Here is a 72,089-nt window from a genome sequence, read left to right as displayed (position 1 = left end):
TATAAAGAAAAATTTAACCTATCAAATTTTAATAGAGAAACAGGTTGAATTAATAGATTTTATTGATAGAAAATTATTATTCATATTTAAAAATATAAAATCTCTAATTAAAAAAAATGTAATAATTTTTTAATTATCAAATAATCTATTAAATACTGCAAAATATAAAAACAAAACAAAACCTTATTAAGAAAAGAAAACAAGACTCAATAATGAAGAGAGCAAGACTTAATATTGAAAATCAAATCTCAAATCTATTCCTAACAAATCCAAACATAAAAAAATAAAACCTAAATGCATTATAACTGAATATAAATATGAGGCCTATTAAAAAAATTAATTTAAATATTGAAACATATTTCTTTATATAATAATAATATTTCTATTTTATCTTTTTTAATATATACAATATAATATTATATGATTATTTATTACAAAATAAAATATTTTATTACCTTTAAAAATTTTCTTTCTTACACTAGCGATAAAAAATAAGTTGTTATAGCGTTTACACCTATAAGGACTTTCACCTTTCAAAACACTCATGTGTCACATATTAGTATTATAGCTACTAATAAATTCAACAATTTCTTGGCATTATTTATTTATTTATTTCAAATAAAAACAGTGGCCAATAGGAAAGAAGTCATCGTTTCTGTAAATAAATGTAGCATGATTAAAATTAAAGAATGGTCCCCTAAGCCCCAAGTCTAATGTAACAATTTCATTTTTGCCTCCTAATGTAAATAATCCTCATTCTGGGCCACACTACCCTAATAAAAGACTCTATGGTGTAACTCAGTGACGGAGCCAAAAATTTGATTCATGGGGCTCAATTAAAATATATAATTTGTTAATAAGTCACTTACTTAATTATTGATTGAAGAGATTAATTAACTAATGATGATAATTTTATATTGTTAACTATAGAATCATTTCATAACTACAAAACAAAAACATTCAATAAATATAATAATAAAAATAAATGTTTTAATTTAAAAAAAATGATTTGCTAAAAATTAAATAGAATTGCTACTTGTTCAAAAATATAATGAATGATTAATATGGTGAATTACTATATCTAAAATATACTGATGGCCTAATATTAAAAAAATTATCTAATATATCTCTTTTTTTTTCTTTAAATTATGAAAAGTAAATTCAATTAAAATTATAGATTAAACAAAATAAATGACATGGTTAAACTTCTAATACTAGGAAAGAATTTTTTTTCTTTAACTTGAATATGAAGACATTTTAATAAGGAAAAAAAATCTAAAATGGTAATGAGATTGCAAGAAAAAAATTAGTAATGTTTTAAATTGATAAAAAAATAATGAGAGAATTATATTAGATTTTACTTTAATAGTATTGTCTAATAATTTAAATTTTAAAGAATAAAAATTAGTGATTGTGAATTTATTGATAAGAAAAATGATAAAATAAAATTAAAGAACAATACAAGGCGAAGAAATAATAATGATTTGAATTTTTTTAATAAAATAATTTATTTTTTACTGTTAATTTTATTTTTTTAATAAATAATTTAATTTTTTTTTATAAAATTACTATTAAACCTCTTAAAACTTTAAAAACTCTAAAAGCTACACACTTATCAAAATTTAATATAAAAAGTAGATTTTTTTTTTAAATGTACTATTAGATACTTAAAATTTTCCAAAATTTCAGAGGACGCAATGCCCCCCTTCGCCACAACGTGGCTCCGCCCCTGATGTAACTGTCTTTTTATTTTTTTATTTTAAATTGAAAATAAATTTTATTTTGATGACTATTAAATTATATCTATAAAAAAAATAAATATTTATGAAATTTTATTTTTCAGTGGAGCATATTTACTGTTGATTGACTGATTGAAGATCTATTTTTATATCTTTTCTATTTTTATAAATGCAATATTATATGGTGCTTTATTTTTTATTTGTAAGTGGAAGTATTTATTTTTCTAGTTTTAGAAATTTTTATGTCTTGAGCTCGAATATTAATTAAAATTAAATATATTAAAAAATAAAAAATATTTATTTTTTCTTTAAAAATATGTAACCAATATTATTTATCCTTGAAAAATTTCGAAGTAGAAAAATAAATGAGTCTAGTGTTTTAAATAAGAGCTTTTTTCATTAAAGATAATTTTTTTATTTCTATTAAATAAAATAAAATTAAATATTTCACTATAATTTTTTATTACTATATTTTTTTTTGCACTAGCAACAGAAAATAAATTATTATAGAGTTTACACCTATTAAATCTTTCACCTTTCAAGACACACTAATTAATTTAATATGTCACAGATTAGATTTAATTAAGTAAAAGCATTGCCATGATCTAATATTACAAGAATTCAACGAAGACTTGTGTGCATTTGATAATTGTTAGAGTCATTAAATATTATTTTATCGTCTATTTAATAATTTTCTTTGTTAACTTTCTACCTCAGATGTTTTCTAATATGACATCTGACAACTTATTTGACCAAGGCACTTAGAAATTTTTTTTTTCTTTAGTAATTAAAAGTTTAGCGGAGAGAGACTCCAATTGGGAGTAAGGATATACCACCAACAGTGATAGAGCCAGAAATTTTAATTTGTGGAATCAATTCATTTACACATAAATATATATAATTTAAAAAAATATTATAATTGTTGTTCACAGATTTTCATATTTTAAAAGCGTTAAAAAATTTTTTTAATGCGTCTATATAATTAAGAGTTTTCTTTCAATAAGAAATTTAATAAATACGTAAATGCAATTATATTAAAATAATCTCAAAGTAAATGGATTAAAACAAAATAAAAATTTTAATACATATTAAATTGATATGAAACTAAATATATTAAAATAATTTGTACATGATTGATTTATTAAAATTTATAAAATAAAATAATATCCATAAAATGAAATGATGAGGAATTTTAGTAATTTATCGAATTCAAAAATTACAAACTAATTTTAAGTCAACAAAAGTAAAATAATAACTTTTGCTACTTAATTTTTCGAGAAAAATCTAACAAATCTTAGAGGGGTTGTGTTAAATTTTTGATTATGAAATGATATGAACCAAGTAGCTCCTCCTTTGAAAATTTTAAGTATTTTGTAGGATCAAAATTTTTAATTTTATGGATTCAAAGTAAGTCAATAATATAAAATATATATGAAAAAAAAATTTAGTGGGGTCAAATGCATGCGATGCTGCCATTGACCACCAGCCTCACTAAAGAGTTACAATAAAATTTGTAGATTACCTACTAAGGAGGACAATGAATAGGATTTGAACTCTCAACTTAATAATAATACTAACTAAGTCTTACCAATCCAACTAACCTTTATTGACAAAATTTAAATTTTATAATTGCGTGCTCCTCTTATCAATCAAATTACTATATAAATACTTTAAATTCTTATCCTTATCTGCCGACACACTACACTATTAAAAGATTTCATGGTGTATCAATAGAATTGGTATGTGTTGTGTATTGCGAAAATATGTAAACTGTAAAGAAAAAAAGTAAATATACAAAATAATAATATTTACGTGGTTCATCCTCTCCACATATAGCTACATCCACGAGCATGTCATTTTTTACTATCAATAATAACAAATCATCAATTACAAACTCCAACCTATACTATCCATCAACCCAATTACACCCAAAAGAACTCACACTATATTAAACTGCTCATAATAAATATATTAGTTAGTCCCTCTCAGTCTCCTGTAGATATAATATAATATATTTACTATTTTAACGGTTACATCACAAAGGGTGTCTTCAACTATATGGTCAAGAGTTCTCTTACCAATGGAGAAAAATTAGTCTCTCTTAAATTTTATGTCTTTTCTCCACTTTAGGCAGAAGTCTCTTTCCCTTTATGGGACTGCAATAGGTAGGAGCCCCTCATCAGTGGGCAAAGTCAAATCATCTGCAATTGGCAAAGCCCCTCACTGCAATGGGTGATAGTCTCACTCTATGAGATAAAAGATAAATAACTTTTTTACTATTCTCTTTTTTATAGTGTTAATTTTCTTAATTTTAATCTGATTAGGAGTCCCACTCAATTTAGGAATAACACCAAAATAAGAGTTCTACTTATATAGGAAAAGGTTTCTTTCAAATCTCACTAGGATTTTGAGTCATAATTCTAACAGTACGAGAAGTAGAAGATTCTATATCTTTTAAGTAAAGTCAAATGTTTAATCCTTGTGAATGGAGAAAATCCCTCCTGGGAGTACTTTTTTAATTTCCTAAAATATAAAATTATTTTATTAATATTATTGCTATTCCATAGCCTCCTGAGTGTTTTAAGATACCTCACTATCCAGTATTATTTTCATTATAGAGCTCCTCACTATCTTTGTAACAACCAAAAAAAAAAAAGAAGGGGAAATGGGGATGGGACTTCACTTGTGACAGTGGATTTCCACTGTCACTGCCAGTTAAAAAAAAAAAATTCAAAACAAAATCGGGAGGAGGACCCCCCCCCCCCCCCCAATTTCTCTCCTGTCCTCCCCTCTCTTCTTCTTCTTTCCTTCTCCGGTGACTGGCTGGCGACCTCCCAAGCTGCGGCAGCAGCCCGGAATCTGGTCAACAGTGGAGAGAGAGAGAGAGAAAACAAAAAAGGGTCCCAAACTTTAAATGCTCGTATCCGGCGATCCCGACATCCGATTAGAGTGATTCCAGCTGCTATGGACTCCTAAGAGTGAGCCCTTTCAGATGAGACTAGCCTCGCCGGATTTGGTGGCCGTTTCCGGTGTCGGCAAGGAGAGAGAAAATCGGCTTTTCTTTGACTTTCCAATGAGATTTCCGACTATCCGACCGTTGGATTGACGATCCGATACCACCTATGGACTGAGGGAGAGGAGAGGATCATGATGGTATGATTAGATCCGGCAAATGTCGTCGGCCACCGTGCGCAGTGGTTCCGGCGGTGGCTCCGGTGAGCTTTGGATATTATTCAACTTTCGGAGGCTTCCTCATAAATTTTTGGAATTTTTGAAACACAGACAAGCTTCGAGTAAGATTATTTTCATTATTTCTCTGTCTGTAGAGCATAAATGCAGTGTTTCTTAAACAGGAAAAATTGGAGAAAAATTCTAAAAAAAATATATGATGAAAGTAAAATTATTTGGAGATATTCTATGGTGTTTGTTGAATTTTTGAGCGATTGTAGAATATTTTCAAAAAATATAGATGGATTTTAGTTAGATTTTTAGCATATGGGCATATAAGATTATTTGAAATTATGATATTTAAATTTTGTATGATTGGTTGAAGCTTGAGGATGGAGGTTTAAATATGTGAATATTGAATTGGGTTGAATTAAGAATATGTTAGCTGTTGAAAACTTATGAAATTGAGTAATATTTTTGAGTAAAATATTCATGGGTGATTAGAAAATTTCAATTCCTTTTGCAATAGCCTTATAATATTATTAAGGACCGCGGGGCAAAAATTTAGAATTTTTAGAGCTCGTTTGGGTAGTTTTTGCAAAAGGGCTAGTTATAGGGATTAAAACGTAGTTTTTCAAGTTTATGACTATTGTCTGATTTGGAGGGCCCAGGAAGGGCCATGTGATGTTGATGAGATGTGATTGTGGAAATTGAGAATTTAGAAGTGTTATTTGAATCTTTTTGCAGGTTGGGCTCCCCTAATTTTAGTTTCTGATAATTACTGGACTAAGTTGGCCCGAAAAAAAAAATATAACAGTTTAATTGAAATTATTTTACATGCATATTGGGTCTAAATTGTGGGCCTAGTCATGTGTTGAGGAATAGTTAGGCTTACTACGGGTCTCGGGGACTTTAGGCTGGCCCAGGTCCTAGTGCCAGTCCGGCCCTTAGGTTGGGTCGTGACAATCTTTACAAAGTATGCATTCAAATGGGTAAAAAATAGGTGTCTATAGTAATGTGTTATATATATATATATATATATATATATTAGCTTAATCAATTTTTGTAGCATTAAAATTTATAATGAGTCTTCCCAGTGCAAGCAGGCTTAGCCCAATAAATTATAAGATACCTATAATTTACTTAAAAAAAAAAAAAAACTCATGGTGGAAGTGTAACAACTCGGTCGCTGTGGAAATAAAATTTCTTTTTATAATCTCATCTTGAAGATCGGTGTCATCTTTTTGTAATGGTTTTGTAGGATTTGTTGCATTAAATCTTGTTTGGTTTATAGTAAAAAAGTTGTTTTCCTTTAAAAAAATAGTATAAAAGATGGTTAGATCCTTTTTTGAAAATAAATTTTACTTTGATCGCTATCAAAACAAATATTAAAAAGATAAATATTGATTGAATTTTATTTTTGAGTGGAGCATATTTAATGTTGATTGGCCAATTGAAGGGCTAATTAACTCGATCTCTATCTACGTTTATACCTTGTCTATTTTGGTTTACATTAAAATTATCTTATAAAAATATACAACGTATCGAATAAGATAAGAGTAAGACACTTTATTTTTATTTGTAAATAAAAGTATTTATTTTTTGTATTTGAATTATTTTCAAAATTATAAGGTTTCTATTTTTGTAAGAAAGAGATTAGAGGAGTGGAGACTTAGATTTAAACCTATTAAGTGAGTAACATAATTTTAATCGCTGAACCTAACTCTACTAGGTTGATATGTGATAATCAAATTATTGTTTTAAATCATCTCAGAGCCAATTTTTGATGAGAGAACAAAACACATAGATCAAGATGGATTATCACTTTATTAGACAAAAGATTAAATTAGGATATTTCCTTATTTGTTTTGTTAATTTAAATGATTAATTAATAAATATTCTTATTAAATTTTTTTGAGATGCTTAATCAAATATATTTATAATAACTTTAGAATTTATTTCGTATATTCGATTAAATAATATAATATTATTAAATTATCGTTTATTAATTTTTTTATTTCTATTAAATAAAATAAAATTAAATATTTTACTATAGTTTATATTACCTTACTTTAAAAATTTTCTTCTCACACTTGCAACAGAAAATAAGTTGTCACACGGTTTACGTTTATGGAATCTTTCACCTGTAAAGACACATTGATGTGCCACATATTAGAATAAATTAAATATTGCCACGACCTCACATTACAACAATTCAACGAAGACTTGTGTGCATTATTTCATGACAATTGGCCCACAAATTGACAACATAATAAGTATTTCATAATTGTTTGTAAAGCGGAGTCAAAAAATTAAATTAATAGAATAAAAAAATTATTTTCTCAATTTAAGAAAAATATTATATAAATTATTTATTAAAAAATATATATAATAATATATATAAATTATCAAAATATAATAACAATTAAATGAAAAAATAATTTTATAAAATAAAAAATTCTCATAATTTTATAAAATAAAAAATTCTCATTATAATTTTAAATTTATAATTGTAAGTTTTAATTTTCTGAAAGCATTCTTTGATTGTGTCATTTGTTAATATTATCAAAAATAAAATTAAATATTTTAATATAATTTATATTACCTTACTTTAAAAATTTTATTCTCACACTTGCGACAGAAAATAAGTTGTTACACGGTTTACGTCTATGAAATCTTTCACCTGTAAAGGCACATTGATGTGCCACATATTAGAATTAATTAAAAGACACATTGATATGCCACATATTAGAATTAATTAAATATTGCCACGACTTCACATTACAACAATTCAACGGAGACTTGTGTGCATTTATTGCATAACAATTGGCCCACAAATTGACAACATAATAAGCATTTCATAATTGTTTGTAAGGCGGAGTCAAAAAATTAAATTAGTAGAATAAAAAAAATTATTTTCTCAATTTAAGAAAAATATTATATAAAATATTTATTAAAATATATATATAATAATATATATAAATTATCAATATATAATAACAATTAAATGAAAAAATAATTTTATAAAATAAAAAATTCTCATTATAATTAATTATACTTAAATATTTAAATAATTATTATTGTATTGAGAAATTGTAAACAAGTATGAAGAATCAAGTGACATAAAACTTGAAGCAGAGAGCACCATGTATTCTATTTTTATTTTTCTTATATAATTTTATTATTTATATAATATTGTTTTGGGATATATATAATAAAATTATTTAAATTTGTTGAATTTTGTTATAAGGATTTATTTTTTTATAAAATTATTATATATAACTATTTAAAGAATAATTTTTATATTGAGAAAATGATTAAATTTTTATTTTTATGGGAAATTGCTAAAATTGGAAGATTATATATATATATATATTTGAAGCTATTAAATAGTATAGATATTTTATAATTTTGGAAAAACATAGAAAATGCTTTGAGATATCATTAAACTCTAATTGGAGTAAATTATTGGGAAGTAAAGAATTTGATTGAGTTTTCATATAATTATATTTAATTTTTATCTTTTTAAATAAAAATCTTTTAAGCTAAAAAATATTTAGGTTATATTCAGTATATTGTGATATAAATATTTGATTACTTTGTTTAATAATAAAAAAAATAATGAAATGATATTTATATAATATAATTAATTACACTTTAGGCGATGTAATTATCATAATTTAACTTTTTTACTTATTATTGACATTACTACTAACCCATCACTATCACAATCATCTTTACTACTCTAACACCACCTACTGCCACTGTCACTTAATCAATGTTGTTACTATTACTACTATTACCACCATTACCACTTAGTTAGTACTATCACCACTATCTGGCCATGTATCTTTCTTCAAGAAATAAATGTAAACATATTCTAAAAGAAGAAAGAAAATGCAAATATTAACGAGAAAATTAAAATTTCAAGTATTTTCATTAATTATTAAACCATCATCTTTTAAAGGCTGTTTGATTCTATTTATAAGTTAATCAAATATACTTATAAATAGAAAATCATAAGTATCTTAATATTTAGTTTGACTTTTAAGTTAAAAAATTATTTAAAATAAGTTATAAGCTATAAGTAAAATTCTTTATATTAGGGTAACTAAGTTACTTATACGTGAGAATAATAACTTTTTTTTTTAACAAAAAGGAGAGAAAAAAATCATGGCGCTAACCAACACTAGCCTGGCATAAGCCACACCCACAGCACTATGATTAAGTCAATCCAACAACTAAGAGGGAAGAAAATTTAGCCTGTGCAAACCAAAGGGAAGCAACAATGCTTCCTTAGCTAGCTAGTCAACACAAAAGTGGGACTCTCTAAAATTATGTTGTTAGTATAATTACAGTAATTAGCATGATTATAGGAGATTTGTGTAGCATAATTACAGCAATTAGCATAATTATAGGAGATTTGTGTAGCATAATTATAACAATTATTATTCTTGTCTAAATTAGCTTATATTCTCATGTATAAATAGATGTAATATCTCTGTAAATAAGACATAGATAAATACACAATCTTTTCCTTCATTACTTGTATTCTTTCTTCTAACATGATATCAGAGCCGTAAAGCTTTTATTTCTAGTTTCTGTGGTCTCTCTTCTCTCTCTACAACCTGTTCTGGTTCATTCTTTCATTCCTGTTATTATACCAATTTTTTTTTCTCCTCATCTTATTATCAATGGAGAAATCTGATATTTTAAAACCTATTGCAACAGTTCTAACTGGTTCCAACTATAATCTTTGGGTTCAAGGAATGAAAAGTTTTTTAATAGGTCGCAAGCTTTGGCGTATTGTTACAGGAGATATCACTACGCCGATAAGAGAGAACGATGAAACTGATGCAAAATTTGCTGACCGTCTTGAGGATTGGGATAGTAAAAATCATTAGATCATCTCCTGGTTTCGCAATACCTCTTTCTCATCCATCCACATCCAATTTGCTCATTATGACTCAGCAAAAGAAATCTGGGATTTTTTGGCTAATCGATATCAGACCATTGGACTTGCCCACTATTATCAGTTGTGGACTACTCTTCATAATCTGAAACAAAAGCAGGTCAATCTGTGAATGATTTTCTTGCCCAGGTCCAACCCATTTGGAATCAAATATCTCAAGCCAAAATCAGTGAAGATTATCTTCATCTCATTCAAGTTCTAATGGCTCTCTGATCAAAATATGAGGCCGTTCGAGCGTCCCTGCTACATCAAAATTCACTCCCATCATTTGATAGTGCTATTCAAGATATTATTTTTGAAGAGACTCGTCTCAGTTTGGATAAAACTCTTCAATTTGAAACTGCTCTTGCAATTACTCGATCCTCACATCAGAAATCTGACAATCAACTCTGTAAGAATTGTAATCAAATTGGTAATGCTTTTGCATATTGTCCTACTATAGAATGCAGATATTGTCATGGTTACGGTCATATTCTTGAACATTGTCCCACACGCCCTCCAAGACCAAAAGGAGGGCATTCTAAATTCAAGAATGTCTCAAAGCCTGGATCTTCCTCTGTCATTGCTGTTGCTGCTACTGAGAGTTCTACTGCCATCACCATGAGTGATCTTGAGGCACTATTCAAATAGGTTATCTCTTCTAATTCTCCTGCTGCCATGTTTGCCACTCCGGGTAATTCTTATTAGCTTTTTGACTCTGTATGTTGTAATCATATGACCACTAATCTTAAATTATTGTATTCTGCAAAACCTGTATCTTCCTTACCACCAATCTATACTGCAAATGGTACTAAAATGAACATCACACATACTGGTCATGTGTCTACCTCAAATCTTCATCTCCCTGACACCTATTATATCCCTAATTTGGCACTCAATCTTATTTCTGTTGGTCAGTTGTGTGAAAAAGGACTAAATGTTATTTTTTCTCCCCATGGTGTCCAGGTACAGGATCCACAAACGGGACAAATTCTTGGGGAGGGTCGCAGAGTGGGTTGATTATTTGAGCTTGCATCTTTACATCTTCCTCAGAGATTTGAGTCTGCAGCTACAATCCCTAATTCCTCCATTCACCAATGGCATCTTCATCTTGGTCATGCTTCTGCTAGTAAAATTCAACCTTTAATTTCTCGTGGATTATTAGGATCCACTAAGTTTTAGTTATTTAATTGTTTAAATTGTCAGCTTGCAAAACAACCTGCATTATCTTTTTCTCATAATAATACTACTTCAGACACTCCTTTTGGTTTAATTTATTATGACATTTGGGGTCCATCTCCTATTTCTTCAATAAATGGTTTTCGTTATTTTGTGATATTTATTGATGATTATTCTCGGTTTACTTGGATATATTTTTTGAAACATCGATATGAGTTCTCACAATTTTACATCACATTTGCAAAAATGATTAAAACTCAGTTCTCTTATGACATTAAAATTCTTCGAACAGACAATGCCATGGAATATCGGGATTCTTCTTTACTTCAGTTTCTTAGTCAATAAGGCACCGTTGTTCAACGTTCTTGTCCTCACACCTCTCAACAGAATGGGCGAGCCGAACGCAAACATTGCCATATTCTTGATTCTGTACGTACTCTTATTCTTTCTGCCTCATGTCCAGAAAAATTTTGGGGAGAAGTAGCTCTTCATGCTGTTTATATTATTAACCGTCTTCCTACCTTGGTTCTTTATAATTTATCTCCTTTTGAAAAGTTGTTTGGACAATCTCCTGACTATTCCATCCTTAAACCTTTTGGATATGTTTCTTTTATTCTTTTACAACCTCATGAACATACCAAATTAGAATCCGTGCTCGCCTATGTTGTTTTCTTAGTTATGGTATTGAACAAAAAAGGTATCGTTGTTGGGATCCTGTTTCTAATAAGTTACGCATCTCTCGTCATGTTACCTTTTAGGACAATACTATGTTCTCTTCTCTTTCCAAATTTCATCACTCTGTCAATACTAACTCTCTATTTTTCATTGACTCCTCCAAAGAGCTATTTTCAAGTCCTGATCCAGGTGATTGTGATATGCTCAATATTAGCCCAACTACACCTGCCCCTGTTGAATTTGCACCAGTTGTTGATCCAATACCTGTGCCTGCATCTCCTCCTAGCACTACTCTTCGTCGTTCTACCCGTGTAAGAGAAACTCCTCATTATCTTTCTGATTTTCACTGTTACTCTACTATTGCAACCCTTCATGAGCCTCGTTTTTATCGTGAGGCAAGTACTGACCCTCTTTGGTAACAAGCTATGACTCGATTTAACTTGTGCTTTAGAGAAAACTCATACTTGGGATTTAGTTGATCTTCCACCAAACAAGACCCCTATTGGTTGCATATGGATTTACAAAATCAAGACCCGTTCTGATGGAACTATTGAACGCTACAAAGCTCACTTAGCAGCCAAAGGGTACACTCAAGAGTATGGTATCGACTATGAAGAAACTTTTGCTCCAGTGGCCCGATTAACATCTATTCGCAGTCTCTTAGCTATTGCTATAGTTTGTAAATGGAAACTTTTCCAGATGGATGTCAAAAATGATTTTCTTCATGGTGATTTAATAGAAGAGGTTTATATGCATCCTCATCCTGGTTATCATTCTCCTCATAAGGTTTGCAAACTTCGGCGAGCCTTATATGGATTAAAACAAGCTCCCAGGGCCTAGTTTGCCAAATTTAGTTCCACTCTTGCTCAACTTGGTTTTCTCTCTAGTCCACATGATTTTGCATTATTCACTCGCCGAACTGACAGTGGTATTGTTCTTCTGTTGCTTTATGTTGATGATATGATAATAACAGGAGATAATTCATCTGGTATTTCAGAGTTACAACATTATCTCAATCAGCATTTTGATATGAAAGACCTGGGTTCTCTCAGCTATTTTTTGGGTCTTGAAGTTTCTCAAAATTCTGATGGCTATTATCTATCTCAAGCCAAGTATGCATCCGACTTACTTTATTGAGCAGGCATCACTGATAGCAAGATAGTATCAATGCCATTGGAGCTCAATTGCAAACTTACACCTCTTGATGGCACTCCTCTTGATGATCCTACTTTATATCGACAGCTTGTCGGGAGTCTTGTTTATCTCATAGTTACTCGACCTGATATTTCATATGTTGTTCATCTGGTCAGCCAGTTTATGTCTGCTCCTCGCTCAACTCATTTCTCTGCAGTACTTCGAATCCTTCGTTATATCAAAGGCACTCTTTTTCATGGTTTGCACTTTTCCGCTACCTCCTCCCTAGTATTATCTGGCTACTCTGATACTGATTGGGTTGGTGATCTGACAGATCGTCACTCTACAACTGGTTATTGTTTCTTCTTGGGTAATCCTCTTATCTCTTAGCGTAGCAAAAAGCAAACTATTGTTGCACGTTCTAGCACAGAATTTGAATATCGTGCTCTTGCTGATGCTACATTTGAATTACTTTGGTTACGGTGGTTATTAACTGATTTGGGTGTCACTCATTCTTCTGCTACAATGCTTCATTGCGATAATAGAAGTGCCATACAAATTTCTCATAATGATGTATTTCATGAGCGTACCAAACACATCGAAATTGATTGTCATTTTGTACATCATCATGTTGCTCATGGCACCATATGTTTGATTCCTGTCTCCTCTGTCAGCCAAACCGCGATATATTCACCAAAACTCATCCTCCCGCTCGCTTTCAGAATCTCTTAAGCAAACTCAAGTTGGCACCTGTGCTACCACCTTGAGTTTGAGGGGGGGTGTTAGCATAATTACAGCAATTAGCATGATTATAGGATATTTGTGTAGCATAATTACAGCAATTAGCATGATTATAGGAGATTTGTGTAGCATAATTACAGCAATTATTATTCTTGTCTAAATTAGCTCATATTCTCATGTATAAATAGATGTAATATCTCTGTAAATAAGACACAGATAAATACAAAATCCTTTCCTTCATTACTTGTATTCTTTCTTCTCACATATGTGATACAGAAACAGTTCAATCCTTCTCCAGAAGTCTACTCACTTATAAAATTAGAGACCGCACACCACTAGGAGAATTTATTCTTCCCAAACTGAAATTCACCACACATAACTATCACAATCTAGCAATAATTTCCTAATTGTTGCCTCCTAAGCTAGCCGAAGACCTTCCAAAACAGTTGATGTGGCCCAACCGCAAGTGCACGGGTCGTACAAGTAATATAGAAAAGATATCGTTCCCACGAGAAGTTGTATTAATGATTGAATTTTTGATATAAAAATTTGATTAATTTGAACTGTTTTTGAAATTAAAGTAATAAATTGATGGATATTGAAGTATGAAATCTATATGTGCAAAATCAATAATCTATTCAACAATGTAATGATTTAACTAAATTTGCATCAAATTAAAATAAGCAAATTGAAATATGGCAAGATTTAAAATGGCAAGTAACTAAATTCGATTAGAAATTAACAATAATAAAAGAGGCGATTCCGGAGTTCGGGAGTTCATATTCAAGCTATTTTGGGATTTTTAAATTGGTTATCCAATCTTGTGGAACTTATGGGTTTTAAGGAGATTAATTCTTAAATCCTTTGAATACCCTTTCGAGTGAGACAAAGAGTGCCTTAATCAATTTAATCATATTTTTGTGGAGTTAAAATTAATCAAGACCCATTAAGTTCCTTAATTAATCTATAATTCCTCTTAATCCTTAGTCTATTTCTAGATCTAAGTTAATTAAGTCCAATTTCTTGATTATCTATCACAAGGTTTTCTCCTTTCGGTGCTTCAACCATGGATTAAGAACAACACTTAATGGGATCCTACACTATGCATGTCATTGAGCACACAAGAAATGAATAAAACTCATTAAAATCACAAAATATGGATTACCCAATCAAAATCCACAAAATATCTCAAATATTACATCCCAACTCCAGAATCTAATGAAAACTACTCACTCTCCATAATATATATAAGAAATTATGAGTTAATATAAAAATAAATCTTTAATCTCAGCTAAGAACTAAGAAACCCAATACAAGAAAGGTAGGAAATATGTAAGAAAGGAATGAAAACTCCAAATCTGGTCTAGAAAATGGAGAGGTGACATTTTTGCTCCCCTTTTTAACTCTTCTGCTACTGCTGGTCCTTTTCTTTTGTTTTTCTTCCCTTTCTTAAATGAGATAAGGGCCTATTTATATCTTTTTCTTTGACAAGTAGCCCTAAAATGGTGTGTTTGAGGTGTGTTTTTATGAGGGAATCTTCTGCCAGCTCATTATGAAGACTTTATGGAACTGCATAAGTTATACAGTCTCTTTTGCAGTTTTCGGCTAGTTTCTGGGCTCTCTATGCGAAGCTGCATGAGCAGGGTGCGAGACTGCATAAGTTATGCAGTTTCCGTGAAGTTGCATAAGCAAGGCATGAATCTGCATAAGTTATGCAGTAACTTATGCAGATTTTGGCAGGTTTGAAAAATTGTTTCTTCTCCTTGTGCAGAACTGTACAACTTATGCGGTAAGTTATGCACAATTTGGCCAATGCATACTTCAACTTTGAAACTTGTTTTTGACATCTTTGGCTGTAGAAATCACTCCTCAATGGCAAAATTTCTTTTTTAGTCCCTCAAAAATACCATTTTTCCTACAAAATAAAGTAAAATTACAAATTAATCCAAAAATTGGCAATTATGAAAAACTATCTAAATAACTAATGAAATTAGCTAAAAGTGACTAACAATCAAATAAAATAGCCATGAAATTAAATCTAAATAACTATGCAAAATGCATGTATCAAATACCCCTAAACTCAAGTTTTTGCTTGTCCTCAAGCAAACTTTAAAATATAATGCAATTTTTAGGGGTGCCTTGTTCAAAGAGCTATGAAAATCGCTTATTAAAGTAACTTAACATACCTTTAGCCATACCAACAATCCATATACCCATCCTTAAAAAATGCAAAGAATTTAATGCTTGTCCAAACTTTCACCGCTTAGCCATCAAGTCAAATATCATCCAAAATTCCCAAACCAACCAATCAAAAGAGAGAGTCATGCTCAAAAGGAATTCTAGAACAATCAATAGTCAAAGTGTCTCTATATAGAATGATGGAATTGAATGAATGAATGGATAATTTTCCAATCCCATAGGCAAATTCCCTACTCCTATCTCCACTAATGTAGTAAGTATTATCAAGAGATCAAAGGTCTTTTTAGGGATGTAATGGGGCCATGGGGTTCAAAATGAGGCTAAGAAGAAAAAGGGAAAAAAGGATTCAAAGCATAAAAATATTTTCAATCTTGAAAACATAAGGTACACTTCTTATTTTATTATTTTTTTCTTTTTCTTTCTTTATATATATATATATATATATATATATATATGGAGGAGAGAAATACACAATGAGAATTGTCAAGTGCTAGCATATTTTACAAAATACATAAAAATGGAGGGACACTTTGATACTTTAAACTTGTATCTTGTATTTTCTCTTGATGATTGTCCCTAAAAATGCCACCTCCAAACTCATTTCCTTTAATTACTTTGGGTGGATTTCTTTTAATTTGAATGACAATAGTGAAAAGTACATATATTAGCACTTTTACAAGATGACAAGCATTTCTTCTCCCTTTTATTATTATTATTATTATTTTTTTCTTTTTCCCTTTTTTGTGTTTTTTTTCTTTTTTTTTTTATAGTGTACCTAATATTATAAATAATTATTCTCATGAAAAGGGTTGGAGTGTTTGGTTCATTAGCTAGGTAGCAATAAGGGTTTCAAGAAAAATTAGGAATATAAAGGCTCAAAAGGGTTTGCAAGGGTTAATTTTAATTAGGAAAAAGGCCAAAGGTTTAAAATGAGAAGGTTTAAATCAAAGAATGCCTAATCATCTCTATTTTCAAGTATAAGCTGGTATTTCGCCTTGAAAGGTTTAGAAAATTTGTTATAGGATTGGTGAGACATCATTTGACTACCTTATATCCAATAACTCCATCTAATCACTCCAATCTCTAAAGGACTAGTTGGGTGGCTTTTTGGCTAAGAAGACATAGGCAAGGGATAAACACTTCAAAACTTTGCACCTCTTAGGAAACTTTCAATCCACAAACCCAACTTAAGGTAAGTCAAATCACTCTCATAGGCAACTTTTCAATACTCAAGGGATTTGGCAAAATATTTTATTTCATGATGCATGATTCTAAAAAATGAGCAATGCATTAACTAAATGGAGAAAATCTATTTGTGTGCAATGTGTACAACTTCTAAGTGATGTATAATGTGTATGTGGATGTGTTATGTATATGTATGTATGGATGTGTATGTAAAATATTTACAATATATATGTAAAATATTTACAATATATATGTAAATGGAATGGGATGAGATGTTCCTATACTCAAAATGTGAAAAATGTAGCAAAAATCAAAATGCACACCCCCAAACTCAAAATTGGACATTGTCCTCAATGTCTAAAGCAGTGCAGCATGAAAACTCAAATCAAAGAGGAATAACCAGGAATAGTTAAATTTAAGAGCAAAAAGAAAGAGTTACCTGGTATAGAGCAGTGTTTTAGCATCTAAAATGTGAATTCAAGAGATGATGGTGATGCATAAGAAAGCTGCACAAGTTATGCAGAATAAATGCTTTGCAGAACAGGTGCATAAGGAGAGTGCATAAGCTGTGCAGTTCTAAATGAGTTGCATAAGGGACTGCACAGGTTATGCAGAACATTTGCATAAGGAGTTTCATAGCCTGTGCAGTATATTGAAAAGCTACAGCATAATGATATATCAAGGAAAAACTTTCAAACACCAGCAGAGGTATGTAAATATATACAGTGTAGTGAAAAGTATGCACAAAAGGGCAGCAAAGGCAATGAGAAGCAATGAAAAACTAATAGAATAGCCATCCAATTGAACTTCAAGAAAACAGAATTCAAGACAAACTAAAATTGTTTCAGCATATCTAAAAAGAAAAACTCCTAGAAGTTGAACAAAAGCAAAATAAAAACTAATCTAATTCTATGGTTTTGCCCTTGTCCAAAGGTGCTGCTAAAGGACTAGATGGAGCTAGCTGCTGCTGAAGGGGTGGTTCTGGAGGAGGTGATGGAGGTGGAGGTGGCATTCCCAAAAAAGCCATGAGCTGCTTCATCATCTCTTTTAACTCTTTCTGCTTATCTCTGGTTTCCATAACAAGATCAAAGAGTTGATCATGATGATCCTTGAGGGTATCAAGACCAGATTCAAGCTTCCTATCCACAAAATACACATCATCACTAAGCCTCTCAAGATAGGTGAATAAGGCTTTAGTGTTGAAGGGAGGAGGTGCCGTGGATGAAGAGGGTCCAGCTGCAGATGGTGTTGGCTGTACAGATTCTGCTGGGGTATCCTGTGTAGACTGAGTAGGTGGTGCAAGTTCAGTAGAATGCTGTTGGACTGGTAGTACAGATTGTGCCTCTGGTTGTGCAGTTGGTCCTGTATCTGCTACTAGTTGTGCAGTGTTAGATAGTGGCAAACTGAATCCAGTTTTGGATAAGTGAGTAGCATCAAAATATAGAGTGTCTGAAAGTGTTGGTAGAGGATGCTCTTCCGAATCAAAACCAAAATGCTTAGCTATAACAGTTATGAGCCCACCCATGACTATATCACCTACATATTTGGTAGCAATATATAACACATGCTCACAGAAGAAGTAATCAGGAGATATTTTGACTTTGTGAAAAGCACACCATAGCATGAACAAGTCAGATTTTCCAACGACACGTAACTAGTCCCTCGGCCTAAGATAGTGCTAGTAATAAGCCTATGGATAAATCTAAATGCTGGGTCTATTATTTGGGAGGTCTTGGATCTGCCAGCATAAAAACTCTGAGATTGGTTTGTAATACTCCTCCAAAATTGAACAGCATTCCAAACACCTTTATTTGCTACCTCTATGCCTGTATATGGTACCCTAAACAATCCATCAATTGCAAACCCAAAAGTACTATGAAATTGGTCTAATGATAGCTCTCTATTTTGCCCCAAGCACCTAAATTTCATAGTTAGCTTGTAATCTATCTCATGCAATTTCAGAGTAGCAGAAAATGAGGAAATAAATTCCAAAACTAGAGCTGGATAAACTAGTTCTTGTTTATGCACAAATTCCATCCAACCTAGACCATCAAGGTAGGCAACAACATTATCAAATAAACCAACTGATTGGAGGGCATATGCAGAAATGTACCTAGTGGGTTGCACTTTTCTGTCCTTTAGCCTCTTAAAAGTTGCCTTATGGGTTGCATCAGGAAGGGGCCAAGGTAGTTTGGATACTTGTGATGCCACTACTGAATGTTGCTTCTTACTAGAGGAGCGTGATTCAGCGTGTGGGGTAGAGGTAGAAACGCCAACCTCCTGTCGTGTGGAAGCTGAAGTTTTGGGGTTTTTGGATGCAGACTCTGAAAGTGGAGTAGCAGGTAGGTCTTTTCGTTTTGTGGGAGGTGGTGCAGAGGCCATGGGTTGGGTTGATTTCGACCAGATTCTCCTTTTATAGGTGGACGTTGGAGGAGGTGGAGGGGTTTGTTATGGAGGAGAATCGAGATTGGGGGCTTGCATTGCTAGGGGCGTGACTTGGAGAGGAGAGCCTTGAGGGGAAGGGGGAGGTGTTTCCATGGTGGTTGTCGTCGATGGTGGGAATGGAGGAGGGAAAAAGAAAGTGAAAGAGATAAAGTGAAGTTAGGGCATCAGTCGGTGAAAAGGGGTGTGGGAAGAAGGATTAATGCCGAGAAAAATGAACAGGAGGGAGGTTGTGAACAGGAATGACGGGAAGTGGGAGGTGGGAAAGTGGGGTGCCGAAAATTTTAATTTGCACAGTATGTGCGATTTTCTGCATAAGGGGAGAATGGGTGTGCATAAGTTATGTACTCTCTTATGCAAGTTTCGGCAGAAAATGGGAGTGTGAAAAATTGGTCATGCAAAAGTGCATAAGCTGTGCACTCTCTTATGCAAGTTTTGGCAGAAAATGGGAAGTCTGAAAAATTGGTTATGCAAAAGTGCATAAGTTGTGCACTCTCTTATGCATGTTTCGGCAGAAAATGGGATGTCTGAAAAATTGGTTATGCAAAAGTGCATAAGCTGTGTACTCTCTTATGAAAGTTTCGACAGAAAATGGGAGTGTGAAAAATTGGTCGTGCAAAAGTGCATAAGCTGTGCACTCTCTTATGCAAGTTTCAGCAGAAAATGGGAAGTCTGAAAAATTGGTTATGCAAAAGTGCATAACTTATGCACTTGGTCATGCAGATTTTAGCAAAAATGAAAATGTAGGATTTGAAGTTATGCAAGAGTGCATAAGTTATGCACACCCTTATGTAAGTTTCGGCAAAAATGAAAATTGGCAAAAATGTGGCGGTGCAGAATTGCGTAATTATGCACACCCTTATGCAGATTTCGGTAAGAAATGAAATGGCAAAAATTTGGTTATGCAGGATTGCATAAGTTATGCAATAACTTATGCAGGTTTCAGTAGAAAAGAAAAAAATGGCAAAAAATGAGACCTGAAAGCTGCATAAGCTATGCAGTTACTTATGCACATTTCAACAAGATTCAAATTACAATAAAAAATGTTTTGCAAGTTTGAAAAATACACTAGAATGAAGAAATGTAATCCTGTGAAGCATAAATCATGAGAAATTATCACCAAAAACACATCAGTATATACAGAATCCATCACAATTCACCATACAAGCTTGTAGAAGTAAGTTCTGCATAAGAGACATTTGTGCATTATGCCATTTCAACTCAAACTCTGCAAATTAACATTTAGCACATTAAAACTCAATAAAAATCTACACAAAGTTGCATTTATCCATAAAAGAAAATAGACTCTCCAAGTTATGCCAAGAAAATGCAGCATGTGCACATTGAATCACACAACCCAAATAAGCTCAAAACTACTAAAATGACCCACTTACCATCATATTAACATGATAAGCACAAATACTTAAAAGTTATACACCCAACCTCAACAAAGAAGCAAATACCATATGCTGCAGACCCTTTTTGCTAAAAATTTTATTTCTCTGCATAAGCCAAGAAGGGGTTCTGCACAGGTTATGCAATGAAAATAAACCAAATTGGGAGAGTTAATGGATAAAATATCATATTAAGAGTTACTCTCCAGCAGTGCAACAACCTTTATCCATTGAAATATATCTACAAAGGACAAGATTCAACAATGTCAAAAATTGAATTTGGAGAGATTTAAGATAAAAACAAAAGTAATACAAATAAAAGTAAATCAACAAAAGCAAAATAAAAGAACTTGGCGTGCCTCCCAAGAGTGCTAATTTATAGTCCTTAGCTGGACTCTTCATGCATCTCACTAAAAAGGAGGTGAGGGATCAGAGAGCTTGTAACAGCTTGCTCCCTTTATTGGGTCTTCAGTTATGTAATGTTTCAATCTATGCCCATTGACCTTAAAATTTCTAGATTTTTCACTCCAAATTTTAATTGCTCCATAAGGGAAAACCTTAGAAACTCTATATGGACCATTCCACCTTGATTTAAGTTTTCCAGGGAACAATTTCAATCTTGAGTTGAACAACAAAACTAAATCACCATCTTTAAATTCCTTTTTCCTAAGATGCTTATCATGCCAAACTTTAGTTCTTTCTTTATAAATACGGGCACTTTCATAGGCATCCATCCTCAATTCTTCAAGCTCATTAAGTTGCAATAGCCTCTTCTCACCAGCTTGCTTGAGATCAAAATTCAAGGTCTGAATGGCCCAATATGCTTTATGCTCTAGCTCCACAAGTAAATGACAAGACTTACCATACACCAACCTAAAGGGAGTAGTTCCTATAGGGGTTTTGTAAGCAGTCCTATATACCCATAAAGCATCATCTAGTTTGACAGACCAGTCTTTCCGAGAATTACTTACTGTTTTCTCCAAGATATGTTTGAGTTCTCTGTTAGAAATTTCAACTTGTCCTGAAGTTTGAGGATGGTATGGGGTAGCTATCTTGTGCACTACACCATATTTCCTAATTAAGCTCTCAAATTGCTTATTACAAAAATGTGAACCCCCATCACTAATTACAGCCCTTGGAGCTCCAAATCTACTCAAGACAAATTTCTTCAAGAATTTCACTACCACCTCAGCATCATTAGTTAGAGTTGCAATAGCTTCTACCCACTTTGACACATAGTCAACTCCAACTAGAATGTATTTATTACCATATGAAGGAGGAAATGGGCCCATAAAATCTATTCCTCAGACATCGAATAATTCCACTTCAAGAATATCATTTAGGCGCATTTGATCTCTTTTTGACAGATTTCCACTCCTTTGACATTTATCGCATTCTAACATGTCACAAAGTAATTTATAGTCGTCTGGACGAAAGCTCTTCACTGAAGTGGGAAAAGTGAGGAGTCGTCACTTTAATTTTGAGGGAAATTAAAGGAAACCATTTGTAAAAATAAATTAAAAGAAATCACTTCAAAAACAGAGATTCTAGGTTCGGGGTACCTATACGGGTGGGAAAGGTGTTAGGGACCCCGCCTCGTCCCTCTATGAGGGTAAACAGATTTAATATTATGCTCTTTATAAATTAAAATCGATAATTAGGGGGTTAGAATGATGATGTTAATCCTTTAGATAAAAGGAATATTTAATTTTTCACTGGTTCAGGTTACCCAAATACATAAGTACATGAGATGACCCTTAGTGAGTCGGTGTTGTGTAGCGGTTTTCTTGTTTAGAGGGTTACTTTGTGTATTGTGATATTTTAGTTTGGATTAAAGAGAATTCGGGTAAAAACCTCTCCCGATCTCTTAGGGTAATCTGTTTAAAGTTTAAGTGAGGAATCTCGAATAAGAACTCTCCTCCGACCTCCACATATTTATTAAAATTTTTGGCTGAGAATCGGATAAGAACTCTCCTCCGATCTCTTTAAGTATTTAATTGAGAGTTAAGTGTGAGGAATCTAGGATAAGAACTCTCCTCCGATCTCCTCATATTTATTAAAATTTTGGTTGAGAACCGGATAAGAACTCTCCTTCGATCTCTTTAAGTATTTAATTTAGGGTTAAGCGTGAGGAATCTCGGATAAGAACTCTCCTCCGATCTCCACAAATTTATTAAAATTTTTGGTTGAGAACCGGATAAGAACTCTCTTTCGATCTCTTCAATTTAATTTAGGGTTAAGCGTGAGGGATCTCGGATAAGAACTCTCCTCCGATCTCTATATTAAAATTTTTGGTTGAGAACCGGATAAAAACTCTCCTCCGATCTCTTTAATTTAATTTGGGGTTAAGCGTGAGGGATCTCGGATAAGAACTCTCCTCCGATCTCTTTAATTTATTTAAAATTTCATATTGTAAAATCTTATGAATTAAGGAATCTAGTAACCGAGGGCACAAAAGACCCACGTGTAGATTTTTGAACTCATTGGGCCTTATCTAGAGGGTAGACGCGACACTGAACTTCTTGCCGATCTCTTATGTGATCGCCTTATTAGAACTCTTTTAGTCCGATCTCTTTGGTTGCTTGCTAGGAATCCGAACTTATCGGATTCCCGATTTATTACATCATCCTCTGGCCTCGCTCCATAGACCGACCTCTAGACTTATTTGGTTTAACCCACTATTTGACCTTTTGTTACAACTTTCTTTTGGTCATTTTTATTTATTTTGAAAACTCTTATATCGAAATAACCATGCCTACACTCTTTTGAATAGTTATAAGTTGCCTACGGGATGAACGTCTACTATTGAAGAAAATAAGAACCAGATGATAAAAGGGATTTGCAAATAAAAATAAGAGAAGATACAAGAAATGACTACTGGCCTAGACAACTTGTTCTGAAACAGGATATGAAAGGAATCTAAAAAAAAATGGAGAGAACCAACCAAGGATATTCAACAAAATAACAATTTATTGCAACTATTTTGGGGTTTTAATGTAACTAAACATAGAAGAAATTTTGAAAAGGAAAGCTAGAGAAGATAGGCAAGGGCGTTCAATAAAATGGCAGTTAAAACACTTACCTGTGGAAGATTAAGACTATTAAACTAACTCTGGAGCCACAAAGATTGCTGCATTGAAGGCTGGTGGTACAGGGACCAATGCTTACTTTTGAGATTGGTAGAACCAATTTGAAATGCGGTGGAACCAAAGCGACGGAAGCCGAGTCAGAATAAGATCGAGTTGAAAGAAATAATGGGTTGAGATTGGGGGCCGGCGGGGGGGGGGGGGGGGGTGATGCAGACGAGACCGAATGAAAATGGCGATAACAGAGTGATGAACAAATTGAAAATGGAGAATTTCAGGGTTCGAAAACTCTATCAATGGAGATACTCAAGAAAACTAGTTTCTGAAGTTCCTCTATTTTATGTAAGCTCAAAGTAGCAAGACTGAATCAGTTTTCAGAGTCTTTCCACTATAATTACCACCATCCTTTTTCGTCCTCCTTTCAATAGTTTTGCATGCAGATATTTATAGGGAACGGGTGCTCCTAATGAAGGGTCAGGATTTCTCCTGAGGGAGATGAAAGGTTTGGATTTTAAAGGACATGATCTGATGCCTGAGAATTTGAAGACAATCAAAATGGACGGCTGAGATCCCATTCAGAATATTTGTCCTTTCTCTTTTCCAATCCCACGGCTCAAGACTTTCTTGTCAAGGGAGATCCGAGGGCCGGGAATAAAAGGCGCCAGTCCTGTCGTCTTCTCTTTGATCGAAGGGCTCCGGGCTTGTCCTTACAAATGAGATCAACGGTGGAGATCGAGATGTACAGGACTGCCATGACATGCCCTAGCGCCTGTCAGCATTGTGGGCGATTCTGCAAATGAAGCGTGCGGTGAATATTTGATCTTGCCTGCAACGCTTTAACTACCTCGGCTCTGATTATGAAAAGGGTTATTGGAAATTGTCTCATCCTCTCCTTGCTTTCCGATCTCCCATTCCTTCCGATCTCTCTATGATGACCCTTTTCCGATCTCTTATACTGGGCCCTTCTCCCGATCTTTCTCATTCCAGAATCAGTTAAAGCATTTAATCCTTCTGTTACCAATGCATCCGCTTCGATTTCCGCTAGTAATAAATGCTCAGAACCCCTATATATATGCCTCATCGGGGAATTCCTCCCGCATTTCATTTCTCCACTTTCCACTTCTCACTTCTCCTGTTCTAGCTTCTTCGGCAACAATCCCGGCCATGGCGACTGCTCTTGATCTTTTTCCGATTGTTCACTTTGTTCCTCGACTGATAATTTACGATCCCGGTGATCGAAGGATCATGATAACCACCTCTGATGACAGTGAGAGAACCAGACTAATTTACTGATCCAGATCGAGAATATCGATCGTGTCGATCTCGAGTCGTTCCACCGATATAATCGGCGAACCGATTTCGGGCGAGAAGACTGCTAATTTCCCTCTCAAAATCGATGACCGCCCTTTGAAGTTCATTTGGCTCCTCACCACATCGGGCATCCCGACTGCAGCTCGGTTCTGGTCGATGACATCGACGATGACCCCTTCCATCATCATGAGAGTCATAGTCACCCCATCTGAGCTGCACATCTATCCAATGCCTATGGCTGGCTTTCTGATCAGACACATCTTTTGACTCAGCCATGAAACTAGGCTTTGACATAGGTCCTTGCTAGGTAGGATGTAATGCCGATCTTTAGAGATCGCCCAAATGATGTAACCTAAACTTTAAAGGTTCTTAATGATGTAATTCGATCTCTTGAGATCGCCCAAATGATGTAATCTGACCTTTTGGAAATGAAATGGAATTTTATTTGACAGTTATCATTTAATTATTGCATTGGTTATTTTTCGATCTCTAATGTGTTTATCCGATCTGGTTCCTAACTGAATCACCCTTAGCCGATCTGTAACTCTGAACATTCGCCTTAACCCGACAATCTTGGTCAGCCGATCTCCTCTTATTTTATTTATTTTGTTTTTAGAACCTTCCCGCGACTCGTCAGAAAAGCGGGCAAATTACACCTACCGATGCACCGCCTGGGGCTCTGTGAGCATTGAATGCTCAAACAAGTATAAATAGGGGGAGTCTCTCTCATTCGCTCCCCTATGTCATTTTCAGCTTTCTGCTTACAACTTCGACCTTCTCTCATTTCTTTAAGTCTTTCCGGCACCGATCACATTCCGATAAGGACTTTGATCCCTCCCTTAGTTAATTTCTTTCGTTTTTGTTTGAAAATGAGTGGCGCCGAAGGTCAGAGAGCGGCGAGCCCCCCTTCCGTCCATATCTCGTGGTAATCGGACGAAGTTGAAGTGGTCGGACTAGGTGGGCGATCTGAGCCTCCTACGACTTTCGCTTTAGTTCGTGATCGAGCAACTCAATCAAGGCAGACATCTTCCTCGGGTAGAGAAAATCTCCCGGTGGACGAGTTGCCGTCGGTCCTCAAGGAAACCGATCTGCAATCCATTAGTCAAGAATACAACCTTCGAACCGACTCCTTCGAGCTTATCAGATGCCATGGCGATCTCAGAGCCGATCACTTTTTCGAGGAAAATGATGCGATCATGGTGTACGACGAGCAATTAAAAGCCGGGATTCGGTTTCCACTTGATGACTTCTTCAAGGACGTCCTGAAATTTCACCATGTCTCGGTGGCCCAAGTACATCCGAATTCGTGGCGAATTCGGGTAGCTTTCAGAGGCTTATGCAGGGCTAAGAAGCTCGAACCTACCGCAAAGGTTTTTGCAGAGCTGCATAGGCTTACTCGCCGAAAGGACAACGAGTACTGGTTCTTCCAGGCAAAACCGCACTGTGGGCTTTTTACCGATCTCCCCTCCTCACTGAAAAATTGGAAAAATCACTTTTTCATGCTGAGGAGCAAGATTCTGAACGGTTTTGAAGGTTTCCCCCGAAGCTGGCAATATCTGGTCCCGCCACTTCCGAAGCATGTCGCCCTGAGTAGGGATGAGGGTGCTATGGTAATAGAGCTAAAGGATAAGGCGGCCACTCAGAAGTTTTCCTGCTTAGATGCGGTGATGGCCGAACTGCACCCTTGGATAATGCGGCTAGTTACCAGCGAAGAATACGAGCTTCAACTCTCTGACCTCGGCCCTGGTACTTTCTATATCTCTGATCTCTGGGCCTTAGCAAACTCACTGACTTTTCTTTGTGCAGGTATGGCGGGCAGAGAGGCTTCCAAAGAGAGCAGAAAGCGGAAGAGGGAGGTCTCCAGGAAAGTGCGGGAAATGAAGCTCACCGAGGCATCGCAGACGCCAAGGCATGATTCAGGAGAGGTGCCGGGAGGCTCGTCCCAACCCTCAGGACAGTCGGTCCCTAAAATTGAAATAGCTCAGTCTCCTCCTCGACAAGAAGAGCCACCGCCTCCCCCTGCTCCTTCGAGTGCGGAAGGTGGACCTTCCCAACCTACTACGAGGACCCTTTCCCGCGGCGCCCAGGTCCTCATTCACTCCCTGGAGAAGAACCGATCTGTATAGGAGAATCCAGGCTTTGCCAAAGTTCTGGGCACTACCATATGCCTTTAGGAGGATCGAAATAGGCTGACCCTGGGTAGCATCGACGACCTCTTGGCCCAGACGATGAGCTTGAGCGTGGAGAGCTTGGTAAACTAACATATAATCAAGGAAAAGGCTCATCTTCTGAGGCAGGAGATCCTAAAGACGGTCCAGGATGCAGCTTTCGCCTGAGCTCAACTTTCATCCACCCAGGACTATATAGCTGAAATTGAGGGTCGGATGAAATCCTATGAGGATAAATTGGCCGAGCAGGCTCATGAAATCGGAGAAGCTCGGGCACTCCGAACTGCTGACGTCGCTCGCCTCACTGAAGAACTTAGAGCGAAAGAAGAAAAGGCAGTGACGAGGGAGGCCGGTGCTTACGTGAATGACCACAGCAACCTTTTGGCCGAGCTCAGGAGGTGTTATCCTTAAGTGGACTTCTCCTGGATGGTGGACTTGGCTCCTCGAGACGAAGAGGAGAGCGAGGACGAAACTAAGAGAGAGCGAGAGAATGAACAAAATGTATCAAGAGATCAGGCTGGGGGATATGACTTGTAAACGTTTATCTTTGGAATGAAATGAAGTCTTTTGTTCAATTTCTTGTTGAGATCATAAAATGTCCAAATTGTATGAGTACTTAATTGTTTTGAACGCACGGGACGGTAAACTTAAAAGCAATTATTAACTCAAGTATAAGTGGTCAGAAAAACATTTGTGCATGAGATCGGCCTAAGCCGAGACCAAACACCGGGCGGAACTTTAGATCATTAAAATTGGAAAAGGCTCATTTTGAATTAGATCGGAATCACCATTAAATCGGACTGATATCTTTATTTTAAGTAATGTCTAAGACATACAAGTGAGGGACCCAATCTTAATGCTAGCTAAATAACTTCCAACTATATTTTGTAAGAAGAGATCGAAAATGAGATTGAATGGCCGGGAGACCGGGTGTTGGTTTGATTCCCTTTATGGAGATTTGATTTTGGTTTGAGAGATCGGAAATGAGATTGAATGATGCTGAGATTTGACATTTGTTTGACCTCCTTTGACGAGAGATCGAAAATGAGATTGGATGGCGCGGGAGACCCGCCATCGATTTGAACCCTTCTTATAAGAGATCGGAAAATAATCGATTAAGCGTGGGATCAGTTTGTTTCATGATCGAGCAATCGATTTGTTCGGAAGAATCATGTGACAAAAGACTTCGGCTAAGAGTTAACCCTAAAGTCCCTTGTCTTCAGTGATCGGCTAAAATATAGTGTCGACATAACACAAAATTCCTCACATCTTTAAAAAGGTTTGGCCAAAAGAAACCAGTCTGCAGAATTTTACCAGCTGTTTTAGAGATTCCAAAATGTCCTCCATAATCAGAAGCATGGCAATGATGCATAACACTCTGTGTCTCCTCATCAGGAATACATCTTCTTATTAAACCATCACAACCTCTCCTAAAGAGTAAAGGATCATCCCATCTATAAAATTTTACCTCATGCAAAAACTTTTTCTTTTGTTGCCATGTCATTTCTAGAGGTAAAACTCCACAAGATAGATAATTCACCAAGTCTGCATATCAAGGTAGTTTAGCAATAAGAGAGAAAAGTTGTTCATCCAAGAAAAACTCATCAATAGGGACTTCATCCATTTCTTCATCATCCAATTTCAACCTACTAAGATTATCCGTAACTACATTTTCAGCTTCCTTCTTATCTCTAATCTCCAAATCAAACTCTTGTAGCATCAGAATCCACCTAATGAGCCTAGGTTTAGCCTCCTTTTTATGAAGTAAATACCTAATAGCAGCATAATCTGAAAATATAACCAACTTTGAATCAATAATGTAAGGTCTGAACTTTTCCAATGCAAAGACAATTGCTAAGAATTCCTTTTCAATTATTGCATAATTTGTTTGAGCCTCATCCAGTGTTCTACTAGCATTAAAAATAGCATAAGCCCTTTTGTCTTTTCTTTGACCAAGAACAGCTCCAATTGCATAGTTGCTAGCATCACACATAATTTCAAAAGGTAGGCTCTAATCAGGCGATTGCATGATTGGTGTAGTGATAAGAGCTTGCTTCAACCTACAAAAGGCATCCAAACACTCTTGGTCAAATACAAATGGTATGTCATGACTTAACAAATTAGACAAAGGTTTGGCTATTTTAGAAAAATCCTTGATAAAGCGTCTGTAGAACCCGGCATGCCCTAGAAAACTTCGAATTCCTTTGACATTGGTAGGAGGAGCCATCTTCTCTATCACTTCAACCTTAGCTTTATCAACCTCTATTCCTCTGTTAGACACCAAATGTCCAAGCACTATCCCTTCCTGAACCATGAAATGACACTTTTTTCAGTTTAACACAAGGTCAGTATCTGCACACTACTGCAAAACTTTAGAAAGGTTAGCCAAGCATATGTCAAATGAAGATCCATAAACAGAAAAGTCATCCATAAAAACCTCCATTATATCTTCAATGAAATCTGAGAAGATTGCCATCATGCACCTTTGAAAAGTGGCTAGTGCATTACACAACCCAAATGGCATCCTCTTATAAGCAAAGGTTCCATATGGACAAGTAAAAGTGGTTTTCTCTTGATCATTTGGATGGATAGGGATTTGAAAAAATCCTGAATACCCATCTAAATAGCAAAAATAAGAATGCCTAGCCAGTCTTTCTAACATTTGATCAATGAAGGGAAGTGGAAAATGATCTTTTCTAGTGGCAATATTTAATTTTCTGTAATCTATGCACATTCGTCAACTAGTCACTGTTCTGGTGGGAATTAATTCGTTATTTTCATTTTTGACCACTGTCATTCCACCCTTTTTTGGGAAAATATGTATTGGACTCACCCAAGCACTGTCTGAGATAGGATATATGATCCCTGAATCAAGCAACTTTAAAATTTCTTTTTTAACCACTTCTTTCATATTTGGGTTCAACCTCCTCAGACGTTCAATAGATAGCTTACAATTTTCTTCCAAAATAATTCTGTGCATGCAAAAGTGTGGACTTATTCCCTTAATGTCATCTATGGTATATCCTAAAACTTTCTTAAATTGCCTCAACACTCTTAACAACTTATCAACCTCTAAAATACTCAAGTTTGCATTTACAATTACTGGATAAGTGTTATTAGTGCCAAAAAATTCATACCTGAGCTGAGAAGGAAGTTGCTTAAGTTCTACCTTAGGTGCATCTTCTTCCTTGAATGATGGTTGCTTAGATTCGACTTTTTCCTTTTGTGTGAGTTGAAAAACTAGAGCAGAAATGAATGGTGGACTACCCTCTAAATGTTGAGCATATGCAGCCACATGAGGGTTGTCATAGTCTATGCTTCCTCCATGAACCAAGCAATTTTCAAGTGGATCTTCCGGATATCTCTTTCTGAAGTGTTCTTCAACCAGCTCATCAATGATATCAATTCTCAAACAAGTATCAGCTTCAGAATGATGCTTCTTCATAGTGTTATTAATATTGACAACCAATTGATCTTCACCAACTCTAAGAGTCAATTTTTCTCCCTTAACATCAATCAATGCTCCTGCTGTAGCTAGAAAGGGCCTTACCAATATAATTGGAATATTAGAATCCTCTTTCATGTCTAAGATGACAAAGTCAATAGGTATATAGAACTTCCCAACCTTTAGAGGCACATTTTCCAAAATCCCTTCAGGATACTTAATTGATCTGTCAGCTAATTGAAGAGAAATGTGGGTTGGCTTAAGATCTCCCATATTGAGCTTCTCATAAATGGAGAGGGGCATAAGGCTAACGCTAGCCCCTAAATCACATAAAGCTTTTGTAGAACATGATTCCCCAATGTGGCATGGAATTGAAAAACTCCCTAGATCCTTGAGCTTTGGAGGAAGTTTCATTTGGAGGATAGCACTGCATTCTTCTGTCAAAGCTACAGTTTCATGGTCTTCAAGTTTCCTCTTGTTTGAGAGAATTTCTTTTAAGAATTTTGCATAAGAGGGCATTTGTGAAAGAGCATCAATAAAAGGCACATTTATGTATAGCTTCTTCAAAACCTCTAAGAACTTTCCAAATTGCTTATCAAGCTTGGCTTTTTGAAATCTTTGTGGAAAGGGAAGTTGTGGTTTGTAAGGCTCTGGAGGTATATACTTCTCTTCCTTCTCTTCAATTTTCTCTTTACCTTTTTCTGCACTTTCTTTCTCACTTTCTTGTTTTTCCCTCTCATCAATTTCTTTCTCATTTTCTCTCTTCTCACTATTTTCACTTTTCTCATTTTTTTCACTCTTCTCATTATTTACAACCTTCCCACTTCTTAAAGTAATACCTTGACATTGCTCTCTTGGGTTTTCCGATTGACTTGGAAGTTTTCCAAAAGACTTGGTACCTGAGGAAGATGCTTGTTGTGCAATATGATTTTCCAACATTCTGTTATGTGTTTGCATCTGTTCTAGCCTTGCTTTCATCTCTCTCATCTCTTCATCATGCTTAGTTTGGTTAGCAAGAATCTGTTGTAATAAAGCTTCTGTGGTGGAACTTTGTTCTTGCTGTTTTGGTGGAGGATTCATATTTCTTTGCTGAAAATTAGGCAATGGTTGCCTATTTTGCTAATATGGAATTCCTTGTTGCTGTTGTGGCTGAAGATTCTGATTTGGGACTTTACTTTGCTGATTTCCCCATGAAAAGTTGGGATGATTTCTCCAAGTTGGATTATAAGTTTGAGAGTAAGGATTCCCCATTTGTTTGTTTCCATAATTACCAACATATGTAGCTTGCTCTCCATAGTCTATTCCACAGCTGGTAGTTCCTTCTGCATAAGCAACTTATTGTGAACTTCCAGATGATGATGATGAACTAACCAACGTACTTAAATCTTCCATCTTCTTAGCCAAAACATTTGTAAGTGCATCAAACTTTGCATTAATCATGTTGAATGGATCAAGGTCATACATTCCAGCAGCTTGCCTCTTTTGAGTTGGAGCTGGTCCTCTTGGACTACTCCAAAGATGAGTATTCTTTGCAATTTTCTCCAATAGCTCATAAGCTTCATCTTCATGCTTCATAATAAATTCTCCTCCTGTTTGAGCATCAATAATCCCTCTAATTGCAGGAGTAACATTGGTGTAAAAATTCTGGTTTATCATCCATTTTGGAATGGCATGATGTGGGCATTGTCTCTCTAATTCCTTCCATCTCATCCATGATTCATAGAGAGTTTCATCTTCTCTTGGTCTAAAAGCTGTCATTTGATTCCTCAATTCTTGAGTTTTTCCAGGTGGAAAATATTGTGCAAGAAATGCATCAGTGAGTTGCTCCCAATTTGTAATGGAGTTGTGAGGTAAAGAGTCAAGCCAATCCAATGCTCTATCCTTCAAAGAGAATGGGAATAGCTTCAATCTTGCTGCATCATCAGATACTCCAGGTTGTTTTTGCATATCACAAATCATAGTAAACTTCTTTAGATGTGCGTGTGGATTTTCAGAAGGATGTCCCCCAAAATGGGAATTTTAAATCATTTGAAGAACCCCAAAATCCATCTTGTAGCTATTTGCATCAATTCTTGGTCTTGCTATACTCTCTCTCAAGTCATCAAAATGAGAAAAAGCATGATTCATCATACTTCCCCTAGGCACATTAGCATTTACAACCTCTTCACCTTGGGCTACATGTTCATTGTTTCGATCATTTCCAGCATTACCGCCACCAATTCTAATTCTTTCATCAGCCATGTCTGCTTCAATTTCAATTTCTCTCAAGGCTTCTTTCCTTTTTCTGGTTTCTTTCTTGTTGGCTTTACAAAATTTCTCAATTTTAGGATTAAACAATAAGGATATGTCACTTGTGCTTCTAGCTCTTCTCATAAAAGATTAAGAGTACAAAAAAAAAAACAAACACAAAATGAAAAGATAACAAAGATAAAACTATAAATAACTAAAATAATCAAGAATTCAATCTTAAACAAACAACTCCCTGGCAATGGCGCCAAAAACTTGATATGGCCCAACCGCAAGTGCACGGGTCGTACAAGTAATATAAAAAAGATATCGTTCCCCCGAGGAGTTGTATTAATGATTGAATTTTTGATATAAAAATTTGATTAATTTGAACTGTTTTTGAAATTAAAGCAATAAATTGATGGATATTGAAGTATGAAATCTATATGTGCAAAATCAATAATCTATTCAACAATGTAATGATTTAACTAAATTTGCATCAAATTAAAATAAGCAAATTGAAATATGGCAAGATTTAAAATGGAAAGTAACTAAATTCGATTAGAAATTAACAATAATAAAAGAGGCGATTCCGGAGTTCGGGAGTTCATATTCAAGCTATTTTGGGATTTTTAAATTGGTTATCCAATCTTGTGGAACTTACGGGTTTTAAGGAGATTAATTCTTAAATCCTTTGAATACCCTTTCGAGTGGGACAAAGAGTGCCTTAATCAATCTAATCCTACTTTCGTGGAGTTAAAATTAATCAAGACCCATTAAGTTCCTTAATTAATCTGTAAATCCTCTTAATCCTTAGTCTATTTCTCTATCTAAGTTAATTAAGTCCAATTTCTTGATTATCTATCACAAGGTTTTGTCCTTTCGGTGCTTCAACCATGGATTAAGAACAACACTTAATGGGATCCTACACTAAGCATGTCATTGCGCACACAAAAAATGAATAAAACTCATTAAAACCACAAAATATAGATTACCCAATCAAAATCCACAAAATATCTCAAATATTACATCCCAAATGTAACACCCCTATTTGCATAGCCTAGAATATTTCACTATTCCGGTGACCGGACCCGGTCCGAACAATTAAGGGGATTAGAACCACACTTAAGACAACTAGAGAAGCCATAAATACAAATAATTAGTAATTTCCAATTAGTTAAGTATGAATAAGAAAAATAGAACATAAGAAGTTAAATGAGTTTAAGAGTCACAGCGATGTGTGACCTTCTCGGGAAGGATTGCGAAGTCAATTTAAACTCAAATTTCGAACAGTAAAATGTGACGCTACGGTTCTTAGGACTATTGGGAACACAGTGGAAAAGAGAAAATCACAAAAAAGAACTGTTAAGCGAGTTAAATAATTAAGTTAGAGATCCGAAAGAAATATTGAATTATTTTCAAACCGAGTCGAACCGGCGAGGGGCAATTTGGTAAATTGACCCCGAGAGCTGAATCTTGACCTAACTGTCAAATAAAATCGGAGAAAAGAAAATTTTGTAATCGAGAATTAAATTAAAGAACTAATAGAAAAATAAATAAAAAAAAAGAGGAAAAAGAAAAAGTTGAAAAAGGTTGATTACATCATGCATGACATCATGCATGATGCAATAAATTTACTAATTTAAGAAATTGAATGTAACACCCCTCACCCGACAACAGAGTAGTTGAGCAAGGCGTGCTACATTCGGTGCCGGAGCACCCTATCTTATCTTACTTTATTCCTTTCATAATTTGATCTCGTTATATTTTAATATTAATTATTTTTCGACGGAGAAACCAGCGGAGTTTCCCCTATTTTATTACCAGTTGACGTATTTTACTATTTACCTGTTTGAAAATTTCAATAATATTTTACAAATAAAATCTCATCAATTATTTTCATAACCATCTCATAATTCACATCTCATTCATATATCTCAATTTCATATTCATTTCCATGCATTAACTATATATTTCAAATCTGTCTTCGAATCCATACAATCTCATTCATGCTCAAATCACATAAGTAAAATTTTCAAATTTCTTTAATTTACATAATTTCATAATCTACATGATATATAAATTAATTACATATGAAAAAGCTAATTTATTAAATTACATTACATTTCTATCAATTACCTGCTCATAATCTACATTATAATACAATATCTAGCATTTTATACTAAATACAAAATATAATCTATATGGGCCCTATCTACATGCATTGCTGAGGAGGTGACAACCTTGAACACTTCAGGCACTTCTGCAGATCTGGACTCCAAAAATCTTAGTCAAAGTACCTGCGCGAGGAAACAAATCCATCGCGCTAAGCATTGCTGCTTAGTGGTGCAATAATAGAACGAGAAAATAATATATACAAATAAAGAAAGAACGAAGCATAATTTGAATATTTAAGAATCAATTTAATTTAATACAATGTGTCTAATATTAATTATCTTTTGTTTTCATTTGTTTCGCTTTGGAAGCGTTTAATTCCGAAATTCACAGTGATAATATAAATATACAGAATTAATAAAAATACTCAATTTATATTCATATGGCAATAGAAGGCACATTTAAAATATTTAGTTAAGTTATACCTATTTTTGCAGCTCTTTTATCATTTTACTTAACAATTTTTATGTGGTTTGGATCATTTCATAATTCTAACTAATTCTTTTGAAGTCTTATTAACTCATTTATTTGATTTCTAATATTTTTAATTACTAATAGTCTTAATTTATTTCAATAAATTACACTGCCCAAGTAACCTACGACAGGCTGACTAAACTGGATAACAGGTCGTTGGCACAGGACACCGCGGTGCCTCGGGCCGTCATACCATGGGACGCAGAACGTCAACCACGTATGCAGTCAATATGGCTAAAAAGCCATGATAACACATAATCGGGCATAAAAGCCATGAATGTTGGCATAAAGCCATGAATACGGGCATAAAGCCTTTCGCAGTACTGCTAAAACAATACCCTATTGGCATGCCAATCTATCCAATCTGACACACGTGTCTAGGCAATACAAGGGCACATAATATCATTAAATATTAATATATTGTGTTTTATGAATTCATTATTTCATGATAAATTTCAATTATAATTCATACATTCATTTGATCATTTATATGATCACAATTCACATCAATTATCCTTTTATACCATTGTACTCAAAATACTTCTCCTTTCTATAATAATGAGAACTAATGTCTCATTCATACATTAATATAGTTCATTTATTCATTCATTATGTTATTCATATTGATCACAATTCTAAACAATGGTTCACATGTACCATTGTATTCAAAACATTTTTCCTTTCTCAATTATACATTCAAGAATCTACTTATGTAATTACAAATTTTATATTTCAAGTTGAGTTACTAATATTTTATGAATTCCATTTGTGATGGGCATATAAGCCCTAACTATCTATTCACATGAATTAGGTGACTTATTTCTCATGTTTCAAGTAATCCATGAATATTTCATGGATTTCAAATTTATGGCCTTAATTTCTTTTTAACAATTTTGACTAGGATGCATAGTCCACATTTGTCATACAATTCTAAGCATTTAAGCTTAGAATTGGTTCTAGGTCTTCATCTTAATTTACTAGTTATTTTGATTACTATTCACCTTACTAGTCAACCAAAATATTGACTTTTTTATACTTAATGGATATATTAATTCTAATTACACCAAGATCCCACATTTTGAGTTTTACATTTGCTAGTATTAATTGCCAATTGCAATTTAAAGTCCCCTAGATGCATTTCTAAATTTAGTTATTATACTTTGTGTCTATGTATTACTATTCACTCAAATTGTTGAATTTTTAATACATAATAAATTTATTGAACCTAAGTTCTCAAAGATACCACATTTTGCATTTAAAACTTGTTGGAATTTATCACCAAGTCCATTTCCAAGCTTAACACTAAGGAGGCAGAATTTTCAGATTTTGTGCCATAAGTTTACTATTCCATTAGGGACTGTTACAGTGGAAATTTGAGGAAATGGTAAACATGAAAGTTGTTCCTTATTTTGTCTAGTTGAATTTCTTTTTTTGAATCACTCCATTTGGAGTTTTGTAGCTCCAGATATGGTCCAAAAACCACAGCTGGCCGGATTTCCATTCTGCAGAAATTACCAAATCTACAGTACCATGAACAGTGACTGTGACTTCCATTTGGGTTAGGTTCTGGTCATAATTTGGGGTAGGTTTCTTCATGAAAGTTGTTTGTCTAGGTCTTAACTTGTTGCTGTAAAAATTTCAGGTCAATTGACCATTTCTACAGTGAGTTATGGCCTCATTTGGTCATTCTGCAGAATTGGCTTGCAGGGTACCCGGATTGGGGCCAACTTTTGGTCCACTTTATTTGGTCTTTTGGGCATGGTTTCTTCAGCAAAAATGTGCCATTATAAGTCTAGTTTCATGTCCAATTGGCCAAACACCAATTGGACCTACACAGCCAAAGTTATGGCTGTCTAAGTGGGCTGGAATCACACCTCATTCTTTCTTGTCACTAGGTAGCCTACACATTTCACTTTGCCATGCATTAGTTCACTTCAAATTATGATTAACTTGCCTCAAATGGTCACTAATTGACCATTAGAATGTCCATTAATCATTTCATAAGCCAAGTCAAGTTTTCACTCCTAAACCCTAGCTCAAATTCATGGTTTTGTACAAACTACCCTAGTTAACTAACTAAATCAATATCCTTATGTTTATATACTTTAAACATGATTTCTAGTTCATTCCAAGTCAATCAAAAACACTCAATCCTATTCCTTCCTTAGGGCAGCCGAAATTTATAGTATACATACACATAGATTCCATTCATTTTTTTCACAAAACCTTACTCACTTTAATTCTTTAACATGGAATAAGAGGGATTTAAGTATAAATAGGCACTAACCTCTTGTAGGGCAGAATTTTCCAAGTTTAATCTTCACTTTCCTTCCTTTTCTAGGCTTCCAAACACTTCCCCAAGAGGTATAGACAAGTTTTTAGTGAAGGGTGTCTAGGGTTTATGGTGAAATGAAGAGGGAATTTGAGCTTTGGATTGAAAATCAATGGAGGGAGATGGGGAGAGGTCACGTTTTGAGGAAGAAGAAGAAAAAGATGACCAGAAATTTTGGTCCATTTTGTATCTTTTAAGTGATTTAAGAAAGCTTGTTAACTTGTGATTGGTTGGGAGTAAGTGAGTGACATCATGTGATGTCATTATTTGCATTTTGTTGATTTTTCTTTTCTTTTCTTTTCTACTAACTTTGAATTAGTTTTTCATCAATATTAATTCATATTTTATGTCATAATAATTATTTACTCAACTGGACAAGTCGGCAAAAAATCACCTCTGAAGGCGAAATGACCAAAATGCCCTCCGTTTGGCTTAACGGGTCAAAATTGTCTGTACCGATTGAAAAATTTTTCCAAGTATTTTCTTGGCATTCTAATGCCATAGGAACCTCAATGACCCTTCTCTGGAGTCCTAAAAATTATTTTATGAATTTTTCCCCGGGTCTAGGGCTCCTAGTTGCGAGAACCGCAACTTCCCTTTAGGTTACCCATCGCTTGGGCACCGGCTCATTTGACTTGGTTGTATTTTATTTCTAAAATTTTTACTAAATTTTTCTTATTAATATTTGAGTTAATTATAGTTCCTCACTTTAGTTTAAATATTATTATTTTTTTTTCCAGACGTTCTAGCTGTCCAGACCGACACCGGTGACCGGAACAGTAGAATATACGTAATTGCTACAGTGAGGGTGTTACATTGAAAATTGTGGGATAACTATCTATTAAAAGAGCATAAAATAACAAAAAGAAAAAAAAATTTAATTACTTCTCCTTCCATTTTCCGTCACCCTTTCTCTCTCATTTGTCTCATTTCCTTTCCACCATTAACACCCATCTCAAGCTTTCAAAAGCTTAATTTTATTTTATAAACTCCCTAACTCCTTTAAGTAAATCTTGTTCTTGGACCTTGACAAGCATCTTGTGAACAAAAAGGAAGAGGAAAGTGGAGAATTGAAGAATTAGGGAATTCACAAATTGAGGTAAGTGTAACTTTAAGCTTAGATTTTTATCAAATGCATGGATTTAAGTTTAAATGTGATGAAATTTCATTAGAAATAAAGAAAACTATGCTTGAATAATGGGAGTGAGAATTTGGCAGCCATGGAATTAGGAGATGTTAAAGTGTTTGAGTTCAATTAATTATATATGTAAGCTTGATTAAGCATGTAAAGATGATTAGAACATTTTAATTGTATGAATTATGATGAATTGTATAATTAGGGTTCATAAAACCTAGGGTTTGGAGGCAAAAATGTGAGAATTGGTCAAATGTTGTGTTTGACCTTGTTTGAGATGAAAAATGGTCATTTGTGACCAATTAGAGCATGTTAGAAGTGTTGGAACTAAGTGCAAATTCGGATTGCTTAGGGTCATGCTGCAGGCAGCAGGACCAAGGTCACTTTGAGGGACCAAAACTGAAAATTTACAAGTCCAATTGGTATGAGACCAATTGGGAATGAAAATAGACACAAAATGGAACATTTTCATTTAGGAATCATGCCTAAAAAGTGAACAAAACCTAGTGAACAAATTGATCAAATCCGGATTTATGCAGTCAGACCTGTACAAAAATGACCAAATAAACAGTGTTTGTTCATTTGGCCATAACTTGGGCTAGATAGGTCTAAATGACCTGAAATTTTACCAGTGAATAGCTGAGATATAGAACTAAAACTTTCATGAAGAATACAAACTCAAATTATGCTCTTAACCAAGTCATTTGGCCACCCAAATTTGATGACCTAAAACTGCCAGAACCAGTTTGGTGTGCAGAAATCTGGGTTAAGTCCAATCCGGCAGCCATGATTCAAATGGCTATAACTTGAGCTACAAAACTCCAAATGGAGTCATTCAAAAAGGAGAATAAAGTTAAGATAATAGGGAACATTTTCTGTGAAGAAAATTTTGCCAAATTCTAACAGAAAAATGACCAATGGAACAGTGCAACATAAAAGACCAAAACTGAAAATTTGCAAATTTACCTAAAAGACTTAAGTTTTGAGAAAACAACCAAAACAATGGAGAACTTCCCAGGTGGTCACTCATCCTAGGATTTCTCTTAAGCGAGCATGCTTAATCCTGGTGTTCTTCCAACTCTCCAGGCCATTCCACCAAAAGGCGCCTCTAGTGAGTAGTTCCCCCATTTTATATATCATTACTTTTTGAACCCAAGACCATCTCCGTGCTTTACCGATGTGGGATTTATCAGAGCAAAATTTTTGAAGTATGTTTTAACTTGTGAATTTGTGTCTTTTGCTTGCTAAGTACAACTGCTCAATGTCCTTATTTGTTACATACAGTGCATTACATCATAAATATGAACTAACGGAGGGAAATCTCCTTGTATTATTTGTTCAGGAGATACCCTAACTTCAGACTGAAATGGAAGAAGGGGATCGCTCAGTTGAGTAATATGTTGAAGCTGAGGCACAAGGGGAAGCCTCAGCTCTACAAAACGTCAGTGGATCAGTAGCACCAGCCCCACAAATGCTGTAATTTCCTGTACAGTTCGCACAGCAGATGGCGGCAATGTTTCTACAAATGGCTAGGGGTATGCCTGTTCAAGCTCCACCCCAGACACCTGTGGTATAACCACAACCTCCAGTCAGACAGTATGACAAACTGTTGAAGTATGGGGCTACAGAATTTAAGGGTACAGTAGACCCGCTTGAGGCAGAGCAATGGCTTGAAAGAATGGACAGAGTGTTTAAGAAACTGCACTGCCAAGATGAATTAAAGTTTCAATACTCCGTATCACTACAGCAAGGGGATGCATATGATTGGTGGAAGACCATCCCCCCCCACAGCTTGGCTGAACCACCAGTACTGACCTAGGATGACTTCATCAGAGAATTCAGACAAAAATACATCCCAGACGCATATGTGGATCAAAAGTTACAAGAATTTCTGAGCCTGAAACAAGGGAACAGATCAGTGGCAGAGTGTGAGAGGGAGTTCTCCTGCTTAAGCCACAATGCTGGGAGTCTCCTTTCCACCAGGAAGGAAAGGTACAAGAGATTTGAGACTGATTTGAAGCCCAGTTTAAGAATGCAAGTAGTGGGATTCAGACATAGCAACTTCTCTGAGCTCATCTCTCAAGCACTTGAACTAGAAAGGATTGAATCAGAAGCAACACCTGTAAAAGAAAAATCAGAGAAGACTGAGAAAACAGAGAAAGATAAAGGTGAAAAGTCAGTAGAGCCAAGTTTTAGTGGTACTTCTAGCAAGAGGAAGAAATTTGGTGGACCTAGCAGAGGTCGAGGTGGAAGATTTGGAAGGGGCTGATTCTCTGGATAGAGACCCCCTAGGTCTGGTCAGCATTCGAGCAGGGGTTCATATCCTGCCCGCCCCTGTGAGACTTGTGATAAGATTCATGGGGGAGAATGCTATTGGGCTACGGGAGCCTGCTTTAACTGTGGAGGCAAGGGCCATTTAGCTAAAGACTGCACTAGTGCTCCTAAATATGGTCCAGCTCCTACTACTGTAGAAGTATCTATTCAGAGTCCTGCTCCTAGAGGTTCACAATCAGTTGGCAGAGCAAGAGGCAGAGATAGAGGCACTACTTTAGGCAGTCAGGGTACTGTTGGTCAGTCAGCGCAAGGAAGTGCTTCAGCCAGAGTTTACACGATGAGACAGTGAGAAGAGGCTGAGACTTCCGATGTGGTAGCTGGTACATTCTCTATCTCTGATAAAAAAGTATTTGTGTTGTTTGATCCGAGTTCAACCCACTCATATGTTAGTTCTAGCATAGTCAGTTCACTTGCTATTCCATGTGTCCAAATGGGTTTTGAAGTGCTAGTAACTAGTCTGTTAGGATAAGAGGTTCGGGTCAATAGAATCTATAGAGACTGTCCTTTGGTGATCCAAGGACATGTTTTTCTGTCAGATTTGATTAAAATGCCCTTCAGAGATTATGATATCATCTTGGGCATGGATTGGTTAGCCACGCCATGATTGACTGTAGACTGAAGACAGTCACTTTTGGTCTCCCTCTGTACGGTGATGTGGTAATACATGGGGAGAGACATTTATTACCATCAAACATCATTTCGGCTGCACTAGCCAGAAGGATGATCAGAAAGGGGTGTGAAGCATACTTGGCACATGTGTTAGACACCCAAGTGGGGAGTCCAGCACTGAGGGACATCCCTACAGTATGTGACTTTCCGGATGTGTTTCCTGATGAATTTCTAGGATTACCTCCAGAAAGAGAGGTGTAGTTTGAGACTGATGTTATGCTTGGTGTAGACCCAATCTCTATAACACCATACAGAATGGCACTTGTAGAATTGAAAGAGTTGAAAGTGCAATTGCAAGAGCTGCTTGACAAGGGCTTTATCCACCCTAGTATGTCACCTTGGGGAGTGCCAGTGTTGTTTGTTAAGAAGAAGGATGGCACTCTTTCCTTATGTATTGATTATCGGCAGTTGAATAAGGTGACAATAAAGAATAGATACCCATTGCCCCGCATTGATGACTTATTTGATCAGTTGAGGGATCCAGCTGTTTTCTCCAAAATTGACCTGAGATCAAGTTATTATCAGCTGAAAGTATAAGAGCAGAGTATTCCTAAAACTGCCTTTAGAACCCGCTATGACCATTATGAGTTCTTAGTCATGCCATTCGGCTTGACTAATGCTCCGGCTGTTTTTATGGATCTGATGAACACTATCATCAGACCATACCTCGACCAGTTTGTTGTGATATTCATTGATGATATATTGGTCTATTCGAGGAATGCAGAAGAGCATGATAGACATTTGCGGATTGTACTGCAGACTTTGAGGGAGAAACAGCTATATGCCAAATTGTCGAAATGTGAGTTTTGGCTGAAAGAAATATCTTTCTTCGGGCATGTAGTATCAGTAGAGGGCATCAAGGTAGATCCAAGTAAGATAGAAGCTGTCCTTAATTGGAGGCCACCCAGGAATATCACGGAGATTCGCAGTTTTCTGGGTTTAGCTGGATACTACCGTCGATTTGTGAAGGAATTCTCCATGTTGGTATCTCCATTGACTAAGCTACTTCAGAAAGATGTGAAATTTCAGTGGACGGATAAATGCCAACAGAGTTTTGATGAATTGAAGAAATGTTTGACTGAAGCTCTAGTGCTGACTTTGCTTACTCCGGGTAAAGAATATACAGTTTATAGTGATGCTTCTCACAATGGGTTAGGCTGTGTATTGATGCAAGATCGAAATGTCATTGCCTATGCATCATGCTAGCTGAAACCGCATGAGAGGAATTATCCAACACATGATTTGGAGCTTGCAGCTATTGTGTTTGCTCTTAAGATCTGGAGACACTATTTGTATGGGGAGAAATGCTACATCTACATAGATAATAAGAGTTTGAAGTATTTGGGCACCCAGAAAGAGTTGAATTTGAGACAGAGGAGATGGTTAGAGTTAATAAAAGACTATGATTGTCTGATAGACTATCAGCCAGGGAAAGCTAATGCTGTGGCTGACGCTTTAAGTCGCAAGACTATGGCAAGTCTACGGGTTACTCCTTTGTCTATGGTACATGAGTTGAGATCATTACATCCTAGCTTAGATATTAATGATGAGGGGCAGACAACAGTTGCATGGCATGTACAGCCAGTGTTAATTGATCAGATCAGAATGGCTGCTTAGAATGATCAGAAATATCAGAAGCTATTGGAAGAAGTCAGATAGGGCAAGAGACCAGAATTTTCAATAAGAGATGATAGTCTATTGTTACACCAGGACAGAATGTGTGTTCCTAATGATGTTGAATTGAGGAAGATCATTTTGAAGGAAGCACATGAGTCTCTTTTTGCCATGCACCCTGATGGCAAAAAAATGTATAGAGGGCTAAAGGAGCATTACAGGTGGATGGGTATGAAAAGAGATGTGGCAGAGTTTATTTCTAAATGCCTAGCTTGTCAGCAAGTGAAGGCAGAGCATCAAGTACCCGCTGAGTTGTTACATCCACTACTAGTACCAGAATAGAAATGGGAGAGAATAACGATGGATTTTGTTATGGGACTTCTTAGGACACAAAAGAGTCATGATGCAGTATGGGTCATTATTGACAGACTGACCAAGTCTACTCATTTTTTGCCAGTTCGGATGGACTAAAGTTTAGAAAGATTGGCCAAGTTGTATATAGATGAGATTGTGAGACTGCATGGAGTGCCAGTATCCATCGTATCAGACAGAGATCTTAGGTTCACTTCTAGATTCTGGGATAGTCTTCAGAGAGCCCTAGGAACTAGATTGAATTTCAGTACGGCATTCCACCCACAGACAGATGGCCAGTCTGAGAGGGTAATTCAGATCTTGGAGGACATGCTACGGGCTTGTGTGATTGAATTTGAGGGTAGTTGGGATACACACTTGCCTTTGATTGAGTTTGCTTACAATAATAGCTACCAATCAAGCATTGAAATACCTCCATATGAAGCTTTGTATGATAGAAAATGCAGAACTCCCTTGTGTTGGGATGAAGTAGGTGAAAGGAAGATGATTGGGCCAGAAATTGTTCAGCAAACCAAGGAGAAAATCAGATTGATCAGAGAATGACTTAAGGCTGCATCAGACCGTCAGAAGTCCTACATTGATTTAAAGAGAAGAGATATCGAGTATGCAGTGGGTGAGAAAGTATTCCTCAAGGTTTCCCCTTGGAAGAGGATTATGAGATTAGGCAAAAAGGGGAAACTGAGTCCTCGTTTCATTGGGCCATATGAGGTTCTGGAAAGAGTGGGTCCTTTGGCATATCGTTTGGCACTACCTCCAGAGTTAGAGAAGATACATAATGTCTTCCATGTGTCCATGTTGAGGAGGTATAGATCAGACCCATCTCATGTACTACCAGTAGAAGAAATTGAATTGAATCCAGACCTCACAAATGTGGAAGAACCCATAGAGATTCTGGCTTATGAGGTGAAGCAGCTATGAAACAAGCAAATACCATTGGTGAAAGTGCTGTGGAACCATCATTCGGGCCAGGAGGCTACTTGGGAATGAGAGGAGGACATGAGGAGACAGCACCCACAGCTGTTCAGAGATTGATACCAGGTAAAATTTCGAGACGAAATTTATTTTAAGAGGGAGAGAATTGTAACACCCCTATTTGCATAGCCTGGTATATTTCACTATTCCAATGATCGGACCCGGTCCGGACAATTAAGGGGATTAGAACCACACTTAAGACAACTAGAGAAGCCATAAACACAAATAATTAGTAATTGCCAATTAGTTAAGTATGAATAAGAAAAATAGAACATAAGAAGTTAAATGAGCCGAGAGTCATAGCGATGGGTGACCTTCTTGGGAAGGATTGCGAAGTCAATTTAAACTCAAATTTCAAATCATAAAATGTGATGCTGCGGTCCTTAGGACTATTACGAACACAGTGGAAAAGAGAAAATCACGAAAAAGAACTATTAAGCCAGTCAAATAATTAGGTCAGGGATCCGAAAGAAATATTAAATTATTTTCAAACTGGGTCGAACCGGCGAGGGGCAATTTGGTAAATTGACCCCGAGAGCTGACTCCTGACCTAACTGTCAAATAAAATCAGAGAAAAAAAAATTTTGGAATCGATAATTAAATTAAAGAACTAATAGAAAAATAAAAAAAAAAAGAGGAAAAAGAAAAAGTTGAAAAAGGTTGATTACATCATGCATGACATCATGCATGATGCAATAGACTTACTAATTTAAGAAATTGAAAATTGTGGGATAACTATCTATTAAAAGAGCATAAAATAACAAAAAGAAAAAAAAAATTACTTCTCCTTCCATTTTCCGTCACCCTTTCTCTCTCATTTCTCTCATTTCTTTTCCACCATTAACACCCATTTCAAGCTTTCAAAAGCTAAATTTTATTTTATAAACTCCCTAACTCCTTTAAGTAAATCTTGTTCTTGGACCTTGACAAGCATCTTGTGAACAAAAAGGAAGAGGAAAGTGGAGAATTAAAGAATTAGGGAATTCACAAATTGAGGTAAGTGTAACTTTAAGCGTAGATTTTTATCAAATGCATGGATTTAAGTTTAAATGTGATGAAATTTCATTAGAAATAAAGAAAACTATGCTTGAATAATGGGAGTGAGAATTTGGCAGCCATGGAATTAGGAGATGTTAAAGTGTTTTAGTTTAATTAATTATTTATGTAAGCTTGATTAAGTATGTAAAGATGATTAGAACATTTTAATTGTATGAATTATGATGAATTGTATAATTAGGGTTCATAGCACCTAGGGTTTGGAGGCAAAAATGTGAGAATTGGTCAAATGTTGTGTTTGACCTTGTTTGAGATGAAAAATGGTCATTTGTGACCAATTGGAGCATGTTAGAAGTATTGGAACCAAATGCAAATTCGGATTGCTTAGGGTCATGCTGCAGGCAGTAGGACCAAGGTCCCTTTGAGGGACCAAGGTCCCTTTGAGGGACCAAAACTGAAAATTTACAAGTCCAATTGGTATGAGACCAATTGGGAATGAAAATAGACACAAAATGGAACATTTTTCATTTAGGAATCATACCCAAAAAGTGACCAAAACCCAGTGAACAAATTGACCAAATCCGAATTTATGCAGTCTGACCTGTACAAAAATGACCAAATGAACAGTGTTCCTTTCACCTACTTCATCCCAACACAAGGGAGTTCTGCATTTTCTACCATACAAAGCTTCATATGGAGGTATTCCAATGCTTGATTGGTAGCTATTGTTGCAAGCAAACTCAATCAAAGGCAAATATGTATCCCAACTACCCTCAAATTCAATCACACAAGCCCGTAGCATGTCCTCCAAGATCTGAATTACCCTCTCAGACTAGCCATCTATCTGTGGGTGGAATGCCGTACTGAAGTTCAATCTAGTTCCTAGGGCTCTCTGAAGACTACCCCAGAATCTAGAAGTGAACCTAAGATCTCTGTCTGATACGATGGATACTGGAACTCCATGCAGTCTCACAATCTCATCTATATACAACTTGGCCAATTTTTCTAAACTGTAGTCCATCCGAACTGGCAGAAAATGAGTAGACTTGGTCAGTCTGTCAACAAGGACCCATACTGCATCATAACTCTTCTGTGTCCTCGGAAGTCCCATCATAAAATCCATCGTTATTCTCTCCCATTTCCATTCCGGTACTGGTAGTGAATGTAACAACCCAGCGGGTACTTGATGCTCTGCCTTCACTTGCTGACAAGTTAGGCATTTAGAAACAAACTCTGCCACATCTCTTTTCATACCCATCCACCATAATGCTCCTTTAGCCTTCTATACATTTTTGTGCCACCAGGGTGCATGGCAAAAGGAGACTCATGTGCTTCCTTCAAAATGATCTTACTCAATTCAACATCATTAGGAACACACATTCTGCCCTGGTGTAACAGTAGACCATCATCTCTTATTGAAAATTCTGGTCTCTTGCCCTGTCTGACTTCTTCCAATAGCTTCTGATATTTCTGATCATTCTGAGCAACCATTCTGATATGATCAATCAACACTGGCTATACATGCCATGGAACTGTTGTCTGCCCCTCATCATTAATCTCTACACTACATGTAATGATCTAAACTCATGTACCATAGACAAAGGAGTAACCGTAGACTTGCCATAGTCTTGCGACTTAAGGCGTCAGCCACAACATTAGATTTTCCTAGCTGATAGTCTATCAGACAATTATAGTTTTTTATTAACTCTAACCATCTCCTCTGTCTCAAATTCAACTCTTTCTGGGTGCCCAAATACTTCAAACTCTTATGATCTGTGTAGATGTAGCATTTCTCCCCATACAAATAGTATCTCCAGATCTTAAGAGCAAACACAATAGCTGCAAGCTCCAAATCATGTGTTGGATAATTCCTCTCATGCGGTTTCAGCTGGCGTGATGCATAGGTAATGACATTTCGTTCTTGCATCAGTACACAGCCTAACCCATTGTGAGAAGCATCACTATAAACTGTATATTCTTTACCCAGAGTAGGTAAAGTCAGGACTGGAGCTTCAGTCAAACATTTCTTCAATTCATCAAAACTTTGTTAGCATTTATCCGTCCACTGAAATTTCACATCTTTTCGAAGTAGCTTAGTCAATGGAGATGCCAACATGGAGAATCCCTTCACAAATCGATGGTAGTATCCAGCTAAACCCAGAAAACTGCAAATCTCTGTGATATTCCTGGGTGGCCTCCAATTAAGGATAGCTTCTATCTTACTTGGATCTACCTTGATGCCATCTGCTGATACTACATGCCCGAAGAAAGATATTTCTTTCAGCCAAAACTCACATTTCGATAATTTAGCGTATAGCTATTTCTCCCTCAAATCTATAGTACAATCCGCAGATGTCTATCATGCTTTTCTGCATTCCTCGAATAGACCAATATATCATCAATGAATACCACAACAAACTGGTCGAGGTATGGTCTGAAGATAGTGTTCATCAGATCCATAAAAGCAGCCGGAGCATTAGTCAACCCGAATGGCATGACCAAGAACTCATAATGGCCATAGTGGGTTCTAAAGGCAGTTTTAGGAATACTCTGCTCTTGTACTTTCAGCTGATAATAACCTGATCTCAGATCAATTTTGGAGAACACAACTACACCCCTCAACTGATCAAATAAGTCATCAATGCGAGGCAATGGGTATCTATTCTTTATTGTCACCTTATTCAACTGCCGATAATCAATACATAAGTAGAGAGTGCCATCCTTCTTCTTAACAAACAACACTGGCGCTTCCCAAGGTGACACACTAGGGCGGATAAAGCCCTTGTCAAGCAGCTCTTGCAATTGCACTTTGTTGGTATCAGAGCCGCTCGCGTGTCCTCGTGGGCGATGGTGGGGCAAACCTCAGCGAGGACGTTGAGTCCCGAAAGGGGGTGAAAAAGGTCCCTTAGGCAAATCCCACATCGGCAAAGCACGGAGATGGTCTTGGGTTCAAAAAGTAATTATATATAAAATGGGAGAACTAATTACTAGAGGCGCCTTTTGTTTTGGTTGTTTTCTCAAAACTTAAGTCTTTTAGGTAAATTTGCAAATTTTCAGTTTTGGTCTCTTATGTTGCACTGTTCCATTGGTCATTTTACTGTTAGAATTTGGCAAAATTTTCTTCATAGAAAATGTTCCCTATTGTCTTAAATTTATTCTCCTTTTTGAATCACTCCATTTGGAGTTTTGTAGCTCAAGTTATAGCCATTTGAATCATGGCTGCCGGATTGAACTTAACCCAGATTTCTGGGCACCAAACTGGTTCTGGCAGTTTTAGGTCACCAATTTTGGGTGGCCAAATGACTTGGTTAAGGGCATAATTTGAGTTTGTGTTCTTCATGAAAGTTTTAGATCTATATCTCAACTGTCCACTGGTAAAATGTCAGGTCATTTAGACCTACCTAGCCCAAGTTATGGCCAAATGAACAAACACTGTTCATTTGGTCATTTTTGTATAGGTCAGACTGCATAAATCCAGATTTGGTCAATTTGTTCACTAGGTTTTGGTCACTTTTTGGGCATGATTCCTAAATGAAAAATGTTCCATTTTGTGTCTATTTTCATTCCCAATTGGTCTCATACCAATTGGACTTGTAAATTTTCAGTTTTGGTCCCTCAAAGGGACCTTGGTCCTACTACCTACAGCATGACCCTAAGCAATCCGAATTTGCATTTGGTTCCAACACTTCTAACATGCTCCAATTGGTCACAAATGACCATTTTTCATCTCAAACAAGGTCAAACACAACATTTGACCAATTCTCACATTTTTGCCTCCAAACCCTACGTGCTATGAACCCTAATTATACAATTCATCTTAATTCATACAATTAAAATGTTCTAATCATCTTTACATGCTTAATCAAGCTTACATACATAATTAATTGAACTTAAAAACTTTAACATCTCCTAATTCCATGGCTACCAAATTCTCACTCCCATTATTCAAGCATAGTTTTCTTTATTTCTAATGAAATTTCATCACATTTAAATTTAAATTCATGCATTTGATAAAAATCTAAGCTTAAAGTTACACTTATCTCAATTTGTGAATTCCTTAATTCTTCAATTCTCCACTTTCCTCTTCCTTTTTGTTCACAAGATGCTTGTCAAGGTCCAAGAACAAGATTTACTTAAAGGAGTTAGGGAGTTTATAAAATAAAATTAAGCTTTTGAAAGCTTGACATGGGTGTTAATGGTGGAAAGGAAATGAGAGAAATGAGAGAGAAAGGGTGACGGAAAATGGAAGGAGAAGTAATTAAATTTTTTTTTCTTTTTGTTATTTTATGCTCTTTTAATAGATAGTTATCCCACAATTTTTAATTTCTTAAATTAGTAAGTTTATTGCATCATGCATGATGTCATGCATGATGTAATCAACCTTTTTCAACTTTTTCTTTTTCCTCTTTTTTTTTTTTTGTTTTTTCTATTAGTTCTTTAATTTAATTCTCGATTCCAAAATTTTCTTTTCTCTGATTTTATTTAACAGTTAGGTCAGGAGTTAGCTCTCAGGGTCAATTGACCAAATTGCCCCTCGCCGGTTTGACCCGGTTTGAAAATAATTCAATATTTCTTCCAGATCCCTGACCTAATTATTTGACTGGCTTAACAGTTCTTTTTCGTGATTTTCTCTTTTCCATTGTGTTCGCAATAGTCCTAAGGACCGCAGCATCATATTTTACGGTTCGAAATTTGAGTTTAAATTGACTTCGCAATCCTTTCCGAGAAAGTTACCCATCGCTGTGACTCTCGGCTCATTTAACTTCTTATGTTCTGTTTTTCTTATTCATATTTAACTAATTGGCAATTACTAATTATTTGGGTTTATGGCTTCTCTAGTTGTCTTAAGTGTGGTTCTAATCCCCTTAATTGTCCGGACCGTGTCCGGTCACCGGAATAGTGAAATATACCAGGCTATGCAAATAGGGGTGTTACACCAACTCCAAAATCTAATGAAAACTACTCACTATCCATAATATTTACAAGAAATTCTGAGTTAATATGAAAATAAATCTTTAATATAAGCTAAGAACTAAGAAACCCAATATAAGAAAGGTAGGAAATATGCAAGAAAGGAAAAAAAAACTCCAAATCTGGTCTAGAAAATGGAGAGTTGACGTTTTTGCTCCCCTTTTTGACTCTTCTGCTGCTGCTGGTCCTTTTCTTTTGTTTTTCTTCCCTTTCTTAAATGAGATAAGCGCCTATTTATAACTTTTTCTCTGACAAGTAGCCCTAAAATGATGTGTTTGAGGTGTGTTTTTATGAGGGAATCTTCTGCCAGCTCATTATGAAGACTTTATGGAACTGCATAAGTTGTGCAGTCCCTTATGCAGTTTTCGGCTAGTTTCTGGGCTCTCTGTGCGAAGCTGCATGAGCAGGGTGCGAGACTGCATAAGTTATGTAGTTTTCTGTGAAGTTGCATAAGCATGGCATGAATCTGCATAAGTTATGCAGTAACTTATGCAGATTTTGGCAAGTTTGAAAAATTGTTTCTTCTCCTTGTGCAGAACTGCACAACTTATGCTGCAAGCTATGCGCAATTTGGCCAATGCATACTTCAACTTTGAAACTTGTTTTTGACATCTTTGGCTGTAGAAATCACTTCTCAATGGCAAAATTTCTTTTTTAGTCACTCAAAAATACCATTTTTCCTACAAAACAAAGTAAAATTACAAATTAATCCAAAAATTGGCAATTATGAAAAACTATCTAAATAACTAATGAAATTAGCTAAAAGTGACTAACAATCAAATAAAATGGCCATGAAATTAAACCTAAATAACTATGCAAAATGCATGTATCAACAATCCAAGTCCCAGTCGCCACAATCGAACACTTCCCCAACGTAACCATAAAGCCTTTCACTCATTTGTGGGAATAGTATATATGAGGTGAGATATTCTTTCAAATATACACTAAATTTAAAAGTTTTTAATAAGTTATAAAAGTTGCTCATATTGCAGCGAATTAATAAATTATTATTTTTAAAATAATAATTAACAATAAAATATTAAAATTATTATTATTCTTTTTTGTAATAAGAGTCAGTCTACTGATGTGGCCCAACCGCAAGTGCACGGGTCGTACAAGTAATATAAAAAAGATATCGTTCCCTCGAAGAGTTGTGCTAATGATTGAGTTTTTGATATAAAAATTGACTAATTTAAGCTAATTTTGTAAATCAAGTGAATGATTGAAATAATTAAGGATGTAAAATCTATTTATGCAAAATCAACAATCTAATTATTAATATAAATGATTCAACTTAAGCAGCAATGAGCAAATTGAAATATGGCAAACAATTAAATTCAATTAACAACTAACAATATTAAAAAGGGTGATTCCAGAGTTTGTGGATTCATATTTAAGCTATTTTTGAATTTTTAAATAGGTTATCCAATCTTATGGAAATTATGGGTTTTAAGGAGATTAATTCTTAAATCCTTTGAATATCCTTTCGAGTGAGACAAAGAGTGTCTTAGTTAACTTAATCCTACTTTCGTAGAGTTAAAATTAATCAAGACCCATTAGGTTCCTTAATTAATCTGTAAATCCTTTTAATCCTTAGTCTATTTCTAGATCTAAATTAATTAAGTCCAATTTTTTTATTATCTATCACAAAATTTTCTCCTTTCGATGTTTCAACCATGGATTAAGAACAATACTTAATATGATCCTCCAGTAAGCATGTAATTAGGCACACAAGAAATAGATAAAACCTTATAAAAACCATAAAATATAGATTACCCAATCAAAATCCACAAAATATCTTAAATATTATATCCCAACTCCATAATATATGAAAAACTACTCACTATCCATAATTATTACAAGAGATTCTGAGTAAATATGGAAATAGAACTTGAAAATATACTAAGAATTAAGAAACCCAATACAAGAAAGGTAGAAAATGGTGAAGAAAAGAAGAAGAATCCAAATCTGATCCAAAAATGGAAAGTGATGCTCCTTGTTCTGTTTTTTAACATTTTCTTTGCCGCTTCCCACTTTTCTTCTTCTTTCCTCCCTCTTCTTCTCGCTAAAATGAGATAAGGACACTATTTCTATTTTTCTGACAAGTAACCCTAAAATGGTGTGTTTGAGATGAAGATTCACGTGTGAAAATCTTTCTGTCAGCTCATTATAAAGAATTGCACAAGTTATGCAAGTTTCTTATGCAGATTTTATGCAATTTTGGTGGTTTCAGGTGCTTCCTGTGATATTGCATAAGTTATGCAGACTAGTTGTGCAGATTTTTCAAGCCTTGGAGTCATCCGTGAAACTGCATAAGTGGACTGTATAAGTTATGCAGCTGGTTATGCAAGTTTCGGCAGGTTTGGGAGCTCTTTCCGTGAAGCTGCATAAGTGAGGAGTGAGATTATATAAGTTATGCGACAAGTTATGCAGTTTTCTGTGAAGCTGCATAAGCAGGGCGTGAATCTGCATAAGTCATGCAGTATATTATGTAGGTTTCGGCAGGCTCACAATTTGCTTCTTCTCCCTATGCAGAAGGTTACGCAGACTTTGGTAATTTTGCTTTCTTCAACTTTCAAGCTTTATTTTGATATTTTTTGCTCTAAGAATCACTCTTCACTGGCACAATTACTTTTTAATCTCTCAAAAATACCATTTTTACCTATGAAATAAAGCAAATTATAAATTAACCTAAAAATTGACAATTATGAAAAATTATTTAAATAACTAGTAAAATTAGCTAAAAGTGATTAACAAATAAATGAAATGGCCATGAAATTTAAACTAAATGACTATGCATATCATCTACTAAATTCTTTCTTTACACTTTTATCATAGATAGGAATGACAACAAATTAAATATTTATAGATATTTAATTCGACAAGTCGGATTTAAGGAATAATGTTTATAGATATTTAATAATAATTAATTAAATGTGAAATATATGTTTTTTAAATAATATTTATAAATTTCTATATATTATATTTTAAATAAAGAGAATTTAAATATTTTATAAAATTGTTAGATTTTAAAATGTAAATTATTAATAAAAAATATAATTTTATTTAAATTATTAATTAAAATATATAAAATTAAATTAATTTTAATATTTTCAAGTAATAATGAGTTTTGTAAATTTTGATCGAATTTATAACTAGTTTAAATAGTAAGAATATTAATAGAATTTAAGTTATAATAGAATAACTTTTTTAAATACCCTACCCATTGCTATCCCTAATCACACGTCCCACCCTTTGGAAACACTTTTTCCTTTTTTATTTTATTTTATTTTATTTTTAATACTATTTAGCTTTTTATCTTGCTTTTTTATCTTTTGCTTTTTTTTCATATAATTAAACTTATTCAATATTTATATAAAAGATAATACTATTTAAATATTTTCATACAATTAAAATAAAATATAATTAAATTATGAATCCAATATAAAAAAATATTTTCATTTTTTATTAGTAAATATTTTAGTAATATTTAAATTATAAAATACAATTTTTTAGTGAATAATAAATCAGAAAAAATCTATAACATCATTATTAAAATAAATAATACAAATTATAGTATTGCAATATTAATTTCATTTTATTGCAATCAATTTTACTTTATATATATCAAAACTCAAATTTGAGTTCTATTCCGAAAACAATATCATAAAAACTTTACTAGGTGTTTTTTTTTCCCTCAATTTTCTTATTTCAATTGCCTAAACTTTCCAATTTTTACCTTTTATATTTTTTGGCAAGATTTAATTTATTTTTTTCTAATTTAATTGTTTTTAATATATATAATAATTATAATGAATATTGGAATTGAGACATTTTTTTTATAAAAAATTATCTATAATTATTTACTTTAATCTATTAATTTATAAAATTATAACACTATAATTTTTTTATCAAATCATTTTATTTATCAATAATATTATAAAACATTAATAATAAGAAATTATACTCGCAGCATCGCGTGACATTGTAACTTTGAAAAAGTCGTGACCTATGTAATGGTGAAATTAAAGTTGATGCCAGAAAGAAGCCACCCAACTCATCTACATAGATAAGTTTCAGCTCATAGTTCTATGGGGAGCAACGGCAAGGCCCATCATCATAAACCCAATTCAAAACTGGCGCTCCTTCTCTATAGCCAGCTGCGCCCTGCACACTCTCTACCATTTCCATTCCAGGTTTCTTTGAACTGACCAACATCTCGTATACCTTCAACTGGTTTTTAGCTATCTCTGATCTTAAAAGTCCACCCAAATGCACCAAAATGCTTCTGAACTTGGCTTCATGAATGGCGCACTCACCACTCTCTGATTCTTCAAGATTAGAAAATCAACGGCCATTATTCACCCAGGTGAGTCCTCGATCCTCCTCCACCTCCGCCTTGATCATCCCTTTCTAAAAAGACCCATTTCCTGCTCCTCAATCGCCCTTCTTCCGGTAGACCCTGACCCACCTGATATCTCCTCCCAGCTTCTCTCTATTCTCTCCCATCCAAATTGGCAAAAGCATCCCGCCCTTCGCAACCTACTTCCGAGCATTTCTCCATCCCATGTATCCTCTCTTTCAGCAGTAATCCAAATCTTGATCCCCAAATCGCCCTCAAGTTTTCAATTTTTAGCTCGAGAACCTGGTTTAAACATAGCGTCCAATCCCATTCCCTGCTTTTAGACATTTTGATTAGGAATAAGTTTTTTGGTGTGTCTGAGAAAATCCGTATTTCCATGATTAAAGCTTGCATTTCCATTGATGATATTAGGTTCACATTAGAATTTTTTAAGGGAAATGAATAGGGATGATAATGAACATAAGTTTAAACTCAGTATTAGGACCAATATTGAACTACTAATGATGTTATCGAGGTTTCTAATGATTGATAAAATGAAGAGAGTTTATGCACAGGTGCTGAGTGATATGCTTGTGCCCAATATATATACATTAAACACTATGGTTAATGCGTATTGGAAGATAGGTAATGTAGTTGAGGCTGATTTATATGTGAGTAAGATTTTGTAGGCGGGTTTAAGGCCAGATACCTTTACTTATACTTCTTTGACATTGGGGCATTGCAGGAATAAAGATGTAAATCGTGCATATAGTGTTTTTAAGTTGATGCTGAAGAAGGGTTGTCGAAGAATTGAGGTTTCATACACAAACCTCATACATGGGCTCTGTGAGGCTGGAAGGGTTGATGAAGGTATTAGTTTGTTTAAGAAGATGGAGGATGATTGTTATCCAACTGTACGTACATATACAGTGATTATAGATGCATTGTTTGAAAATTATAGGAAGTTTGAGGCTATAAATTTGTTTAATGAGATGAGGAACAGAGGTTATGAGCCAAATGTTCACACTTACACTGTGATGATTGATGCTATGTGTAAAGAAAGAAAGTTTGATGAGAGTAGAAGAATGCTAAGTGAGATGATGCAGAAAGGTTTGGTTCCCAGTGTGACTACATGCAATGCTCTGATTGATGGGTATTGCAAGGAGGCGATGATGGAGTCTGCACAGGAAATTTTGGATTTTATGAACTCAAATAACTGTAGCCCAAATGAGCGTACATACAATGAATTGATATGTGGTTTTTGCAAAAGGAAAAATGTGCACAAAGCAATGTCATTGCTTAGTAAAATGGTCGAGCATAGGCTGACACCGAACCTGGTTACATATGATTCATTAATCCATGGGCAGTGTAAAGTAGGTCATTTGGATATTGCTTCTAGGTTGCTTGAAATGATGAAGGAAAATGGTCTGGTTCCTGACCAGTGGATTTACAACGTTTTTATAGACGCTCTGTGTAAAATAAGAGGATAGAAGAAGCTCGTGTTTTATTCAATTCTCTCAAGGATAAAGGCATAAAGGCAAATGAAGTGATTTACACTGCTTTAATTGATAGATACTGCAAAGCTGGAATGATAGATGATGCTGATTCTTTGCTAGAAATAATGCTTACTGAGGGCTGTTTGCCCAACTCATCCACTTATAATGCCCTTATAGATGGGCTGTGAGGAAAGTTAAAAAAGCATTGTTATTGTTGGAAAATATGGTACAGAAGGGTGTGAGGGCCACAGTTTCTACATATACAAGTTTTATTGTAGCAATGTTGAAAGAGGGTGATTTTGACCATGCTCATTGGCTTTTTGCTCAAACGATTTCGTTAGGAATCCAACCTGATGTGTTTATTTACACTGCATTTATTCTTTCATATTGTGTCACCGGGAACTTAAAAGAGGCGGAGGATATGATGGCTAGGATGGTTGAAAGAGGTGTTATGCCTGATGCACTGACTTACACATTGTTCATTGATGCATATGGATGCTTGGGATTATTACATCGAGCATTTGACGTTCTTAAGCGCATGTTTGATACTGGTTGTGATCCCTCTCATCATACTTATTCTTTTTTAATCAAGCATCTTTCAAAGAAAAAGCTACTAAAGGAAAACAACAATGCTGGAGAACTTGATTTGGTTCCAAATGTCTCTTCGTAGATGTTGCTGATGTGTGGAAGACCATGGAATTTGAAACTGCTATGGATCGTTTTTGAGAAAATGCTGGAACATGGTTGTTCACCTAATGCTAACACGTACGGGAAGCTTATTATAGGACTTTGCAAAGTGGGGCGCATGGGAGTGGCCCAGAGGTTATTTGATCTTATGCATGAACGAGGAATATGTCCTAGTGAAGATATTTATAATTCTCTTCTCAACTGTTGCTGTGAACTTGGAATGTATGGTGATGCGGTGAGACTGGCAGATACTGTGATAGAGTGTGGTCATTTAAAATTTCTAGTCTTTGAAATCACTTGTATGTGGGCTATATGATAAAGGGAACAAAGAGAAGGCTAAAGCAGTTTTCTGTAATTTGCTTCATTTTGGTTATAATGATGATGAAGTAGCTTGGAAAATTCTCATTGATGGCTTACTTAAGATGGGCCTTGCTGATGTACGCTCTGAATTACTGAGCATCATTGAGACAGAGGGTTGCCAGATTCATCCACAAACATACAGAATCTTAATTGAAGTTCTTGATTGGACTAATTCTTGATATCCTTTCTATTGAAATTGTTTCATTTTGGACAGTGTTATCAGGCGAAAGGCGATACTAAGGCGAAAAGAGATTTTATGGTCTTAGACGAGAGGCGAGATGCGAGGCGAGGCCTTTTCGAAGCGAGACACTATAGTCTAAATTGTCTAAATTATATATATGTGTGTACTTATAACATAAAATTCATACTTTTAACTAGTTTGTTATATAAAAAAAATGCATATTGAAAAGAAAAGAAAAACATTATTTACATTATGTCTATATGTAAGATAACAAAAATTGAAAATTGTGCATACCTGCATTTCCAGCTTAAGTAAAAAATAAAAGTGTGGCTGTAAAATTAAAACTCATAGTATAAGCAATAATATAAATAATAATAAGAGATGTTAATATATATATATATAAAAGAAATTGTGCATACCTACATTTCCAACTTAAATACAAGATAAAAGTTGATACTATAAAATTGAAATTCATAACATAAATAACAATACTAATAATAATAATAAAAGTTGTTGAATCATAAAATAGGAAAAATAAAAGTGTGGCTGTAAAATTAAAACTCATAGTATAAGCAATAATATAAATAATAATAAGAGATGTTAATATATATATATATATATATATATATATATATATATATATAAAAGAAATTGTGCATACCTACATTTCCAACTTAAATACAAGATAAAAGTTGATACTATAAAATTGAAATTCATAACATAAATAACAATACTAATAATAATAATAAAAGTTGTTGAATCATAAAATAGGACATGCAAATTCTAGAAGTTCAAACTTTAATAAATAGAAATAAGTCGTAAGTCACAACAATCCAAATGCAACAAGTACATAAAAAAAAAAAGAAAGAAAAAACTAGTAACTAAAATTACTCGTCATCAAGATTTCCAAAATCATCTTCATTCTCAACAGCTTCCATCCCAAATTCTTCCTCCTCTTCAACATTATCAACTTGTGAAGAGGATGCATCTCTCATTGAATGAGACCCTCGAAATGATGGAGTTTCAACTGGTGTTGATCTTGCAACCGATCTCAATTCATAACGAGATTCAGAAACTCCAATCGCCCTACCAACATCACCTCAAGTCAACACATCATCCATGAAAACAAGAGTATCATCATCATCATCCCCATCTCCTTTTTCTAATTGACCAAGCAACCACTCATTACTATCAATATTTGCCAAATCAATTGGCGTGGCAATATCTCCAAAGATGTACCGGTGTAGCAAAGCTCTATTGTACTTCACATAAACTAATTTGTCCAAGCGTTCTTGAAATAGCCGATTTCTTTTCTTATTATGAAGCTGTCATTAATTTTATAGTAACAAATAAGTTAAACTTCAAATTGAAAAGGTTCAAAATAAAATAACAAAAATATTATATTTAATATATATATATTTTTTTACTTACATGCTCAAATACACTCCAATTTCTCTCACAACCACTTACACTACATATGAGACTGAAAACCTTTATGGCAAAGTTTTGTAGGTTTGGAATTGAAGAGCTATATATTTTCTACCAAATAGCTATTAAAATATAGAATCGATGATTGTTAAACTCAAATTCATAATATAATTTAACGAATGAGGTAGATGAAAAATTAATAAGAATATAAATTAATAACCTGGAGATTTAGTTGTTCTTCCTCTAATAGCAGAAGGATAACTAAAGGTCTCTGTAGCTGCCTTGTACTTCTTAATTTCACTAATAATCATGTCAACTTTTGTTGAATCTTGTTCCATTTTATGAATGCACGAAAGCAAGCCTAAATTCACTTCTTCATCATGCTCAATTCTCATCTTGTTTGGATAAAAAAATTCAAGATTTAAGAAATATCCGGCAGCATGCAAAGGACGATGCAATTAAACTGACCATTTTGCATCAATAATCTCAAAAATGTGCTCGTATTTCTCTTCATTGCTATTGAATGAGTTGACATTGGTTTTTTTAGCCCTATCTATAGCTTCATAAATATATCCCATGGCTGGTTTCTTTTCATTATCAATCAGTCGAAGCCCACGAATAAGGGGACCATAAACTTTAAGAGCATATATAACATGATTCCAGAAGGCAGGACTCAAAACTATTCTTTCACACTTTTTGCCTTTCACCTCTTTAGCCCATTTACTAGTTGTCTAGTTCTCTAAAGTAAACATTTTTCTAATGTTGGCCTTCTGCAGGTGAATCCTTCCCAATGTAATAAAAGTAGTAGCAAATCTAGTTTGCCCTGGCCTTAGCAATTCTACTCCTTTAGTAAAATTCTGCAACATATTTAGAACTCCTGAAAAGCCATATATGAAACCAGTAAGCTCAACAACTTTGCGCAATGTTTCATTGAAAACCCTTATGTTAAAAATATCTTCCAACATCAAATCTATACAATGGGCTAAATATGAAGTCCAGGATAGATGGGGAAAATTTGCTTCCAATATTCTCCCTATCATAAACAAATAGATAATTCATTTTACTAATAATAAAAATAAATAAACAAATAGATTTTTCTTTAATATTAATAGATAATATTAAATAAAAACTTTACTTGTTGCAACATTATTTGATGCATTATCTGTAACAACTTGAACCACTTTTACAGGACCAATTTCCATCAATTCTTTCTCAATCAAATTAGTCAACAATACTGCTGTCTTTGATTCATCACTAGCATCAACTGATTTAATAAACACACTTCCTTTTGAGCTATTAACTAAGAAATTAATCAATATTCCCCCTTTTTTATTCGTCCATCCATCACACAACAATGAACATCCGTAATTTGTCCATTCTTCTTTATGAGACTGAAGAAGTTCATTTGTGGTCTGCATTTTCTTGTTAAGTAATCTAACTCTAACCTCATGATAACTTAGAGGTTTCATTTCCCTTCCATAATTTCCTATATCTTGAATCATTTCTCCAAAACTATCATAATTCACAGCATTAAAAGCTATTCTTACATCATACATCTATTGTGCTATGGCAACACAAACATGCTCCCTTAACTCTTTCTTAGCTGGATTATTTTTATCAATAGTTTCCCATAACAACTGGTTTGGGGGGAAAATAAGCATTAATAGGCCCTTTGTTACTTTGTTGTTGTAGAACTTTTGCTCTTTTTGAAGCACTATTACCACTACCATAAATTATTTCCCTTTGTTTTCCACTATCAATTTCTTGCACCACATTATCCCCTTCCTCATTTTCATTAATTCCTAGTATTTCAACATCCTCAAATTCAAGCAATCTTTCCATATTCATGATTGATTTTTTATCTTTTTTTTTTTTTTTTATACTAATGAAGTCTTGCATTTGACTTCTCACATCTTCTGGACATTTTGGATAACGAACTACATTTTTATAACCTCCAGCAAGGTGTTGTTTAATTCTATTGACTCCCCCTTTATAAACTTTCATACAATAAATGCACTAAAGATCATTCGTATTATTTTCATTAACTTGAATCACATGCGCTCATCTTGGGTCCGTTCTTTTACTGCTAGTAGAAGATTCAGTTGTATTACACTTATTACTCATGATCTAACAAAAAAAAAAAAAAAGATAAAAAGTCACATAATTAAAAAGCAACAAAACAACACTATAAAGGTTGTGCTATCTCCATTCAATACTAGCAACAAAAGCAATAAATATAAGAAAATATGAAATTAAAGCAACAACTATAAATTCAAGCAAATAAGAAATTAAAATATTAGACATATTAATTTTTTTTTCAATAATTTGCATAATTATACATCATGCTATATTGATATATTTCAAAAGCATTTATAATACTAACAATAATCAACATAGAGAAGCAAATTACAAATTAATTAATTAAGCAATAATTCTCAATACTTTCCCAAACTCCCCATTCAAGCAAATAAGAAATTAAAATATTAAACATTTGATTTTTTTCATAAATTAGCATAATTATACATCATGCTATATTGGTATATTTCAAAAGCATTTATAATACTAACAATAATCAACATAGAGAAGCAAATTACAAATTAATTAATTAAGCAATGATTCTCAATACTTTCCCAAACTCCCAATTCAAGCAAATAAGAAATTAAAATATTAAACATTTGATTTTTTTCAAATATTTGCATAATTATACATTATGCTATATTGGTATATTTCAAAAGCATTTATAATACTAACAATAATGCAACATAGAGAAGCAAATTACAAATTAATTAATTAAATCAATAATTCTCAATTCTTCCCCAAACTCCCAATTCAAGCAAATAACAAATTAAAATATTAAAAATTTGATTTTTTTCAATAATTTGCATAATTATAGATCATGCTATATTGGTATATTTCAAAAGCATTTATAATACTAACAATAATGTAACATAGAGAAGCAAATTACAAATTAAGTAATTAAAGCATAATTCTCAATTCTCCCCCAAACTCCCAATTCAAGCAAATAAGAAATTAAAATGTTAAACATTTAATAAATAAACAATAATTTGCATAATAAGAAATTACAATTTACACATTAAGAGCATTAATACTCATTTAATAAAAACATATCACATAATCACAATCACAATACCCATTTAATTAACATATCACATAATACCCATTTAATAATAAAATCGCATCACACTAAATTTTTAATAAATTTAAGTATTTAACCAAAAAAAAATATGGGCCTTGTAATAAATCGGGCATCATAATGACATGTGATGGAGGCATGGAGCAGAGCAGAAAAGAGAAAAAAAGAAGAACAAGAAGAGTAGATTGATCACAGCAGTGAGAGGAGCAGATTGATCGCAGCAGTGAGAGAAGAACTGCAGATGAGAGAGAGAGAGAGACAGGGGGACAACATACCTGGTTACTGTGGCACGCGATGCTCTATTCTTTGTTTTCTTGTAATCACTGGGAAGGATCATCTTGGTGGCTCACTGGCTTGTTGGCTTCTTGCAATCATGTAAGTGACAATAGGTTTTAGGGTTTCATTTATTTCTTCTCCGTTAAGAATAATAAAAAATTTTTTTAAAAAATATCTCGATACTTTCACAAGGGGGCACCTCGTGGCCTAGTCGCCTCTTGGTTTCGAGGCGACTGCCTCTTTGAAGTTGCCTTGCATTAGCCTGGGGAGTCGCAGCATCCTCACCTCTCGACTCGCCTAGCATCTCTTCTTGCCTTTTACAATACTGATTTTGGAGAAAAAGGCCTTTCCGTTCCAAGTTGAATATGGAGGCTAATGTATAAAATTGGAATTTCATATTCTTTTGGCACACAATCTCCAAATGTATTACCTGGGATTTATCGGTTTTAAGAATCTGTAATAGCCTACCATGGAGGGAGCATCGGTTTAGAACTCAGTAAACAAAGGAAAGAAATATTAGATGACTGTCAGCAAGCAAGTGATCACTAACCTTCTAAAGTTTCATTTTTTTTTTCTTCATTTCGTTTACTTGCATAAAATCATATTTCTAAAAGAATACTATAAAAAGAAACTAAATTGGAGGAGTAATTAACTTAGTTTTACCAACATATATTGAGGTATTGTGTTCTTGGAGTGATAGTGCAAACACATGCATAAATGATTAATTTAGGCTGCAAATTTTTCATCAGTAAATAAATAGTGCATTGAGCATTGTTACATTATTTTCTTTGTTGATTGAATAAAAAGAAAATGAAACAAAAACACATAATATGTTTTAAGTTTATTTATTAAGTTCTTTACTTTAGAGTTAGTACCATTTGATGGAAACTTTTATTGTTGTTGGCCTTGGTTGTTCGCAATTGCAAAGTTGGGCATTTGCAATTTTCATGACTTTGAGTTCTTAGAATTCCATTTGGACATAAACTTTGAAAGACTGTTTATGCATATTATCAAAACATCTTTGGAAGGGGAAAACTTTTAGAGTATATGATTTATTATTCAATATGGAATTAGGTTGCGTTGATAGTACACCTGTTTATTTTAGTCTGGGTCTGCAATGAGACACTTTTTGCATTGTGACACCCATCTTTTTCCCTTTGACTAATTATATGAGTTGATAGCAATTTTAACAACAAATGAATTTGGGTTAAAGCTTAGTAGGAGAATTGGTCTTAAACAAGAAGTTGAAGAGATTAGCAATGTTCTTGTTATGTCAAATAGACTTTTGCATTTGTGCTATTGAACTCGATCAAGTATATTTGTAAATTAGTTAATAAGGACACTTTCTATTAGAGATAAAATAAGGTTTTTTTTTTTTTTGTTAAAAAAACTGCTCGAAAATTAGGTTTTAATGTTGGATGAAGAAAAACATCTTTGGCTAATATGAATAATGCTAACAAATCTCACTTCCAAGGCACTCCAGACTTAGTTGTAGTCTAGATCATAGTTACTAGATCCGCTCACCCCTTTTGGGATTGGGAATAGCAATTTGGGTTGTGCATTCCAAATTGCAGGACATTTGTGCTCCAAATCACTAGGGGATCCGATATGGGTCACTAAAATAGAGATTCCAGCGAGAAATGAAAGGAAGAAAGAAAGAAAAAAAGAAAGAAAAAAAAAAAGAAAGAATAAAGTTTAGCAAATATGCACATGCGCAACAACATGCAAGCTATAGTAGGAATAGGAAGAGAAGGAAGAAGCATAGTTATTAAAGGCCCAAGGTGCACTAAGGTGCCAAGGGTTCTAGAGCCTAGGCGCAAGGCGCGCTCCAGAGCAAAGTGAGGCACAAAAATTAAAATAAAAAAAAAATAAATATTCCATCAAATTTCAATTAGCATAAAACTAAACATAATAATAAGTAATAAACATAAGGTAACAATAATTTTGCAATCCAAGTAGAATAAAAATGAACTACTTTATTTTAAGAAACTAATATAAAGTGTCGCAATCCTAAACATATTAACATAATAGACACTAGTCATACTAGTAATGAAAACCAAAGAAAGTAGTTAACTAGTTACAAAATAACTAGTTAACTACTCTTCAATCTATGTCAAGAGTAGCATTAGTAATCAAAACTAATATCAAGTACTAATTACTAAATACAAAATAACTAGTTAACTACTTCTTAGTCTATTTCAAGTGTAGCATTAGTAATAAAAAATAAAGTACTAATTATTACTAATTGCAAAATGACTAGTTCACTACACTTCAATCTATATCAAAAGTAGCATTAAATTCTTCTTCATCTTCCCCTTTAGCTTCGTCCTTTTCATACTCATCTTCTTTAAAATCAATATCTTCATCTTCTTTAGAATATGTCTCTTCTCTAAGTAAAGGAGTATCAGCTCTAGATGGTGGCTTTCCTTTATGCTTTTACATAGATCTTGAAGCAATTATAGATGTTATATTTTTTTCTTTCTCGAATCTAGTGTTGTAGGCATCCTCTTCAACTCCAATAGCTTCAGCAGCCATATTCCAAGTCAAATTATCATCCTCAAATACAAGTTCATCATTTTCTAACTCTTCCTCCATTTGACCCATCAATCATTCATTACTATCATCTATGTCTTTCAATGAAATGTGGTCAATGCGGTGACATGCATCATATCGGCGCTTTAATGCCTGATTATACTTCATAAACACCAAATCATTCAATCTTTGCTGAGCTAGACTATTTCTTTTTTTACTATGAATCTGTAAAATATAACAATTTTAATAAGTAATTTTTAAGAAAGAATAAATTAAAAGTATAATTGTAAAGAGACATATTTTGTTACTTACATGCTCAAAGATACTCCAATTACGCTTACAATCAGGTGCACTACAGGTGAGGCTAAACACTTTTATTCCAAAATTTCTCAAATTTGGAGTTGAAGCTCTGTGAGCATTTGATGGCTGTCGAATCCACCAAAAATTAAATTAACTGAAATTACCAGTTGTGAAATATTTTCTGCAATAAGCAGTAAGTCTAGGTCGAACCCTAGAGACTTAATTATTAAATTTCGTGCACTTGTGTAATGGAAAAAAGAAACAAAGGTTGGGGGAGGGGGGGGGGGGTAATTCGCAATCCAAAGAAAAAATAAAAAATTAAGATCTAAAATTAAATAAGAAATTCTCAAATTAAACAAACTTCAGTCCAAGGTAATTCTCATTCTAATGCATGGATTCGATCATAGACAAAAGAAATACAATTATATCTTATTGAATACTTAACGTAGATTTAACAAACAGCGAGGTAAACCCCTGACTTCCCTATACTCATCAATTCGAGCCCAGCACTCTTATTGACTCTAATTATTAACTGAGTTGGTATTAAGCAATCCTCATCAAATTAATAACTGCTTTAAGAAAAAGAAGTTGTTAAGCTGAACAACAATTTATGAAGCATAAATCATTTAATCCACCCTATTGTTTCCTTAGGTTATTATCAAAAACTTGGATTATAATCAATAAAACCTAATTGCTACTCATGTTCGATCTTATACAACAATTACGGATTATGAAGATGAACTAGCAATTGATCAAATCAAACAATTAACTAATAGGCCTTTTTAGCAAATCATTCAACAGATCAAAAATAATTAAATCAGAAAACAATAGATATTCAAGAAGACATAAATTAAATTAAGAACCTGGTCTCACAAATCATACATAAGAACTTGAATCCCTTGAACTGAATTAAAAACTTAGCCACTCATGTTGATGGCTTACAGAAAAATAAAGAAAAATAAAGAAGAAATCTAAAAAGAGAATGGAGAATGAAAGCCTTCAAATGGAGAACAAAGGTCTAAATTGGGATGCCCTTTGCTGCTGTCCAAAGACATATTTATAGTGAAAAACCTAATCCCAAAGATAAGAACCAAACTAAACTAGGAAAGGTTTTGAAATTCAAGATGCAGATTTTCAGCCTACATTCACGTTTTTGGAATTAAGGCAGATTTTCAGCAACTTTCTTTCCGAATTTGCCTCTGTCCTCTTCAGGAAAGTTGTAACCTTATTTCTTAGCTTTTCAACGGGCACTCATGGACCTAAATCCGAGGTCTACAGCCCAATTGTAGCTCAAAAATCGAGACTGATTCAGTCAGACGGTCCAGCCCATTGTGACGACTTCATTGCCATTTTTTATAATTAAAATGGCCTCATCTCTCATCCAGCCCCTCATAGAAGTTGTAGAGGTGGCTCTTAAGGTTCAATTGGGCTTGGCCTTGCTTCATTTGGACGTCTGAAACTCTAGATACAAAATAAATACTGAAACTAGTCGTGACCCATCGAGTCTGGGCTTTTGCAATAGATCCATAGCTCATTTTGTCAACCTTAGAGACTGATTTTGGGCTTTGGTCCCTCTTTATCATTTGAAGTGCTCTATCTTAGCTTTTCAATGGATTAAACAGCACTCAATTTGGAGACCCACAACATTAGAAACACCTGAAAAATACAGCAAAGGTCAAACACTGAAAATTTCTCCATTTAACACAATTATTCCTCAACTATCTAAAAATATGCCTAAATGATAAATATATTTTAACCAACTGACTTAAACATAAAAACATACTAAAAACACTAAATGTGATGGGAATAAAATTAATAAATTATGCACTTATCAAATTCCCCCACACTTATTCCATGCTTGTCCTCAAGCATGACTTAAACTCTCAATCAACTCCACTTAGAAGTTCCTTAACTTCACCCTATCACAACATTCTCTAATAAAAGATTAAAAATTTGAAAGAAGAGGCAAGTAAGGTAATGACCATCACAACAAATTCCATCAACACCATACCAATATATCAACAATTTTCCAACACAAAATAAAAGGCTTGAAATCAATTAAGCTCACACAATTAAAGTTCCATAAAATTTTAAGTCAATACACATCAAAACACAAGGCTAATTTATCAAGGCACAACAATTATAGCTCTTTGCAAATCTTAGAGGAGATAGAAATGCCCTTTTTTTATTTTATCTTATTTGAAATTGGTGCTTCTCTCTTGTCACAGTTATCACTTTTTTTTTTTTTTATTTCAACCGTCACCTTCAGAAAAGTACCTTGCTCATATCCTAGCTAGCTTTTGGCCTGAGAATCGACATGGGGTTCATGAAGACCCCTGGTTCATTTGCTTAACTAAAATAGCGGAGCAATTTTCAAGTTCAACTTTTTATTTCCCCCAATTTATGCATCTACATATTATAAAGTGCCCTGATAGATTAAACAAAGTTTTGAAATATGCATGACACTAGTTTAAAGCACACATAACTAATCATTTCACCATTAAATCAAGCCTAAATAATTTATGCAGGACAAAAAATTTCTCTATGGTATGGAGAAGAGGGAAAATCCATCATTAAAGTTACTATTACCTTACCTAAAATCTCAAATATTCAATCTAAAATAGAAAAATCATTTCAAGGACAAAACACTTCTCTCCGAGAGTTAATAAAGAATCATGAATCAAACTTATGAGAACAAATTTAATTTTTATTTTTATTTTTATTTTTATTATTATTTTTTATTTTTTATTTTTTTAATAATTAAAAAGAAATTGCAGCAACAAATTTCTCCTCCTCCACACTTAAAACTTACATTGTCCCTAATGTAAAGCCCAAATGCAAAAGAAAAGAAGAAAAAAAATGCTAGAAAATAAAATAAAAATAAGGGAAAGAAAACAAATCTGATTGTGGCTAATAAGCCACCCATGGGTTGCCTCCCAAGAAGCGTTTTTGTTTATCGTCGTTAGCTCGACATGGCAAAGCTCCTTAATCCACATAAATTGGGTTACTCAATTTGAGCTCCTCCACTGTATGCTCCTGAAACCCTCGTAAAATGGCTTGAATCTATGACCGTTGACCTTGAACACCTTATTAGTTCCTAAACTTTGAATTTCAACTGCACCATAAGGAAACACATTAGTAACAACAAAGGGTCCAATCCAACGAGAACGCAACTTACCAGGCATCAGCTTCAATCTGGAATTATACAATAAAACTTTTTATCCAACCACAAACTGCTTCCTTAGAATTAGTTTGTCATGGAATGCCTTGGTATTTTCTTTATAGATCTTAGAGTTCTCATAAGCCTCAAGTCAAATTTCCTCTAATTCCTGCAATTGTAATTTTCTTTCCACACTAGCAGTATCCAAATCCAAATTACAATGTCTAACAGCCCAATAAGCCTTATGTTCTAACTCAACAGGAAGGTGACACAACTTACCAAATACCAATCTGTAGGGGGACATACCTATGGGTGTCTTATAAGCAGTCCTGTAAGCCCACAAAGCATCATCAAGTCTAAGGCTCCAATCTTTTCTATTTGGCTTCACTATTTTTTCCAAAATAGACTTGATCTCTCTGTTGGACACCTCTGCTTGTCCACTTGTTTGAGGGTGATAAGCTGTAGATATTCTATGGAAAACACCATATCTCCTCAATAATGCCTCAACAGTTCTATTACAAAAATGTGTGCCCCGGTCACTGATTAAAGCTCTAGGAACTCCAAACCTGCTAAAAATGTTTGACTTGATAAAACCTACAACAGCTTTAGAATCATCAGTCCTAGTGGCTTTGGCTTCCACCCATTTCGAAACATAATCAACAGCAAGTAATATATAAACAAAGCCAAAAGAAGAAGGAAATGGACCCATAAAATCAATACCCCACACATCAAAAATCTCACAAACAAATATTGGATTCTGAATCATCTCTTCTTAAAGGTTAAACTTCCTATTCTTTGACATTATTCATAATTTTTGCAAATTAAATATGAATCATGAAATATAATGGGCCAGTAAAAACCACAATCTAATATTTTTTGACCTGTTCTCTTAGGTCCAAAATGACCTCCACATGCATAGGCATGACAAAAAGCAAGAATAGATTGAATCTCATTATCAGGAACACATCTCCTAATAATTTGATGTAAACAAAATTTCCACAAATATGGGTCATCCCACACATAATACTTAGCCTCACTTTTCAATTTCTCTTTCTTAGCTCTACTCAAATCAAAAGGCACAACCTTAGTAACCAAATAATTCATCAAATCAGCAAACCAAGGGATCATACATTGCAATTTAAATAACTGTTCATCAGGAAAAAATTCCTGCAAAGGAAGTGGATCTTCTTGTGTCACTAACTTGCTCAAATGATCTGCTACTAGGTTCTCAGCTCCTTTCTTACCCTTGATTTGAAGATCAAATTCTTGCAGTAGAAGGATCCATCTAATCAACCTTAGTTTTGCTTCTTTCTTTGCTAAGAGGTACTTCAACGCTGCATGATCAGAGAAGATAATTATTTTAGAACCAAGCAAATATGACCGAAATTTATGTAAAGCAAAAACTATAGCCAAAAAATCTTTTTCGGTCGTAGAATAATTGCGCTGAGCTGAATTGAGTGTTCTGGATGCATGATAAATCACATGAAAGAGCTTCCCAACACGCTGCCCTAAAACTACTCCCACTGCATAATTACTCGCGTCACACATAATTTCAAACGGTATTGTCCAATCAGGAGCCTGGATAATAGGGGGAGATGTCAATGCAGATTTTAATTTATCAAAAGCTTCCTTGCACTCTTCACTGAACTCTAAAGAAACATATTTTTGCAAGAGTCTAGACAAAGGCAATGCTATCTTAGAGAAATCCTTAATGAACCTGCGATAGAAACCTGCATAACCAAGAAAAGAGCGTACTTCCCTCATAGTTGTGGGGTAAGGTAAGTTCACAATTAAATCAATTTTAGACTTATCCACCTCAATACCCCTATTAGAGACAACATGACCCAAAACAATCCCCTGTTCCACCATAAAATGACACTTCTCAAAATTTAAAATAAGATTTTTCTCAATGCATCTCTCAAGAACAGAATTTAAATGATGTAAACATGCATCAAATGAATCACCATACACAGTAAAATCATCCATGAATACCTCAATGCAAGTATCAATGTAATATGAAAATATGCTCATCATGCATCTCTGAAATGTGGCAGGTGCATTACAAAGCCCGAAGGGCATCCTTCTAAAAGCAAAAGTTCCAAAAGGGCAAGTGAAGGTAGTCTTCTCTTGATCCTCCGGTGCAATCACAATTTGATTATATCCAGAAAAGCCATCAAGAAAGCAGAAATAAGACTTACCTAGTAACCGCTTAAGCATCTGATCAATGAATGGTAGTGGGAATTGGTCCTTCCTTGTTGTTGAATTCAGCTTGCAGTAGTCTATGCACATTCGCCATCCACTCTGAATCCTTGTTGGAACAAGTTCATTATCTTGATTTGCTACCACAGTGACTCCTGATTTTTTTTGCACTACTTGGACTGGACTTACCCATTTGCTGTTTGAAATTGGGTAAATAACTCCTGCATCCAGTAGCTTTAAAATCTCCTTCTTCACAACCTCCATCATCTGTGGGTTCAATCTCCTTTGAGCTTCTCTACTTCGTTTAGCCTCATCCTCCAGTAAAATCCTGTGCATGCACACTAATGGACTTATACCTTTGATGTCAGCTATTGTCCATCCAATTGCTTCATTGTGTACTCTCAGAACCCTGATCAATCTGTCTTCTTCAATCTTTGCTAAATTACTTGAGATGATAACTAGAAGTGTCTCATTGTCTCCCAAGTAAACATACTTCAAATGCTCAGGTAAAGGCTTGAGTTCAAGAACTGGTGCCTGCACCACAGAAGGTAATAATTTTGTGTGAGATACAAGTAAATCGATCTTTGGTACTCCATACCTTTTTTGAACAGGAGGTAATGACTGCAATGCCATTACTGCCTCTTGAACCTCTACGCTTAATGGTTGATTTGTACTGATTTCTTGAATTCCTTGACTAATCACCACTTCTAACTCATCCTCCATGCTTAACTTAAAGACATCCTACACAATTGTATCAACGACATCAATAGAAAAGACAGAATGATCATTAGCAGGATACTTCATGGCATCAAAAATATTAAATTTGACAGTCTCTCCATCAAACTCCATAGTTAAGGTACCATCATCCATATCAATTTTTATCTTGG

The 72,089-nt window shown here is 34.5% G+C and overlaps 1 non-coding gene and 2 pseudogenes across 1 annotated transcript; all 3 read left to right on the top strand.

Annotated features, from left to right (window-relative positions):
• Positions 1–32,483: 32,483 nt before the first annotated feature.
• Positions 32,484–32,590, top strand: LOC131169900 (small nucleolar RNA R71). The gene has a single exon (XR_009140847.1). It is a non-coding gene; the product is annotated as a small nucleolar RNA R71 (small nucleolar RNA).
• Positions 32,591–55,178: 22,588 nt separating this feature from the next.
• On the top strand, positions 55,179–57,595 carry LOC131169406 (pentatricopeptide repeat-containing protein At5g65560-like; annotated as a pseudogene).
• Positions 57,595–58,151, top strand: LOC131169405 (pentatricopeptide repeat-containing protein At5g65560-like; annotated as a pseudogene).
• The last annotated feature ends 13,938 nt before the right edge of the window (positions 58,152–72,089 follow it).

Source organism: Hevea brasiliensis, chromosome 10, assembly GCF_030052815.1.
Source record: "Hevea brasiliensis isolate MT/VB/25A 57/8 chromosome 10, ASM3005281v1, whole genome shotgun sequence".
In the NCBI taxonomy this organism is placed as follows: domain Eukaryota; kingdom Viridiplantae; phylum Streptophyta; class Magnoliopsida; order Malpighiales; family Euphorbiaceae; genus Hevea; species Hevea brasiliensis.
This window is presented reverse-complemented; position numbering and strand designations above follow the sequence as displayed.